This window comes from Daucus carota, chromosome 2 (assembly GCF_001625215.2).
Source record: "Daucus carota subsp. sativus chromosome 2, DH1 v3.0, whole genome shotgun sequence".
NCBI lineage: Eukaryota > Viridiplantae > Streptophyta > Magnoliopsida > Apiales > Apiaceae > Daucus > Daucus carota.
In genome coordinates this window covers 19,383,372-19,455,460 of record NC_030382.2, presented here as the reverse complement: position 1 = coordinate 19,455,460, position 72,089 = coordinate 19,383,372, and the positions used below count along the sequence as shown (strand labels likewise).

Below are 72,089 nucleotides of genomic sequence, written 5' to 3'. Positions count from 1 at the left end.
TTTTATTATGTTCTTGTTGTTAATTCCATAATCTAATGATTGGAAGTTGTTTCTAGATATTAGAACTTAAACTTTCATGTATGGGTTTAAGAATTTTCTTAATGAAATCCATAAGAGAAATGAAGTTGAAGTTAGTGGCTTGAAAGAGCTTGAAAGAGAATGTTGTTTGTCCCACATTGAAAGAAATAAAGGGGGTGTTGGCTTTATATAGTATAACACACATGGGTAGTGCATAACTACTAAGGTGTGTTATGGTGCGTGGTGTTCTCACGAGCCCACGCGCGCACCGCCGCCGCCGCCCCGCCCCGCCTCGCCTCGCCTCGCCTCGGGTCGGGTCGAAGGGCGATTTGGGCGAATGTCTCGGCGTCTCGCGTACGCGAGGTGACCTGGGCGGGGAATTTTATTTCGTACTGGTTTAATATAATATTTTAATTAGAATTCAGTTGGGCTGGGTTGTGTCTGTTGGGCTCAATTGGACTGGGTCGGATTGCATAATTGGGCTAAGTCAGATACAATGAACCTGGACTTGTAACTGATGATATATATTCAGAAATTAAAATATATATATATATATATAAAATGGCTGGTTTAATGTGTGGATTAATATATCAGCTGTTACATTATCATAAATCGTCAGTTTTGATTTATTTTAAATGTGCAGTTTAATTCATATATTAAATTCGGGGTGGTCAGTTACACTTAGCCTCTAGTATAAATAGAGGACTAAGCTGCTGAGTTTTACACACCACACCCTACATTCTCTTCTCTTCTTCCTCTCTGCTCTCTCTCCCAAACACAAGTCAGTCAGTAGTTGGTTTTCCGGCGAGTGAGGAGTCAGTCGTTGTTGAGCTTTGGAGGTGCTGCTTAGCCAAAGCTCGGAGCTGTTTTATCCTGGAGGAGGTGTTGCAAGCATCCCAACGCAGCAGGTGGGGGCAACTATCTCTTCAAGAGCAGTCAGGTCTTCGTATAAGGCCTGACGACTCAGCTGATCTTTTGTGTTCTTTTTTGTACCTGTTGTTGGCTTCTGCTTCGTTATCAGTCTGCACAAGCTATGGTTACGGGTACAAATTCTATTCTTTCTTTCCTCTTGCATTCACTGATAGGCATGCTTTTTACCTTCACGTTTTGTTTCGATTTGCTTGGCCTTGGCTTGTATAATATGATATATAACTGCCACTATGTTGCAATAATAGTCTTGTTTTCCAACACCAGTCGCCGCCGAGAGCCCGTCGGCGTTGCCGGCGCGGCTCCGGCTTCCCCCTGCCGAACCTCCATCCTCATCCCCTCAATTCAACAATCCTCCAGCACAATTACACAAAATCAATTCAAATAGCCAACTCAATAAGCCACCAAAAATCAATACTCCCAAATTATATAAACCTTAATTAATACTCCCTCTGATTCTAATTACTTTTCCCGTTTGAAATGTCGAACTGTTCATAACACGAGACAAATTACTAATTTACGTATAATCTATAAGATAAAATATAGTCATGAGTGATCTTATTGGATTCGTATTTATAAGTACTTTAATACGGTGAAGGTTTTATATTTAAAACTAATATAAAATTAAAGATATTTATAATCAAAAATGTGTATTGGCAAACGTGAAAAGGACAAATGGGAAAAGTATTTAGGGACCGAAGGAGTATGGTTTTGAGAAAAACAAAACTTTTTAACCCAGCACTAGCAGAGTAGTCGTTCTGATTTCTACTGCGCTTCGCGGCGGCGTTATGGATTTTTTATAAATTTTAATACGAATCACTATTACAATTGTATAAAAATTATTTTTAGTCATCTTTCCATTAATACATATCACTAATAAAAAAATATTACAATTAATATAAAAATTTGTTTAAGTGGCCCCTGTCAACACATTAATACTAATAAAAAAAAACTGTTTGAACCGTCCTTCCATCAAAGATAATATTAATCAATAATTATGATAAAATTAAATATAATAATATAGATAAAAATTAGTTTGAGTCACTCTTTTGTCAAATACAATATAAATAACAAAACATTATAATATAGATATTAGTTTGAGTCGCCCCAACACACAGCACTAATAAAAAAATTATTATAATTATGATAAAATGAAAGATTATAATTGGATGAAAATTATTTTAAGCCGATGTCCCATTTTAATAAAAAAATATATTATAACTTAGATAAATAATTGTTTTAGCCGTATCCCCGTCAAACATAATGCTAATAGAAAATTTATTATTATTTAGATAAAAATTAATATGGGCCGCCCTCCCCTCAAGCACAATACTAATCAAGAATCATTTACATTATGATAAAATTATAATTATAATTGAAAAAATATATTCAATTTCATAGATTATAGCTATCATATTTTTCTTAACTGCTTAGAATTTTATATATTTTAACTATTATATTTTTTAAAGACTCCTATTTCTTAACTGTTTAGAATTATCTCTCTTTTCTTTTAAGATTCCTATTTCTTAACTACTTAGAATTATATCTCTTTTATGATTACTACTCCCTCTGTCCCTCTCATTTCTTTACAGTTACTATTTTGGGATGTCCCTCTCATTTCTTTACGTTACTATAAATAGTAAGTTTTTCTCATCATTACACCCACTATCTTCCCCTACTATCTCATATTTAACAATAAAAACTACTATTACACCCACTACTTTCCTCCACTATCTCAAATATGTTATTAAATATTGGTACGTCCCACCACTTTTCATCTAACTTTACTTATTTTTCATACATTGTCTTGGTCTCCGTGTCCCCCTCCAATGTAAACAATTGAAGGGGACGGAGGGAGTATTTCTTAGTTATTTTAACTATTTTTTCTCAAAAAATTAGAAAAATTAAACGAAGTGTTTGTGGAGGCGTTATAAATAGTTCCACTGCAATCAACATAAAGAAGATAATGAGTAGAAAATTTACACGTGTTGTATAATGTTGAGCAATATGCAGCAGACGATCATGATCTCCGAGATTAGAAGCATAGCAGGAATAGGTGGTGAAAGAAACTCATGTCTCCTTATCAGTTCATGCGACCAGCCCCGTAAAAAGTAGATTTTTTATATACGTTTAATACAAATTTATGTGATCAATTTGGAAAAATTAATAAAATAAAACTGTAAATTTTGTTTTTAAATTTAATAAAATAAAATTGTAAATTTTATAATTTTTGAAAATAAGAATTGTATTTCTTTAATAATTTGTATATTAATGTATAAAAAAATAAGAATTGTAACCTTTAATAAAATAAAACTATAAATTTATAATTTTTGAAAATAAGAATTGTACTTCTTTAATAATTTTTATATTAATGTATAAAAAATAAGAATTATATTACCTTTATGATTCCTAAATAAAAAAAATTAAAAATAAGAAAAGAATTGTATTACCTTTAATAAAATAAAATTATAAAATTTACAATTTTTAAAAATAAGAATTGTACTTCTTTAATAATTTGTATATCAATGTATAAAAAAATAAGAATTAAAAAAATAAGAATTATATTACCTTTATGATTCCTAAATAAAAAAATTAAGAACCCTTCTTCTAGATTCTGGAGTTACATTTAGAGTTCAATATCAATAAGAAAAGAATTGTATGATCTTTAGAATTCTTGAACCTATTTTTTTGAATTATAATTATACTAGTTGAGAAGCCGCGCGTTGCGGCGGCCTATAAAAATTATATTGATGATTCAATATTAATATTTGTATAATAAAAATATTTTGTGACTGTCTATAAAATGTATATTAATGTTTCAAAATTAATACTTGTAGGATAAAATAAATTTTATATTATAAAAATCTTGATGTAATGCCAATACTAATATATAAAATTGCAAAATTGGACTATAATTCATGGTGAAAAAATAAAAATAAATATATACACGTAATTAACAATTTAAAGCACGACGAATCTTAATTTTATTTGTGTTTTTTTAAAAGTAATCATGTTCTTACATTGTCACCTTCCTCCAATTTTTTTGGATTGATTGTGCACAAAAACATCTAACTTAGAGCCACGAGATAGTGGTCTATAACTGCCCTTACTTGTAACAATCTTTATTTTTTAATACTGTATAAACAGCCTTCACTTAAAAGTTGCTTGAACGAAGCAAACAAATTATGCATGAATAATTTTTTCATATATACAAAATAAATCATATAAAAATTAACAACAAACATGTCCGATGAACAAAACAAATATTATAAAAGAATAGCCAACAAACATACATCACTAATAGTTAATTTATTGACATCATCCATCAATATCATGTCAAGATTATATTCTTTTCCCGTGTTTGGATCTGTCGACTCACACGTAGCGGTCTATAACTACCTTTGCTTGTAACAACCTTTATTTTTTTAATACTGTATAAAATGCCTTCACTTATCGTTGCAGAAGAACGGCACCACTGAGTTAGAAATCGAGTAAGAGAACTATCGCCAGAGAGAGGTAGGGTTGTGGTATTGAAAGAGAGGAGGTTGTGTTTAGATGATCCAAAAGTCTACAATCTATAGGGGTATTTATAGGTGCAGAGAGACTTGTGTGCTACTCTTTCCCATAATTAAATAATCTGAAACAAAATCAGATTAAAACTTTTAAATTACTATATTCCATAAATAATCTGAAACAAAATCAGATTCTGAAACTTTCTTCTAATATTCCCGAAACTAAAAAAGTTAGTTCTAATTTTTGATATTTTTTATTCAAAAATTCCAGAAAATTAAAAAAATAGAACGGAGCGATGCGAGAGGCGCCACCTACACGCCCCTCGCTTCTCCTTTATATAAGTGAGGTAGGTAGGGATGGGCGCGGGGGTACTTCGGGGGCGGGAAGTGCTATTCCCGACCCCGATCTCCGAATTTATTACTCCTCCCCGCCCCGAACCCCGAACGGGGATTATTTTTCTCCCCGATCCCCGCTCCGAACGGGGAACGGGGATCCCGCGGGGATTCGGGGAATTTTATTTTTTAATAAAAACATAATAACTTTATAATATATGTATTATACTTTTTAATTAAAAAAACAAACTACTAACTCCTAATATACTAATAAAATAATATTATCTTATATTTTCAACATTAAATCATATTAAAATTGATTTATAATATAAATAACGACAATTTAAAATTATAAAATATATTATATTACAATATATTGATAATCAATCAATAAAAATAAAGATTATTTTTTAATTATATTATAAAGGTTATCTATTTTTAATAATATATTTAGTATAATATATATAAATATATTATTATTTATATATATATAATCGGGGTCGGAGATCGGGGCGGGGATACACAAATCCCCGCCCCCGCCCCGATCCCCGAATTTTTTATAAAACTTTCTCCGATCCCCGCCCCGACCCCGAAAAATTCCCCAAATCCCCGACCCGAACGGGGCGGGAATCGGATCGGGATCGAGCGGGGCGGGGTGAATACCCATCCCTAGAGGTAGGGTTGTGGTATTGAAAGAGAGGAGGTTGTGTTTAGATGATCTAAAACCTACAATCTATAGGGGTATTTATAGGTGCAGAGAGACTTGTGTGCTACTCTTTCCCATAATTAAATAATCTGAAACAAAATCAGATTAAAACTTTCAAACTACTATATTCCATAAATAATCTGTAACAAAATCAGATTCTGAAACTTGCTTCTAATATACCCGAAACTTAAAAAGATAGTTCTAATTTTTGATATTTTTTATTCAAAAATTCTAGAAAATTAGAAAAATAGAATGGAGCGATGTGAGAGGCGCCACCTACACGCCCCTCGCTTCTCCTTTATATAAGTATATTGATTTTCTCTCCGAAATTTAAAAAAAATTAGAAGACTGAATCGAGTAATTCCAGAGACGTCTGCATCCTCCTTTATATATATATATATATATATATATATATATATATATATATATATATATATATATATATATATATATATATATATATATATATATTGATGACAACCAAGGGCAAAATGAGCCAAAAAAATGGCAGTGAAATATCCATTATACCCTTATATTACAAGTAATTACAAAATTACCATTAAATAGCTCATTTATTACATTTAAAATATTAAGTATTAGTAATTAATGTACTTACATAGTAATTGCTATTTTAATCACACTTATCACTTATTTATGACCACTCATTATAAAATAATTAAAATATTAAATTCTAATGTAGTTGGTTAATTTATGCAAAATAAATTTAAGTGAATTGAACTTGGGACATTTAGTTAAATCTCATGAAAATTTTCCAATTATAATACTAAACTGAAATTTTTTTAATCCCCACTTTATTAAGAAAAAGTTATCAAACTTTTTTACATATGCGGATATCTCAAATTATTTACGATTTAATTTAAGATTAACTTGGGACATTTAATTAAACCTCATGTAAACTCTACAATCATGGTACTAAATTAAGATCTCTTCAATCCTATTTTATATAAAAAATTATAATTTTTGTTACATGTGCGGATACCTCAAATTATTTTCGGTTTAACTTGGTGTTAGTTTAGATGTAATAATAATCACTTTTCATACTTATTTGCGGAGTGATTTTTTTTTAATAATCATGTTTTTAGTTACATGTATGTATAATAGTTTACCACCATATTTGTTAAAGTGAAATTTTACATTAATTTGTTATCATTAAATTTTATAAAAAATCGAACATTTGATACATCTTACGTTCAAACAGTAGGAGTACAGAAAATATAGACGTATGTTTTGTGATCCAAAAATTATTTTCGGTGATGGTGTTTAATGAAGTCCTAACGTTAAAATGGCAAGTCAATTGAATACTAACTAATATTTTGAAAATCGAATTTCGATTTGACTTGGTAAGCAGAGAAGTACTTAGTTAAAAATTCTGGATGTATTTGTAAATTGATTTTAGAAATTAAAGAATACATGTGTATTATATTATAAATTGTAGTTAATGTTATAATACTATATAAAATTTTAAAAGTAGGGGTGTTCGCGGTGCGGGCGGTGCGGATTTTTCATAAAACTACAAACCAACCCGCATATGCGGTTTGACCATTTTTACAAACCACACCCACACCGCGAAGCATTCAAACCACACAAACCACACCGCAAAAAAGCGGTGCAGTGTGGTGCGGGGCGGGCGGTTTACGTATTTTATATATCAATAAATAGATCTATATATATGTACAGTACTGACCATTGACTACACTTAAGATTAGGTTAATGAGCAACTGCCCAATTCATAATAGGAATGGGCTGGTCCAAAACTTACTAATATTATTATATATATTACAATTATAAATAAATAAATAATTATATATATAAATATATATATACTCATATATATAATATTTAATAATATGCGGTGCGGTGCGGTTTGAACCGCGAGAATAAAATGTCAAACCACAAACCGCACCACACCGCGCGGTTTGATAAAATTCAAACCACGACCGCACCACGTGAAATTTAAACCGTGCGGAGCGGTGCGGGGCGGGCGGTTTGTGCGGTTTGTGCGGGTCGGTGAACACCCCTATTTAAAAGTGTTAAATAATTAGGTTATTATGTTGGATCTTTTTCTTTTCTTAACCTATTTTTCATTTTTCGGTTGTTTAATGTATATTCCAAGTTGTTCCAATTTTGACTAGAGTTATGTCGAGATTTATTGGAGTTAAGCTCAAAAGTGAGTTATCATCCAACTAATATATCTAACTTGGAGCGCAGGTGCTCGACTGAGTCACGGATCAACTCGGTCAAATTTTAGACAATATACTTAACTGATGACTATTAAATAAATTATCACATATAAAATACGAAAAAAATAGATCAATTTGTTAAATATCGATAAACTCCTGTAAACCTACAATCTATAGGGGTATTTATAGGTGCAGAGAGACTTGTGTGCTACTCTTTCCCATAATTAAATAATCTGAAACAAAATCAGATTAAAACTTTCAAACTACTATATTCCATAAATAATCTGTAACAAAATCAGATTCTGAAACTTGCTTCTAATATACCCGAAACTTAAAAAGATAGTTCTAATTTTTGATATTTTTTATTCAAAAATTCTAGAAAATTAGAAAAATAGAATGGAGTGATGTGAGAGGCGCCACCTACACGCCCCTCGCTTCTCCTTTATATAAGTATATTGATTTTCTCTCCGAAATTTAAGAAAAATTAGAAGACTGAATCGAGTAATTCCAGAGACGTCTGCATCCTCCTTTATATATATATATATATATATATATATATATATATATATATATATATATATATTGATGACAACCAAGGGCAAAATGAGCCAAAAAAATGGCAGTGAAATGTCCATTATACCCTTATATTACAAGTAATTACAAAATTACCATTAAATAGCTCATTTATTACATTTAAAATATTAAGTATTAGTAATTAATGTACTTACATAGTAATTGCTATTTTAATCACACTTATCACTTATTTATGACCACTCATTATAAAATAATTAAAATATTAAATTCTAATGTAGTTGGTTAATTTATGCAAAATAAATTTAAGTGAATTGAACTTGGGACATTTAGTTAAATCTCATGAAAATTTTCCAATTATAATACTAAACTGAAATTTTTTTAATCCCCACTTTATTAAGAAAAAGTTATCAAACTTTTTTACATATGCGGATATCTCAAATTATTTACGATTTAATTTAAGATTAACTTGGGACATTTAATTAAACCTCATGTAAACTCTACAATCATGGTACTAAATTAAGATCTCTTCAATCCTATTTTATATAAAAAATTATAATTTTTGTTACATGTGCGGATACCTCAAATTATTTTCGGTTTAACTTGGTGTTAGTTTAGATGTAATAATAATCACTTTTCATACTTATTTGCGGAGTGATTTTTTTTTAATAATCATGTTTTTAGTTACATGTATGTATAATAGCTTACCACCATATTTGTTAAAGTGAAATTTTACATTAATTTGTTATCATTAAATTTTATAAAAAATCGAACATTTGATACATCTTACGTTCAAACAGTAGGAGTACAGAAAATATAGACGTATGTTTTGTGATCCAAAAATTATTTTCGGTGATGGTGTTTAATGAAGTCCTAACGTTAAAATGGCAAGTCAATTGAATACTAACTAATATTTTGAAAATCGAATTTCGATTTGACTTGGTAAGCAGAGAAGTACTTAGTTAAAAATTCTGGATGTATTTGTAAATTGATTTTAGAAATTAAAGAATACATGTGTATTATATTATAAATTGTAGTTAATGTTATAATACTATATAAAATTTTAAAAGTAGGGGTGTTCGCGGTGCGGGCGGTGCGGATTTTTCATAAAACTACAAACCAACCCGCATATGCGGTTTGACCATTTTTACAAACCACACCCACACCGCGAAGCATTCAAACCACACAAACCACACCGCAAAAAAGCGGTGCGGTGTGGTGCGGGGCGGGCGGTTTACGTATTTTATATATCAATAAATAGATCTATATATATGTACAGTACTGACCATTGACTACACTTAAGATTAGGTTAATGAGCAACTGCCCAATTCATAATAGGAATGGGCTGGTCCAAAACTTACTAATATTATTATATATATTACAATTATAAATAAATAAATAATTATATATATAAATATATATATACTCATATATATAATATTTAATAATATGCGGTGCGGTGCGGTTTGAACCGCGAGAATAAAATGTCAAACCACAAACCGCACCACACCGCGCGGTTTGATAAAATTCAAACCACGACCGCACCACGTGAAATTTAAACCGTGCGGAGCGGTGCGGGGTGGGCGGTTTGTGCGGTTTGTGCGGGTCGGTGAACACCCCTATTTAAAAGTGTTAAATAATTAGGTTATTATGTTGGATCTTTTCCTTTTCTTAACCTATTTTTCATTTTTCGGTTGTTTAATGTATATTCCAAGTTGTTCCAATTTTGACTAGAGTTATGTCGAGATTTATTGGAGTTAAGCTCAAAAGTGAGTTATCATCCAACTAATATATCTAACTTGGAGCGCAGGTGCTCGACTGAGTCACGGATCAACTCGGTCAAATTTTAGACAATATACTTAACTGATGACTATTAAATAAATTATCACATATAAAATACGAAAAAAATAGATCAATTTGTTAAATATCGATAAACTCCTGTAATAAGGTAACAATAGAGTGATTGATAATCTATTGATCGAGTAATAATCAATGTATCATTAACTGATAATTGGTGTATAATTTGTAAAATACACTGATGGGTAAGATATATAAATACATAAAAATTTATCAAAGTAAGATAGGAGTAGGAGAGAAAGAAAGAGAAAAAGAGAGAGGGAGGGAGAGATAATAAGTATTATGTGTATCTTTAGTATATGAACTGAGTCATATAAATATGTTTTTATATGTGCATGTCCCTCGATATTCGATCTTATCTCTTTTGATGATCATAGCACATGAACATATTAAATCAATTTTAATTATCCTACCATTTCATTGGTCAATTGTATGATTCATGCGAATCATTCCTATAATTTCTATCATCTATAGACACGTTCAACCGTGTTTTGATTGAATAACACACTGAAAAATAGTTGTATAAACATCTTTCACGTGCGAAATATATTGGGCTAATTCGAGTTATATGAAAATTTGTTTGGTGTGCGGAATCAGTTTTCATGGATATTATTAGTTTTTTATTTTTTTAAAGAGAACTATATTTAAAAATTTAATAAAATTAATATATTATAAAAGTTCAAACTAAGCTATTAATAAAAATAAACGATATGAAATATAATTTAAAAATAATGGGCCCGTGCCTCGCACGGGCTTCTACGCTAGTATATATATTATAGCAGAATAGGTACTTGTCAAACCTCCCTCCTGAGCAAATAAATTACCTAGCTCCGAACCTGAGCCTAACTCCGAACCTAACTCCTCCTCACATATTAAAAAAAATGTTGTTTTTAAGACTCGAACCCAAGACCTCTCAAATATATATAAACAATCCAAACCACTTGAACTACACTAGCATTTTGTGTTTTTATTGAAATGCATTAAGCACATACATTAAAATTGTTGTATTTATATTCTATTCAATATCTTATTTATCTGAGATAAGTTGTTATTTCACCCAAGTTTCATATATTGTTTACAAGATAGATTAATATATGTTAATTAATTATTTATGTAAGTGAATTTAAAATTAAAAATGAATATGAATAATGTTGCTCGAACCATGATTTAGATTGCTAAAAGTAGATATAATTTATATTCGAATAAAAATGAACGAATTCAAATCTAACTTAATAGTTTAAACGAGTATCAAGATTGATCTTACAACATTAATATTTGATCAAACATATTTGAAGTATTTCTATATTTATGTATATCCTAAAATTAAATAAAATAAAAATAATTTTAAGGGTGTGCATCACATTCACTGAAAAGAGCTCTAAGGCAGGATCCAATGTCAATTACTGTAAGAGACGAATCTAATTTACATATTTATTAATTTAAAAATTTAGAAGAAAATACACATCACGATATTGTGACAAATGTTTTTTTAAAAAAATCTCTATTATGAGCTCATAATATTTTAACGAATAATTTTTTTCACTATACTATCATATCACATACTTGCTTATACAATATATTATTTCTCATATGCAATTTCTAACAAATAGACTGCAGATTCAGAAAAATATTTTTAACAATATTACAATCTAGATAAAGGTCACCCAGAAAATTTTTATATAATGAATGCGAGGAACATGCCCAAAAACTAGGGGTTAACATAAAAATTGTCAAACTGGACCTTCATTCGGGATTTTATCAATAAATCTGAATCCGATCCTGATCACAACTGCTTATGCACTCGCTAATCCGAATTCGATCCATTTTTATTTTATTAAAAAGTATATCTAAATGATATAATGTTGATGATACATGGATTTAAAATATCATAACTTGTGAATACATGTAAATTCGGGAAAATTTTATATTGTAAAAAAAAAAAAAACTAGATAATAGCAAAATGCGTTATGAGACTTAGTAAAAACAATTGAATTGTAATTTTATCTGGCTAAAATAAAATAAAAAATTGAGGAATAAGTTATTTTATCTTAGTGTACCAGTAATCAATACATAATTTATAAAATTAAATATAATGAGAAAATACAATTAAATTGATTAACGACTTACAAATTAAACTAAAAAATATTAACTAATTTGGAACTAGATAATCTGACGTGATTAGGTTAAAAAAAATATCTGTTTAGTCGGAACTGGAACCAGAATACTTTTCTAGAATCCACAATATAGATTATTAAGTCTGATCATTAACAACTAAACATGATATACTGTTTTGCTTACCACTAATAAATACGAGTATCAAAATATTTAAGAATGTGACTTCGCACAAAGCTAAAAAAATAACTACACAACTAATGGGGCTCAATATTTCATGTCTTTACGAACTTCAGGAGGCATAAGTCATATCTACTCTTTTTTTTTCATTTGAAATACCAGAAAATTATTTGTTTGAGATCTGGTTTATAACAATAAAATGAAAATTAATTAAAAGTCTTACTCATCTGGCTTAGAAAACTAATGATAAAAAATTAAAATTTTATAACGAGTCGATGTTATAACATACTATATCAATGTAATAATCTTCTAATATTTTAAATTAGCAATGAAATCTAAGCCATGGAAGTACTATATAGTTGATAAGAAAATTAAAAGGGCAAACCACATCATGGGTGTCATAATTTTTTTGGGTACAATTATAAGGTTAGTAGTTCAATTGATACTTTTATGATGAAATAATGTATGGGTCTTTTACATACAACATATATGTTACGATTTCTATTTATCCAAAGTGTGCATAACAAATGCTAAGAAAGATTGTGTTGATGATCTGCCTCATCATACATCACTTAGGAATGACGTCAAATCTATGCTCAAAAATGAAAGGAAGAAATATAAAACAACACATGCCACACATCTTTATCTGATCACGATTTAAGATATCGTAATTCACATATCAAGAACAAATTTTTATCAAAATCATATTAATATATTTAAAATCTAAAAGTTTCAGTATTCATTTCGAATATAATTTTGAACATTTAAGTAATATGATAATAACCTTTATATCCTAACGAATTTGAATATAAAAAGGTCAATTTAAATATAGTTTTTGATGCATAAATTTCTCAAAAATGTAGTATTTATTATTATTATTATTATTATTATTATTATTATTATTATTATTATTATTATTATTATTATTATTATTATTAATGTTATTAGGTTGCAAATTTACATTTTCATATTCTTTATTTTGTCAAAAATAAAATACAATATAAACCACAGCCCCGTGCAAGCACGGGGCTTTAATGCTAGTTATTGTTTATAAGGTTACTAATTTGTTTATAAACTCAGTAGTGTAAAAGAGAATAAAATAGGAGGATGGGTCCACATGAATAGGATTTCAGTCATTTCACCATCAAAAGCTATAAAGAGACTTGATTTCATATTAATGGAAAAAATTAGTATATTTACCTTGTTAATCCGGATTTTGCGACGAAAAATCACCTTCCTTTCCAATTTTACTGATACTTACTTTACTTCTCTGCTTTTCCAACTCTATAATTTTTTACCGACTTTTAGAACAGAGTATTGACTAGGTAATTACTAGTATTGACGTTAACGTTTGTTAACTTTTTGTCCACCAAAAACACGTCTTAAAAAGAGAATATGAGGAGAGAGAAAAGTGAGTTTAGAAATTCAAATTTCAAAATTTCAAATGAACAACCAGGAGATGATCGAAACTCCAGGGAAGGTCAGTGGTTCCGGATCTCCCGTCATCCGACTACCGGAAAACGAGTCATTGTACCTGACAACGGTGCTACATCAGGCCAACAACATACAGCTTATGGAGACTATGGACGCGAGCAAACATACGCACAGGTACTAACAGGTTCTGTACCGGCAAGGAGAAAGGAACCCTGCTCAGAAGATCCCATCAAACAGAAGATCACTAGGAATGGATGTTTGTCGGTGATGATAAATAATCTGCCAGAGCACACAAACATTAGAGAGATGTGGCTTCGCTTCAATGGCAAGCGATACATCAAAAAAAATGTCCTTCCTCGGAAGAAGGACAAGTTTAACAAAAGATTTGGTTTTTTAATAGTGGCGAAGCTGAGTGAAGCCCAGGAGTTAATTACAGATTTTAATGGAAGATGGATGGGGAGCAACAAGTTGGTTGTGTACTTGGCTCGAGACTCCCATCGACGAGTCCAAGCATCTCCAACTTGGAAATGGTCAGGCAGGCAGGAACTCGAAAGCGTCGATGGGAAACTATCCCAAAACAAGCACTACGTCAAGGAGGTCAAATCAAATAGGGTACCCAACATTGATAAAGAAAAGGTTGATTTGGTCAAGCAACCAAGTTTCCGCACGGTCCAGGGCACGATCACACCTAATTGCAGCAAGCTTCTTAATAGAAGCTTCATTGGAACAACAGCAGAAACTGTACAAGAGGATGTGCTACAAGAGAAAATCCTAAACAGAGGGTTCACTTTTATTCAAGTCAGACACCTGTCAGACAAGACCTTTTTAATCTCGTATATTCTAGACGAGGACAAAGACCTAGAAATAGATGGCATTAAGGACATGTTCACGAGTTTCAAAAAGGTGGAGGACTCTGATTTAGTTCTTCCTAGAACTACATGGATTCTGTGCGATGGATTACCATTATCTGCATGGAACAAGGAAACATGGGAGCTCATATTGGGAGATTGGGGTTCGCTAGTCTCTACATTTCCGGAAAATATGGAGATGTTCAACAAGCATAACAGAATGGTTTGTATTACAACATGGAAGGTTATACCAATTGAGGAAACCCTCAAAGTAATGGTGAGGGGTTTAGGCTACTGGGTGAAGATAAAAGAAACAAATATTGTGGTGTGGGGGCATGATTTAGGACAGCGACATAAAGAGCCAGAGTCTGCTTCTCAGACCTCATCACAACTTCCAGAGTCGGAGAAAGAGGTCTCCAGAAGTAGTAATCAAAGTATAGAGAATAGTTTTCACCCTGAGGAACAATCAAGTTACATCCTTGACATGCAAGATAATCGACGTCCAAAGAGCCAGAGCAATGATTTGTCAGCCCGAGATCATATCTTACACTTAGACCAATGGGAGTATGGTAAATGGAACTTGCGAGAACCAGCTGACAACTCCTCTTCGGACTCCTCTAAGAGGCAGGATGGCCTGTTTTCTGCATGTATGAATAAAGCATATGATCTTGCAGAAGTAGAAGAGGTACGTGGAGATGAAATATATTTTTTTGGCCCGCAGGAACAACTTGATACTCAATTTGTAACAAGCATGTCTCAAGTCAATTTAGGCAAGAAAGTAGGACGACCAAGGAAAAAGGTAGAGTTCAGAAATGTGTTCGATATTAAGAGTTTCAAGAAGCGAAAAAGGAAGAACACCAAAGTTCAGTCAGATAAATTGGTTAAGGCATTTAAAAGTCCCGACAAACGTGGGAAAAGAAAGATGGCCCAGGAGCCTTCACATAAACCAGGAGGAGTCCAGCTGTTGGAAAGTGGGAAGGACATGACATCTCAAATCCTAGAGACAGCTGAAATGATGGGACTGGTTCTCCAAGAGGACAGGCAACAAGCATATGAAAAAATTCAGAAAATGGTACTAGAATCTTAGTTCCATTCTTTTCAGATATCTTAAGGTTATCAATGAATCACATCCGAATTATTAGTTGGAATTGTAGAGGTATAAATAATTCGCTTACTAGGCGGAAAGTCAGACAAATAAGCAGGTCAACGCAAGCAAATATATTATGTTTACAAGAGACGAAATGTGATAATTGGACAGTATTTCAAAAAGAAGCCATTTGGGACAGCAAGTTGCATGAATGGATCACAGTGAATTCGCAAGGCTTATCGGGGGGATTAGCTATATCGTGGGATGCAACCATGATGACGAAAATTAGTCAATACAGTGATCAAAACTGGATTTGGTTTCACGGATCGCTCAAGTCACAACCTCATGAAGAATTTTGTTGTGTAAATCTTTATATGCCCCATAAAAGAAAGCGTAGAAGACAAGTGTGGCAAAATTTAAATTTGCTGCTTGATCGTTTTTCTTCATTACCTATATGCATAATTGGAGACTTTAATTGTATTCTATCTAAACAAGATAGATACAATTGTCAGTATAGAAAGTCTGATACAGAGGAGCTGAAGGAATTTCTAGCAAGGGCCGGCCTATGGGACGTTCCAATCCACAAGGGAGAGTATACTTGGTTTGGACCAGGTAGTAAATGCAGCAGACTGGACCGGGCCATTATTAATCATGTATGGGAAGAGAAAGGAGAATGGTTGTTAGAGTCTCAAGGAAAGATGAGCTCAGATCACGCTGCAATTTTACTCAGTCAAGGCCGTATGGATTGGGGATATAAACCTTTCAAGGTATACAATGCTTGGTTGGCAAAAGATGATTTTCTTAAGATGGTTACAGATCATTGGGGTCGGATGTCAGAGTCCAACTTAAACTTGCACGGAAAACTAAAATCTCTTCGTTGGACTATTAAAGAATGGTACAGGGTTAATGAAAAACCCTCAGATGTCATTTCACGTCTTGAAAATCGAAGAAATACATTGTTGGGAAAATCAGATAGTGAGCCAGAATTGCAGGCAACAGAAGAGCAACTTTGGGAGTTATATCGCGAGCAAGAACAGATTCTACGTCAGCAAGCCAAACTTAACTGGGAGTTACATGGAGATAGCAACTCGAAGTACTTTCACAGATTGGTTCAGTATAGAAGAAAGCAAAATCACATTCGTGGAATTTTGCACGATGGAATATGGTATCACAGACCGGATCAAATTAAGAATCTATTTCTGGATCATTTTGAAGGTTTTTTCAACAGAGAGCAGCCTGAAATCAATTTTGACATACAAGGGCTTATAACTAAACAATTAAGTGCAGATGAGACGCTCCAGTTGGAGCGAGAATTTACTCTTGAAGAATTATTTGGAGCCTTGATGAGCATGGACTCTAACAAATCTCCAGGACCTGATGGTATCTCTGTTGAGTACCTTAAAAAGATGTGGACAAGCATTCATCCGGATGTCCTGAAAATGGTCCAGGAGTTTTGTTATCAAGGTAAGCTTCCTAATGGCCTCAATTCCTCATTTATTTGCTTAATTCCCAAAAAAGAGACTCCAACTTCAGTGTGCGACTTCCGTCCAATAAGCTTGATAAACTGTGTGTTAAAGATACTATTAAAGGCACTCTCGTTACGTCTAGGACAACACATCCCATCTTTAGTATCAGAGGTCCAGTCTGGATTTATCAAAAGCCGTAATATCACAGACAGTTTCCTAGTTACTCAGGAAGTGGTGCATAGTGTGCAATCGAAACGAGTCAAAGGCTTCATTTTGAAATTAGATTTCGAGAAAGCGTTTGATTCGGTTAACTGGAATTTTCTCTTCAAAGCCCTTAATGCATTCGGATTTGGAAATAAGTGGATTCAATGGATCAAAGTAATTTTGGAAAGTACTCGGATGTCAATTTTAGTTAATGGTAGCCCAACACGCGAATTTGGAATGTCTAGAGGGTTACGACAGGGTGACCCTATGTCACCTATGCTCTTTAATTTGGTAGCAGACCTTCTTCATTTACTATTAGACAAAGCAATGGAGCTTGGTTTTTTTAAGGGGCTGATTTTGGGAAGTAGTCCTCCTATCTCGCATGTCCAGTATGCAGATGATACAATTCTTTTTTCCGAGAACTCAATTTTGGATTGCCAGGGTGTGAAGTTAATATTACTCCTGTTTCAAATATTATCAGGTCTAAAAATTAATTTTAGAAAAAGCGTACTCTATGCACATGAACCAGGCTCAGACTTGGTAAAACAATGTGCGCAGATTTTAGGTTGTCAAAGTGGTTCATGGCCATTCCCATATGTTGGCTTCCAAGTGGGAGTTTCTCCGAAAAGACGGACCTTTTGGAAACCTATCCTAACTAAGGTCAAGACCAGGTTAAGCTCTTGGAAGAGTCATATTCTTAATAAGGCAGGCCGAGCTACGTTGATTAAATCAACACTGAACAATTTGCCAATATATTGGTTTAGTGTCTTCAAAACCTCCAAAGAAATCAATGATGCAATAGACAAAATAAGGAGAGGTTTTTTCTGGAAAGAATTAGATGAGCGAGATAATCACTGCAGGAAGATGCATTTGATTGGATGGTCCACTATCTGTCAACCTAAGAAGGAAGGGGGTTTAGGAATAGGATTTTTAGATACTAAAAATGAGGCATTATTGGCAAAATGGTGGTGGAGATTCTACAAAGAGAAAAATGGTTTATGGAGGAAAATTCTGGTAGGAAAATATGGGGCTGACTGTCTCAACACTTTGCGCGAGGCTTGGAAAAATAAATTAAAAATTAATGCCTCTCCAGTTATTAAGAGTGTGATCATGATTTCTGACGCATGTTTTAGCAGCTGCTGTTCCTGGCAAAATATCAAGTGGGAATTAGGTAATGGTGTAACAATAGAATTTTGGCTTGATAACTGGCATCGACAGGGTGTTCTTAAAGGGCGGTTGAATTTGCTATTTACGCGACTTAGAGATCCATCACTGTCTGTCTCCCAAATAGTCAATTGTTCTTCCTGGGAAGAAATAATAGATGTTAGTTCTTTGTCTTCCCGTGAAGAAATCAGTCAGCTAGAATATCTCAAGCAAATTGTCAACGAGGTGGTCCTGCAAGACAAGGAAGACAGAATAATATGGGTTGCAAACAATAATTCTCTAACTTCAGCTGCAGTTTATCAAAGGTTAACGGAATTTTCACATAACAATAGATCATGGTCTCAAATCTGGTGTATGACCTCCACGTATTAAGGTTTTCTTATGGCAAGCAGAACACAATAGACTTCCCACTTACGACCTTCTAAAGCGTAGATCAGTCAGATTTGAGAATTTATGTAAGTGGTGCAATGCTGAGGAAGAAACACAAGCACACTTATTTTTTCAGTGTTCGTTGGCTAAGATGGGGTGGGAATGTTTAAACAAATGGCTCGAAGTAAGCAGTTGGCAGGATGGAGTCACAAGTTTCTCAGGGAGTTTCCAACGGATACGCGTTCTCTACAAACATGTAAGTGGAAGCATATGTTTAGCCTCTATGTTCTGGTCAATATGGATTGCTCGCAACGAATTAATTTTTAGGGGTTTCAGAATTTCACCTAAAAGTCTGGAACTAGCAATTAAATACAGAGCATTCTTATGGGCCCGTGCAGCGAAGTTAATCTCTCAGAGTTTGATGAGCAGCTGGGCGATATCTCCAGCCCATTCAGTCCACATATATTCTCGGAAAAATCTGAATTCCTGGCTCACAAACTGGTTGTCCATCTATCAATATGCGGGCTTTATTGATGGATCGTTTCAATTAAAGGCTTGACGGAAATATACTGGCTGGTGTGGGAGGAGTGATAATAAATAATAAAAGATTATGCAAGTTAGTTTTTTCAGGCCCTGTGGAAGTTCAGTCTAATTATGACGCAGAAGTTAAAGCTTTAGTGATCATGATGGACCATTTACAGCATAATTGTCTGGGTATTCGCTCCTGTATTATCCTTACTGATTCAACTACTTTGGTAAATAATTTCCTGAAGTTCAAACGGGGAGTTTACTGGGATACACATTTACAGGAACTGCATAATAATATTTTTGTCCACAAAGTCACCCTTCTTTATATTCCTAGGCATTTAAATGTCCTGGCAGATCAATTCTCCAAAGATGGAGCTCGCAGGAGGAAAATGATTGCAGGCTGGTGTGAGCATTAAAGAATCAGGTCAACTCCTTGGGCCAATGCATGTAGATGAAGATCTTCCATCATGAGATCTCTGGTGAATTACAACATCTCAAGGTGTCCCTCCCATGGAGGATATTGACTAAGAAAATGCTTGCTTGTGGGCACTAGTAATATTAGAGCAAGCTACAACTGTAGTTATATGTTGTAGCCTAATAAAGTTAGGATAGTACTTCAGTTCTAGTTTCAGTTCCGGTAGTTTCAGTTCTAATTTCAGTTTCGGATGTTTAGCCAATGTGCAGACCTAGGAAGTCTCAGTTTCAACCTTAGTGTACTGTTCCCACCTTTCTCTTGTTGGAGATTGGTTATCAATAAAAGTTCTTGCGTTTCAAAAAAAAAAAAACTCTATAATTTTTGCACCACTGAAAATGTAGGTGTCTTGGCTTGTCGCTTTTATACTAAATTTTTAATTGTAATTATCTCACTAATCCACTCTTAATTTATTCCTAATTATTAGCTTACTTGGGCGCCAAGGAAAAAGACTTGGGCTAGAAGTTTTTTTTCTTACGCCCCAAGAAACTTTTAATTATTAATTTACTCGATCCCGCTCGGATTATTTTCGTTTCAGTTTTTAATTAAACGTGAATATTAAACAATTCAAAATCATACAAAATACTTAAATAAATATATTACTAATTATTTTAATATTTTCTGGCCAACCCCAAAATTATAAAATAATAAGAATAAAATAATCATCTCGACCAAGACGCAATATTTATTTATGAGTCGGTCAATAAATAAATATTCGTGTCTATTCTATTTTTTGTATAAACGCAGCTTTCTGGTTAACGTATATATTTAGATTAAAAGACTGATCCATACCAAATAATATTACGTGTCTTCTAGCCTTTTCGTGGCTACACTATTTTGATATAGACTTCTCGCACTATAAATTTTTATTAAATCCGAGACTAATAAAATATATATTTTTTTACACGGTAAATAATTAAATAACTATATTTTACGTACTTGTGAAATTTAACGATTGTTACAAAAACCCCGTCATACAAATACAAATCAACCAAAAAAATTATACATGGCAGAATCTTCAACATCCGCTACGACGACATAAAAATCTTCCAAACATAAAACTAGCCAAGATCTTGAACATAAACAACTTCTATTAAGGTATAATTTTCACGTCCTTCTCTTAATTTTTCTCCAAAGAAGATGAGAAAATCTTTATCTCCAAAGAAGATGAGAAGGCTGATTCTCTTGGATCTAAGAAAGGTAAATCTTTTTTAAGAAGAAAAATCTCTAAGCCTGTGCAAATTGAGAAGAAACAAGGTAATCTTAAGAGATTTGATCCAGTTGGGCCAGTTAAAGTAAAATCTCCATCTAGAGAAGTTGTAATTCCACCTGTGTCTGAGATTGTCAAAGTTCCCAAGACAAATTTTTCTTATGTCATTTATCTTAGTGAACAGCCTCACATTAAGCTATATCTAAATGAATTTGAGAAAGTAAGGGCTTTGGCAGCAACTCACAAATATCCTGAAAGGTTGGAATTCATCTACAAAGCTGTACCCAAGATCACTTAGCCATTATAAAGAATACTTGATCAAGATTACTATGCTCTCAAGACTATCTATATGAAGATGGATACAAGAAGCGGATTTGCAAGTGGTGTGAAGCATTATTCAAAGAAGATGGAGTAATCCTACAGGCCTACCATTGAGATTGTCCATCCCTAATATTGGCAAAGTTGTTCATGATCAACCTTCTAAGCTGATAACTTTTAGGGATAAACAAAGAATCAAAAGATTTTTTAGGCTGGAGGACTATGCTAAGAAGGCGATATTGATACTCATAGGCACATGAAGAAACTACTCAATCAAAAGATTTCTGAAGAAGCTGACTTTATTGCAGCTCGGCAAAGAGAGATCATATTAAGTTGGAAAAGCAAGGGAAGAGAGGTTCAACAAAAGGAGTGAAGACAAAGCAAGAGAAAAGAAATGACTCTAATTTGCTCCGTCTAGAGGAGCACTTCATCTGTACTGTATTCTCTTTAACTCTTGTATTTTACATACTGACAATCTTACATATTCTTCAACTCAATGATTCTTCTTTGTAATTTTCTTTGTATAGTGTTTTGTTATTATCAAGTACCCATAATTTATATCTGAATTTCCACCAAATATATATAGGGGGAGATTGTTAGGAATATGTTATACTTAATGATACAAAACACTTAGTTTTTGTACTTAGTAATTTTTTAATGTAGCTGATCAATGGCTAGCATACTTATTGTAGCAGCCATTGATCAACGGCTGATGTGGTACTGTAACAAAACTGTAGGTATCCTAGCAGTTGATACATGTTATAGTGATCAACTGATATAGCAATTGTTCTATCAGTGAATGTATATATAGGTAGGGTTGAGCATTCGGTCGGTTCGTGACCGAACCGAAGGAACCGAAAACCGAGTTTGAAATTTTTCCCGGACCAAACCGGACCAAAATTAGCATATGGACTGAACCAAAACCGAACCGAAATATTCCGGTTCGGTTAGGTTCTTTCCATAATAACCGAATTTTTTTATCAAAAATATGAAAATCACAAGCTTAGTTTGTTAGTCTATTTCTGTTAATCACTTCCTGGTACAAGTGTGCATTAGAATATACTTGCAGACCTAGAGACTAGTGTACTGCTAATTGTGTGTCTGAATCTGTACAGTGGCCCAAGGTCGTGAGGGTTGGTGGATAGCTGTTGCCTGCTGGTTTATCCTACGTTTGTTTTCTTTAGTGAATAACTTTGAATCTGTAATGATGCACCGTTCCTGGCTGAACTGGGAGTGAGAAGTCTGTGTCTGTGGCTTGCAAGTTACAACTAAAACATATAACATATATTATATTTGATATATTAAATAATTAATATAAATAGTTCGGTCTATTCGGTCCGGAACCAAAATTTTTTCAAAAGGACCGGACCGAAATTTAATTCAATCCGGACCGAAAAACCGAAAAGATCGAAATTCTGAAAAAAAAACCGAACCGGACTGAATTTTCACAGTTAAGTTCGGTTCTTCGGTTCCGATTCAGTTTTGCTCAGCCCTATATATAGGGTGACATAATTGTAAATATTTGAAATCATGTAATCTTTACAAGTGAAGTGAAGATCAATGGCTAGTCAAGACATCAACGGCTGAATAAAGTACATCATCAAAAGCTGCATCAATCCATCAACGCCTAACAAGTAGAGTTATCAATTGATGATTCAAGAAGCTATCATCGGCTACATACTTTCTAGCAGTTGATGACTATCAATTGACAGTTACAAATCAAGTAAAGGACAAAAGTCACACGGGTTGATGTGAAAGGTGGTGCACCACTTTTGGAAGCTAAACCAAAATGAGTTTAGTCAAATATTGAGAACCTCGAAGCCTTCTATTTCTAGCAAAGAAAAAAAGAATTTCAAGCTGCCAAAAGTATTATCAAGTCAAAGAAATTCTATATTTGTAACTATTAGAAAAAGAGTAGGGGAGCCTCGTTATTATTTGTGGATGAAAACAATTAAAAATTGTCATATAAAATATGACAAAAGAATTATTATACGTTCTCACATTTTTTGAAATAAAATAATATTTTATTATAAATATAAAATTTAGAAGACAAATTAAAAATAAATATATACTGATAACTATGTACTCCCTCTGTTTTTTTTATATGACGCTTTGACTTTTGGCACACACTTTTAAGTGCTTTGACTGGGTAGTTAAAAATATCATTTTTTTAAATTTTCTTTTTCTGAATAATAATATATACTCAAAATTTTTATTCAGAAAAAAAAATTCAAAAAATAATATTTTCAACTACCCGGTCAAAGCACTTAAAAGTGTGTGTCAAAAGTCAAAGCGTCATATAAAAAAAACAGAGGGAGTAAATATAAAAGTAGTTCATAGTTAATGAATTTTTGAATGATTTTCTGTACAAATACACTGATAACTATGTACATATAAAAGTAGTTGACTATATTAATTACTACTTATCATGTGTCCGAAGGGCACATGATAGCCATTCCGTAGTATATATTTGCATTGTAATTTTTATTTCAATGTATCCAACACATCAAGAACTGAAAAACAAAGCAGTAGAGATAGCAAGAAAGAAATTGTAGGCTTTAGCTCTTCATTCTTTTGTAAGCAGCCAAGTAAATTTTTTACTTGGGAGGTTCTAAATATAAAAATATCTCAGGTGGAGAAAACAATCCACCTGAAATTTTTAATATCCTTTTTCTTTTAAATTTCTGTTTAGATTTTGATCTCTTGTGTTTTGAATATTATTGGTTTAGCAAAAATAGTTTGGAATTTTTGTAGATTATATTCAACCCTTCTTCTATGATCTAAGGGGTCATTTGGAAAATCTGAATTAAAAATATCTGATTCGTTATCCTATCTGAATGAGCTGAGCTGGTAAGTTATCTGAATCCCAAAATGAATAATATCATTCGACAAATAGGTTTTGAAATAATGAATTCAATTTACAATAATCTTATCAAAAAAAATTTTATTTAACATAAAACATTTCTATAATTTAATAATATTATATTTAAATAGAACATTGTATTTTAATTAGTTTTAAGCCAAAAAAATTAACTCCAATAAATTAATATTTGATATTACAATATTATAAATCATATCAGAATTAGAAATTTTATACAGAATTCTACGTCTTAAATTTTTTGATATCTGAGCTTATTTAAAGTATAACAATATTATTGCAAGCATAAATTAATATGAATATCCAAAAATAATTGGTTATAGATTAGACTAATTTTTTTATACATGTGGGTTATATGTAAACGCTGTGCTGAATCATTGGGTTATAAACTCAAAACGGAGCCGCTCAACAGGAACAGATTCATTATGCTTCCCTAAAATTTAGTGACAAACAAGCTGAATTGCTGACGCGGTCAGCTCATTACTCATTAAGCACTAATCAGCAGCAAACAAATGAACCCTAACTTATTGTTTGCCTTATAAAATAACAAATATTATATTTAATTTTATTTTGTGTAATTATTTTATTGTTGAACAACTTGACTGTTATCATCTAGCAATTGTTTTTATTTCTTATGACTAGTTTAAGTTAAATAAACTATTTTAGTTTAATTTTTGAAAGAAGTTGAATGAAGAAAAAGTTAAAAATGAATTTAAAAATTAAAAAGTGAAGGTATATTTTTATGCATTTCTGAAGATTACTACCATTACATTGTAGTCCGTTTCTTGACCCACCCATCTAGAGGTGTACGCGGGCCGGGTTGGCCCGGTTTAAATTTTTTATCGACCTAACCCATTAATATTGGTTTCCTAATTTTCGAACCCAACCCATTAAAATTATTTTATAACCCAACCCAATTTGTCATGCTTCAGGTTGGGTTGGTTTGGGCCGATTTGGACGGGTTACCAGCCGCTAAATTGCATATTTAGAAGTTTTAAAATTGCTTACAATTTATAGAGCATTAAAATAAGCTGGAATTTTTGAAGAATAGTAGCTTCACTATCCAGCTCTCAAAAGACAAGCAAAAGAGTGACAAATGTGCAGGAAAGATATTTTGAAGGAAACTCTAGTAAAGATACCAATATTATAATTCAATTATATCACACTAACTTTATAATTTCATTCGGTAACTATATTATATAGGGGGCTAGGGCTGAGCATTCGGTCGGTTCGGTCCAGAACCGGACCGGACCGAACGGACCGAGGACCGAACTTTGAAAATTTTCTGGACCGGACCGGACCGAAGTTTGCATATGGACCGAACCGGGACCGAACCGAAATAATTCGGTCGGTCCGGTCCGGTCCGCCAGAACCGAATTAAAAAAAAATTAATCTGTATTTACAAAAAAAATCAGCAAGCATGATAAAAGAGAAAAAAGATAGTCCAAAATAGTCATAAGTTTATAAATTTTAAAAACCACCACAGTAGTCTCAAGTCTGCTAGTTCAAAAATAAAATAAATAGTCTGCTACTACTAGTCTTCAACTCTTCATCATTTTGTTTGTCCGCTGATGCTCTGCTGCTCATGTTCATGGAACTAACTCATGCTGTCATGCTCGATTAGGTATACGTATGCTCGATTAGATTAGGTATAGAGAGTCTCGACGGTGAATATAGTCTATAGATATTAGATAGTATAATTATAATATGGTATTTAAAATATAAAATAAAAATATTATTTATATTATATATAAAAGTTCGGTCCATTCGGTCCAGGACCGAAATTTTTCGATGGGGACCGGACCGGACCGTATTTTATTTCGGTCCGGACCGAAATACCCGAACGGACCGAATTTTCAGAAAATTAGGACCGAACCGGACCGAAATTATTCGGTCCGGTCCGGTTTTTCGGTTTCGGTTCGGTTCTGCTCAGCCCTATAGGGGGCTATTCCACTACAAATCACACTACCATACAAACCTAAAAACCACTATTTCCACTCCTATTTTTGCTATGAGCACTCCAATCTTTTTATTTTTTATTTTTTTTTAAATTTTCTGGGGGGCCCACTGCTGACGTCATCTGTCAATCTAGTCGTTATGTAAGGAATAAAATCCCCCATAAGCGGCTTAGATGGTTTCCAGTAAAGGCTCGACTTAAGAGATTTTTTAACTCCAAACATACTTCAAAAGACATGAGATGGCATAAAGAAGTGCGTAAAACTGAAAATGGTATATTACGACATCCGGCTGATGGGATGGCCTGGAAGCATTTTGATAATACATATCCTGACTTTGCTAAAGATTCCAGGAGTATTCGAATGGGGTTGGCATCTGATGGGTTTAACCCTTTCTCAAACCTTTCATCAACCTATAGTTTGTGGCCGGTGATATTAATTCCTTATAACATGCCACCTTGGGCTTCTCCGAATGGTACCAATAATCTCATGGCTTTATTAATACCAGGTCCAAAATCTCCTGGGAAGGACTTTGATGTGTTCTTGCAGCCATTAATTGAAGAACTTAAGGAGTTGTGGGATGGAATAGATGCATATGATTCATACACTAATTGCATGTTTAAACTAAGAGCTGCAGTATTATGGACAATTAGTGATTTCCCCGCTTATGCATACCTATCTGGCTGGAGCACTGCTGGAAAATTGGCTTGTCCAGTTTGTTTGGAGGACACTAGATCTAGAAGAATAACCGACAAACAATGTTTTATAGGACATAGGTGTTATTTAGATGCCAAACATCCTTGGAGAAGAAGTAAAGAATATGATGGATCTAACGAGTTACGTGGTCCCCCTAGAACTTTTACAGGTGAAGACATTTTAAAACAGTTAGAGGAGGTTCCTACACGTACAACTGGTAAAGCCCCAAATAATTCTTCTAGAAAACGTAAGCGTGGAGCCAAAGAGTTAAACTGGAGTAAAAGAAGTATTTTGTTCGACTTGCCATATTGGTCAAAACTCTTATTGCGACATAATCTTGATGTGATGCATATAGAGAAGAATGTCTGTGATAATATTATTGGCACACTTTTAGATATTGAAGGTAAATCAAAAGACAATTTGAAAGCTCGTAAAGATTTGCAAGATTTAAATATCCGTGAAGAGCTTTGGTTAAGACAGAAAACTAATAATAAATATGAAAAATCCCATGCCAGTTATACTCTTACAAAAGAAGAATGCAAGAGTTTTTGCCAATTTATTCGTAGTGTAAGAGTACCAGATGGGTATGCTTCAAATATTAGTCGATGTGTTACAGATAATAACAAGCTGAAAGGAATGAAAACACATGACTGTCATGTTTTACTTCAAAAGATATTGCCAGTTGCATTACTCCCTTATTTGACGAAAAACATTCGTGGTACTTTGATAGAGTTATGCCAGTTTTTTCAAAAAATTTGTGCCAAAACTATACGTATTTCTGACATTGAAGAATTAAGGCAGGGAATTGTAATAATTTTGTGCAAGCTGGAGAAGATATTTCCTCTGTCTTTTTTTACCATAATGCTACATCTTTGTGTACACTTGCCTGATCAAGTGTTGTTAGGTGGCCCGGTTGCTCCGAGATGGATGTTTGAGACAGAACGTCAAATGGGTTTATATAAGAAATATGTGAAAAATATGGCTAGACCAGATGGTTCAATTGCAGAAGCTTATATTGTAGATGAAGCTGTGAGTTTTTTAGCCAGATATGTTCCGAATATAGAAACAAGATTTACCAGACCTGAACGCAATTGGGATTTACCTCTTCCAAATCATCATATGGATGTGTTTAAGTCTAATACACGTCCATTAGGGGCATCTTGTATTCGATTGCTCCAAAATTGGAAGAATGCAATTCAATGGTATATATTAAACAATTCTGCAGATGATATTCAAACATATCTTGAGCAAGTACTTTACTTTTTATTATTATTGGTGCATCATACTTATATCCCTTATATATTTATATGACTTGTATATTTACATCACTTTGTCAAATAAATATTTTTCATGCAGTGAGCACAGAACAATATTGCTCGAGGGAGGCCTGCCATATTCAGCCACTGAAGTGAGACAAAGAGAAGAATTCCCATCATGGTTTAAGAAAAAGGTGAGAATTTGTATTTAATTTTTTCTTAACTTTGGTGTCCTGCCCTTCATATATGTTATATGCTTTTGTAGATATCCCAAATGCAAGTCCAAAACTCAACTAGTATCAATGAGGATTTGTACTCTTTATCTCAAGGTCCACTAGAGCGATATCATAGTTATACAAGTTGTGTGGTAAATGGTGTTCGATTTCGTTGCAAAGAGCATGATGATACTCTTAAAACACAATGTTCTGGAGTTTGCACTAAGGTGATCATGATAATGAGAACCTTATTTACTATGGAGTTTTGACTGAGATTTTGGAATTATCATTTCTTTTTGATCGAAAAGTTTTCTTATTCCGGTGTAAGTGGTATAACTCTAGTCCTAGGGGCAGATCGATCTGCATGGATAATAATCTTACATCCATTAATACATCAGTTGATTGGTATCCTAATGAACCATTTATTTTTAGCAACACAAGCTCAACAAGTTTTTTATCTGCTTGACGTGAAACGTGGTTCAAATTGGAGGTTTGTTCAAAGAGTAAATCACCGTTCTATATATGACATTCCTGAAACATGTGAGGTGGTTAATGATTTATCAAACAATGATGTATTTCAAGAAGAAGAATCAGTTCACCTGCCATCTTTTCAACCGAGTGAGGATTTAATTGAAAGTTCATCTTTAGTTCGAAGAGACGTTACATCTTTAAGTCTTTCAAGGGGACTTGTTGCTGATTTGTTTTCCAACGATAAAAAGCAAACTACATGCGATGAAGATGATCTAGATGAAGCTGAACAAAATGAACTGTTTGATGATGGAGAGATATTTATAGACAGTGAAGAAATTGTTTCAAGTGACCATGACAGTGAAGCCTCTTCTGAAAATGAATCAGATGCCTGATACTAAAAGGAATCAGGTAGTTTATAATGTATTTCAGCAAAACTTTGAGTTCTGTATTTATAACACTTGTTCTGTTTATCAAAGACATTGAACTTTGCTGCAGATCTGGACCATCAAAATAAAATGGTTACAGAGCTATTGATAGGCACGACTGCAATGATTTTAACCTCTAGAAATACAGGTAGCGAAACATGTATTATTCACATAGGTTTATATTATTTAACATGCTCTGTTTTTAATCGGGAACTAACATTATTTTACATGTTTTGGCTCTTCATGATTTTTTTTTGTCATAGGCTCTTCCTGCCTATATTCTTTTTGTCCATGACAATGCTCTGGATTATATTTCACAATGTATAGTTTATGGCTGAAGTGTTTCATGCATGATGCTGTCTGGCAGACACATGACTAATTCATACTAATGTTTCTTGTGAGATGTGATCTGCTTGCTCGTATGCTTAAACTGAAGCTCCTGTATCGAAAGATCTTCTGATTAGCAGACATGTGATATCTGAAGGGTGAGCATTAGTATTGTCAGGCTTGCACAGAACAAAATCTGGCCTGTGGAGCGACAGGTTCATTCGTTCCTCCCCCATGTTTAGTGCAGTGGCATCAAGCAGAACATGCCAGGAATTCCTATGTACTTCATAAACCCAATGCATAGAGTATTTGGTGCCATCTACATCAGCTGGATACGAAAATAGACCCTTTGGAGTGTGCTTACTCTTCCTTCTGAAGTACTGGCTGAGTTGTGATCCACGGATCCTCAAATCCAACCAAGTCTCCGGTGCTGCAATCACTTTTGATTCCTTGTAACTTGCAAATTCTCTTATGTAATCACTTTTACATGTTAATTTTGAGTTTATTTAATTGAGTTTTAGTCAAATTTTACTCTATGAATGATCTAATAATTTAGGCACATATTGTCTTATTTTAAAAGTTGTCGAACAATTTTTATATACATTAAAATAATTTATTGAAATAATTTATTTAAATTAAAAAACTAATTAACTGTTCTTTAATAGATAATACATTAATTAAAATTATATATCAAAATTAATTAAGATGGAGATAATTATATTAAAAGGTGTATAATTATATACACAGTCCATCTCATTCCATGTAACGCTATCATATTTTGTAGGTTTTTTAGTAATCTAAAAGAGATATTTTTATATGATATATTTTTTGCGATTTCTTTTATGCAAAAAAAAGGTTGAACTTTTTATTTTATACAGAAGGAAAATTATGAAAAAGATAATATGTACAAGTGATGCATTGTAATAACTCACAAACAAGTAAATTAATCGGAATATTGAAAGATTTTAATTTCATGAATAAAAATTAAATTAAATATATATACCTAGTTCGTATTTATGAATATGTTTATTCAATTCACAAAAAGAATGAATAATTAAAATTATGATAATTCGGATCAATTAAATTAAAATTAACGACTAAGATGGGAATTGATACATTATTAAAATAACTTATATAAATTAAAAACTAATTAAATGCTTTTTAATATTTATATTTTTATAAATAGAGAACAACTTCCTTTTAAAAAGAATCAGGAATGGTATAACCCACTATTCCATGAGCTTAAAATGTAAATAGACCTCGTTTGTTAACAGAGGAATGGTAACAAACGAACGATATCTATCATTTGTCAAATTAATATTTAGCCTGACGAAACAAAAACTTAACGGACGACACCAATATTTAGCTGGATGGCAGGAGCATGAAACAAAGCTGGATGGTCCTGACGAGGGATGCTCATCAGTTTTTTTTTGTGATCAATTTAGAGCTTGAACATTATTTATTTTATTTTTTCAGTATTTCATTGTTTTTACTATCACGGATTCCAGAAACATTTCCCAATATTATTTTCAAGAATATTCTTTAAATAGAAAACCCAATTTGCGTTCAGCTTATACTAAATTTATGTATTAATTTTTTAAATTTTATTTTGAATTCAATATACAAGTACATGATTTAATTTTTCATTTTTGCAACAAGTAATTTTAATCGAAAGAACCTCACAAAAATATGATGACAACTGCCGGCAACCAATCTGTAGCAATGCTGAGAGGTTTAATAATGAGATCGGATTTATTGTTCGAAATCATGGTATATTTTATTACAAGGAGTGGAGACTAGTTCCAGAGGAGGTCAGAGCACCATTGCGAAATTATCTTCTGGTAAATTCTTATACACTTGCTAGTTTTTATGTGCGTGTACACCAGCATATCGAGCTTGTTCCTTCTTTTTAATATATTTACAAGTATATAATTGTTGTTTAGAATATATACTACTGGACAGGATCTTCCATCTTTTACCTTAGTTATTTCTTTGTTTAAGTGTTGAAATTTAACTTGCCTAAATCATTACACGTGTCTCCGGTGTATATCAAGTTGGGGTCCCCTGTCTAGTTTGATATCATCTAGCTTCCTTAATGTCAAAGTCTTTACGTATTTTCACAAGTGCAAGCTTTTTGTTAATTATTTTGTTTCAATACAAAGCTCTTATTTATCTGGATCACGTGTGTAACTTGCTTGATTAGTATTACTATAATATATGTGCTGGTCAGTTCCATTATACTGGTTCTTGTGTAATTTCCCAGGCTTGTTTAAATGTAAAGGAGGTTGAAACAAGCTAGTCGTAGACTTTAGAATTTAATCAGCCAAATTTCAGTAGCCAAATTTCAGTTAATAGACTATGAAATAAGTACACATAATATATAGCTTTATAAAATTATTTACTAGATCAGCAATTAACTCATATGTTAAATTCAAATGATGTTCATAACTAGACAAACATCTTTTTATTTTCGGATTCCACTTCTATCACCCAAGTTGTTTATTTTTTTCCATGCTGTTTATGAAATATATTGTGTTAGAGCTTTTTCTAGGACTTTCTGCATCAAATTGTATAATGCTTCATTTTATATTTTACCAGCACACATCAATTTTTTTGAATTCATATAATATCTTATGCTTTATAGGAAAATTTTGATATCGACTTACGTGATGAGACAACTAAGTTATGCATCGATGAACAAATGAGGAAAGCATGGAAGGGCTATAAGTACAAGTTACATAAATACTTCAAAAGCATTGGAGGTCAAAATGATGTGTTACTAGCTAAGCGGAAGCGGCATCCAGACTTTAAAGATTACCAACAAGAGGATTGGGAGATGCTTTGTGATCGTTGGTGTTCTCCTAAATTTCAGGTTTCTTTTTTAAAAATAAATAGTTATTTTATTGCTTTATCATGTTATTATATAATGATACTATCATATTTATGTAGGAAAGGGCATCAAAGAATATCATAAATCGATCTAAAAGAAGGTGGAATTCTGAAAACGGGTCAGTTTCTACACCACGACATCATATTAGACGTGGAATGACATTAACCTCTTTAACTGGACACATTGAGACATGGCGTCAAAATCATCATGATAAAGATGGATGGACTGGACCAGGACTTGAAGATTTATATGTAAGTATTTTGTTATAGACTTCAAATGTACTAAACTAACATAATATGTTTCTTATATAACTATTATCCTTATATTTCTGCAATCTGAATGATTCTAATTCTTCTTTATGTTTTATTTTTTAATTTCAAATATTATGTTATTAGGGGGATATGATGAATCTTAGAGAAATATATTCTCCAGAAGAATTGTCGGACAAAGAAATCTTGGAAACGGTACTTGGTCGTTGTTCAGTATACTTGCGAGGATGGGGGCGTTCTGCTAGTGCTAAAATTCCCAAAACAGGTCATGGTACTAGCAGTCAGGCAAACCAACCAACCTATCAGGAAATAGTTGAACAACTTAATGAAGCGAAAGAACGTCTCAATGAAGTTGTTGACATACTACAGAAGAATAATCTTATGCCACAGCAAACATCATCTCCCAAAGATGAAGTCTCTCATGCTAATTTAGAAAATTCAGGATGATTTAGTATTCCTTTCTAGTTTTTCTGTTATTATTTGAACATGTAATAATTTTTTTCTTGTTGAAATATCTAGGCTTTTATGTTGTTACATTTCACTTTTTATTAGATATTTTAGAATTTATCTAATTTTTTTCACCTAAAAGTATCATATTTGTGAGTAAATAAAGCAAAAAATAACTAATTGAAAAATTATTATATATTATTAATTAAAAATTAGCAAAATAACACGTGGTAATTCAGTTGTTGTAATTTGGGCCATATATAAGGCGCCAAGTGGCATTACGAAAAAGGCGCCACGTGTATGATGACAAGGCACCACTCCAAGTTGTCACATATGACCCAATACACGTGGCATGATGACCGGGTGCCACATGTCCTGTTGACCAGGTGCCACATGGCCCACTGATATGGCGCCACATGGATAGTCCTAATCATGACATGTGTCATGGACACATAAGCTGATGACTCAATACCATGTGGAGCCTACATAATATTTTACTTACCAATTTATATATGTGTAAGTAAATAGTGTTTGGCTACTAACCTTTATCTACCACTCGCTACCAATACTTTATTAGTAGAAAAATGATATGTATTTACCAATAGAGTAGTTTTACTTACACATAATATTGGTAGGTAAAAGCTGAATTTCTTGTAGTGAATTAAAAATTGTCATATAAAATATGACAAAAGAATTATTGTACGTTCTCACATTTTTTGAAATAAAATAATATTTTATTATAAATATAAAATTTAGAAGACAAATTAAAAATAAATATATACTGATAACTATGTACTCCCTCTGTTTTTTTTATATGACGCTTTGACTTTTGGCACACACTTTTAAGTGCTTTGACTGGGTAGTTGAAAATATTATTTTTTTAAATTTTCCTTTTCTGAATAATAATATATACTCAAAATTTTTATTCAGAAAAAAAAATTCAAAAAATAATATTTTCAACTATCCGGTCAAAGCACTTAAAAGTGTGTGTCAAAAGTCAAAGCGTCATATAAAAAAAACAGAGGGAGTAAATATAAAAGTAGTTCATAGTTAATGAATTTTTGAATGATTTTCTGTACAAATACACTGATAACTATGTACATATAAAAGTAGTTGACTATATTAATTACTACTTATCATGTGTCCGAAGGGCACATGATAGCCATTCCGTAGTATATATTTGCATTGTAATTTTTATTTCAATGTATCCAACACATCAAGAACTGAAAAACAAAGCAGTAGAGATAGCAAGACAGAAATTGTAAGCTTTAGCTCTTCATTCTTTTGTAAGCAGCCAAGTAAATTTTTTACTCGGGAGGTTCTTAATATAAAAATATCTCAGGTGGAGAAAACAATCCACCTGAAATTTTTAAGATCCCTTTTCTTTTAAATTTCTGTTTAGATTTTGATCTCTTGTGTTTTGAATATTATTGGTTTAGCAAAAATAGTTTGGAATTTTTGTAGATTATATTCAACCCTTCTTCTATGATCTAAGGGGTCATTTGGAAAATCTGAATTAAAAATATCTGATTCGTTATCCTATCTGAATGAGCTGAGCTGGTAAGTTATCTGAATCCCAGAATGAATAATATCATTCGACAAATAGGTTTTGAAATAATGAATTCAATTTACAATAATCTTATCAAAAAAAAATTATTTAACATAAAACATTTCTATAATTTAATAATATTATATTTAAATAGAACATTGTATTTTAATTAGTTTCAAGCCAAAAAAATTAACTCCAATAAATTAATGTTTGATATTACAATATTATAAATCATATCAGAATTAGAAATTTTATACCGAATTCTACGTCTTAAATTTTTTGATATCTGAGCTTATTTAAAGTATAACAATATTTTATTGCAAGCATAAATTAATATGAATATCCAAAAATAATTGGTTATAGATTAGACTAATTTTTTATACATGTGGGTTATATGTAAACGCTGTGCTGAATCATTGGGTTATAAACTCAAAACGGAGCCGCTCAACAGGAACTGATTCATTATGCTTCCCTAAATTTAGTGACAAACAAGCTGAATTGCTGACGCGGTCAGCTCATTACTCATTAAGCACTAATCAGCAGCAAACAAATGAGCCCTAACTTATTGTTTGCCTTATAAAATAACAAATATTATATTTAATTTTATTTTGTGTAATTATTTTATTGTTGAACAACTTGACTGTTATCATCTAGCAATTGTTTTTATTTCTTATGACTAGTTTAAGTTAAATAAACTATTTTAGTTTAATTTTTGAAAGAAGTTGAATGAAGAAAAAGTTAAAAATGAATTTAAAAATTAAAAAGTGAAGGTATATTTTTATGCATTTCTGAAGATTACTACCATTACATTGTAGTCCGTTTCTTGACCCACCCATCTAGAGGAAAGATATTTTGAAGGAAACTCTAGTAAAGATACCAATTTTATAATTCAATTATATCACACTATAATTTCATTCGGTAACTATATTATATAGGGGGCTATTCCACTACAAACCACACTACCATACAAACCTAAAAACCATTATTTTCACTCCTATTTTTGCTATGAGCACTCCAATCTTTTTATTTTTTATTTTTTCTTAAAATTTTCTGGGGGCCCACTGCTGACGTCATCTGTCACGTCAGCAGTGGGTGACCCCACTGCTGACGTGGAGGGTGATGTGGCAGGGTGACGTGACAGAGTGGAAAGTGTAAGTTTTGGGAAGTTGATGACAAAACTAGGGGGGGGGGATTTTGTTAGTTTTTAAAAGTTTGAGGGGATAGTTGTTAATTTTGAAACTAGTTTTTAGGTTTGTATGATAAAGTTGGTTTGTATTTGATCATCCCATATTATATATATATACAATACAATATATTTTTATTAAAATACATTCGGGTTGGATTGGGTTGGTCAAATAAAATCTAAAACCATACCCAACCCATTAAAACCGGGTTGGAGCCGATTCAACCCAATTGAATAACGTTTTAAAATCTTCGATTTGGTTCGACTGAAAATAGGGTCATTTTGGGTCGGGTTAAACTGTTTGGACAACCCCTTCACACCCCTGCACCCATCTCGTCTTCCACCTCATCACTCCCACTGACAGCAACTAGTCTACACACTCACCGCTATTCATCTCCTGACCCAAATATTCAAACTTTTAATCCATTCTTCGCAACAAGCTCCTTCAAAAACGATGCAACAACATCGTTTTAAGTACTTGGGGTTTACCTGAGAGTGCATGTAAGTGTTTGATAGAATTCGTGTGTCTCAAGAATTGTTATGTAATCAAGTAAGGCGTGGTGAATCAAGTGATTTATCATGCGGAGTTGAGGTTAACACAAGACAATGCTATTTCTATTCGCTTTGTTTGGGTATATCAAATCAAACCAAAACAGAGTATAGATTACAATCATCTGTAAATGGAGTTGGGAATTAATCAAGTGACGAAAGAACATCACTTCAAATTCTGGATTTTCGATAATGCTCCGCTCCTCTTCTTCAGCAAACGTGCAATCAGATGTCTAGATACAGGTGAATTCTTGTGCAAATGACCTTTGATTATGTTGTCGTATATGACCGTGCTGATGTGTGAGAGTTTATATTATAATATATAATTCTGATCAAGTAAAGGAAGCTTATGTTGGTCCTTTGGATTCGGGAGGGGTGGTATTTATTAGGCCATGTTGTTGTTGTTGTTTATTTGGAGTGATTAAATATAATGTACTAGACCTTCGTACCTAACTACATCCCATTAGAGTCTAGTGCTAAAGATCTTGACAATTAGGTGAAGTGTAAAAACCCTCGAGTTTGTTTGGGCTTCGCTGTACTTCACGATAGAACAGGGTAATTATTATCTTATCTTTCATATTTAGCTAACATCTGAGTTCTTAATTTTAGATTCACTGAAACTTAGAAGCCTATCTACCATGCCTCACATTAATTTAACTGTTGACTATATTACATCAGTATGTATTTAGGATGAACTCGCTCCTTTTTAGGCCAATCTGATGGGAATTTACCCACAAAATGATCTGGTAATGGTCTCCCGACTCAGCTTTACATATCAGTGGTTAATTTGTCCCGAATCCGTGTTCCAGTACTTGATTTTAATTAAGAAATAAAGTTCACATTCAGCTTACAAATTGACATAATTCAGGACTTATAATACAGATACCAAAACTTTGGAGAAGAGTAAGAGAGGAGGAGGGTCTATGAATATAGTTATAGCATACAACTAGGCATAAACATTTTAAATTAAAGAAAGTGTGAGGTTTAAGGGTAGGTTGAAACTTATCATCTTGAGTATAATTTGTTGAAACTATGGAGCTGTTAAGAGATCACAGTTGTAGATTACTTAATTAAGTAGACATAAATGTAGAGTGTAAATTAAAGAATTGTGTTGTTATTAAATTATTACACAGTTGACATCTTTAAGGCTCAAATCATACATCACAATTATGACATATATGATTATACAAAGACTTTCTAGTTTTTACTGATCTACAAGTCTTCCTAGCTAGCTCCATTTTACTGGACTATAAGTTGAAGTTCGGACTTATTTATCAGGATTTCTAAAATTTTACACTGTTGGTTTAACTTATAAAGGTCAACCATTTGGTTGTTAGAAATCATAGTGGCATTTTTCTATGTATTTTTGCCTGTAACTGATACAAACTGGCTTTGTTTACTTCAATGTCCTCATGCAGAACTAGCCACATGCAGCATTTGGATTCTAGTGCTCCGCTTGTTTGACTTTCCACCAATCTGAAAGAATATTGGAGAATTATTTTGAAGTTAGTATATATATGAAATAATTTTATAAAATGCACCCAGTTCCAATACTGCTTGGAGTTTATATTCTTTTTGAAGCAAGTACAAACCTAAGACTCTAGTAGACTATAAGCTGAAGTTTAAACTTCTTTATCAGAGAAGTATTGATAATTACGCGTTTGATATAATAATTGATATGAGCTTGAGTTTATACTGGTGTACAATAAGCATTCTGATGTGTGATATAGAAAAAAAGTAATAAGTAAAATTTTTGAGGTCACTCAGGTCAACTAATAAGTTGTTAGAAATTATAGTGACTTTTTAAGTGTTTTTTAGCACCTGTGATTCTTGCAAATTGTTGTTGTTTATTCTGACGTCCTTCTCTTACAAACCTGGCCACTTGTAGCATGTGGATTCTTGATTAGATGAGTATTGTTAATGGGTCTAGTTGATTGTATAATTCAGTGTTTAGACTTTATTACTTTGTATCATTTTAGAAAGACAAGTAATTTTGGATAACTAGCACCACATTTTACTGAATTAACCGAGAGATTTAACCCGACATTTTTATACATACACATATATAGCCAAGAACTCTGTTAGAAGATAAGATATATATAATTATGGATAAAGATGCTTTGTATGCAGCTGCCATTGCCAGAGATGCTGCTGCCATAACTGCATTGGATATGGAGCTGAAACACTGAAAGGAGATGTTGCTGCCATTTTAGTGAATTAAATTACTTGGATTATGATATCCTAAAACAATCATAATTCAGGGTATTAACGAAGCAAGAGGTAATCATATTATACCATCTATCTATATAAATAAAATAACACAATTGGTTCTTGATATTTATTTCTTTTTTATCTTTCTTAAAATTCTTTTTTATTTTTTGAAATAAAACTCCATCTAGAAATAGAAAAGTTTCCTACATCTAAAAATAGAAAAGTTTACCCTTATAATCTAGTCATACTCTACTTAATGAAAACATATTTTGATTAAGAATCTAAAGATCGAGATCGTCTAAGATAAATCTATATTATTTTCATGGTTTAAAGCGGCAACCAATTTAACCATTATTTACTTTTTAGTTCTCAAAATTATAACGCATCATCATTACCAAGCCCAACAACCAATTTACATGAGCATGACGTAGCATTTTGGTTGGTCAACATCTTGTTAATATACAGCCATACACCAAGCTTCTATTTATATAACTAGCTCCTGGATGCTAGCAAGTTTCTTGTATATAATCCGTGAAATTCCACCAGGCAGAGCAGTGGTAGAGTAAAATATAGTTATGGATCTGGATACTCTGTTCGATGCTGCCATGGCCGGAGATGCTGAAGCTATTGCCAAATTGGAGATGGAAGCTGATAGACTGCACCGATATCAAGAAACTATCCTTCACCTGCAATCAGAGGAGGGGAATATTGAACGTGTGAGATTCATTTTGAGGGAATTTGCACACAAAAATCTTTTAGCAAAGTTTAGTAGATATAAGCATTCAGCACTTCACTTGGCTATATACGAAGGACGAACTGAAGTGGCCGAGGTCCTCATTGATGCAGCTCGCCATTTGCCTCATTCAGATGATGATGGTAATCCCGAAGTCACTTCTTTTCAAGCTTTTCTCAGGCAAGGTGATAAAGATTTGGACACTGCCTTACATGCAGCAGTCTTGAGAGGAAATTTTACTATCGTTAAGCTACTAGTAGAGGCCGATCGGACTGATACACATATTCAAAACGACAACGGTAAAACACCAATGTACATAGCTGTGGAAAAAGGTCTCCACGATATAGCAGAGATTATCTCTACAACTTGCACTGCTCCATCTTTGCTCGGACCTGATTGTAGTACTGTTGTGCGTATTAAAAATCTGGACCAAGGTATGCTCTTTAAACACTCTTTGTTTAAACATAATATACTATCTATAGGCATATATACTTCTTTTTGTTATTGAAGCTAAATCCAATAGTGTATTTGTTAAAATCTTCTTCGCTATTTAATTTGACACTTTTTTATTTTATAGCTAAGAGCCCTGGTGGAAGCCTCTACAAGATTATGGATAAAGATGCTCTGTATGCGGCTGCCATTGCTAGAGATGCTGATGCCATAGCTGCAATGGAAATGCATGCTGATAAATTGAACGGATACGAAGAAACTATTCTTCACACAGAGTCCGAAAACGGAAATACAGAACACGTGCGATTTATATTAAGGGAGTTTGCAGACAAAAACCTTCTGGTCAAGCTTAACAAATATAAACAGACTGCACTTCACTTGGCTTCGTCTCAAGGACACACAGAAGTGGCGGAGGTCCTCATTAATGCTGCTAGACATTTGCTGCCTCCTTCTCCACATGATGATAATATTGATGATGATAATCCAGTTACTTCATTTCAAGATTTCCTTAGGCAAGCTGATAAATATATGGACACTGCCTTACATGAAGCAGTTAAGAAGGGTAATATGGCCCTTGTTAAGCTTTTGGTAGAGGCTGATACAAGTGGTAAACATATTCAAAATGATGAAGGCAAAACACCAATGTACATTGCTGTGGAAGAAGGGTTGAATGATATAGCAGAGGTAATCTCTACAACTTGCATTTCTCCATCTTTGCTCGGATCTGATTGTAGTACTGTTGTGCGTAACAAGAATTTTGACCAAGGTATGCCTCATAAAGACTCTGTCTCTTTCCATTTTTTTTAATGTTAAGACTCTTTTGTTAACTAAACTACATTTAGTTCCTTTTGTGTTAAATTTTGTTTTGAACATATATTCATTGTTATGATGATTCCTAAAATAAACACGATTTGACACATGTTTATGTATATAGCTAAAAGCCCAGGTGGAACCCTCTATAAAATTATGCAGAAAGATGCTCTGTATGCAGCTGCCATTGCCAGAGATGCTGATGCCATAGCTGCATTGGAGATGCATGCTGATAAGCTGGACATGAATGACAGAACTATCCTTCACATTGAATCCAAAGAAGGAAATATAGAACATGTGCGCTTCATTTTGAGGGAGTTTGCACACAAAAACCTTTTAGTGAAGCAGGATGATCAAATGGAGACTGCACTAACCTGGGCTGCATATTTTGGACACACTGAAGTGGCCAAGGTCCTCATTGATGCAGCTAAACATTTACCTTCTTCAGAAGATTACAATCCAATTACTTCTTTTCAAGCTTTTCTTAGGCTTGGTGACAAAGATATGGACACTGCCTTGCATATAGCAGTCATACATAATAAAGAAGAAATTGTTAAGCTGTTAGTAGAGGCCGATCCAAGTGATACACATACACAAAACAATGAAGGTAAAACTCCAATGTACATAGCTGTGGACAAAGGGTTCAATGATATAGCAGAAATAATCTCTACAACTTGCACAGCTCCATCTTTGGACGGACCTGATGGTAGTACTGTAGTGCGTATTAACAATCTCGAGCAAGGTATGCTCTTTATAGACTCTTCTGGTTATTCTTTTTGTTTTTATTCTGAATCCTTTATCATTTTGCTAGAAGTTTTTTGAAATATACACACATTACAGGTAAGAGCCCTGGTGGAACTCTATTTAAAATTATGGATAGATATGCTTTCTTCGTGGCTGCAATTGCCGGAGATGCTGATGCCATAGCTAAATTGGAGACGGAAGCTGATATACTGAACGAAGGTGAAGAAGCTATCCTTCACGTTGAATCTCAAAATGGATATACACAACGTGTGCGATTTATTTTGATGGATTTCGCAAAGAAGTATCTTTTGTCCGCGCTTGATTCAGATAAACACACGGCACTTCACTTGGCAGCAAATAATGGACACACTGAAGTGGCTGAGATCCTCATCGATGTAGCTAGACATTTGTATCCTTCTACAGATAATGATAACCCTCAAGAAAGTCCACGTACTTCATTTCAAGATTTTCTTAGGCAATCTGATCAATATGAGGACTCTGCCTTACATGCAGCAGTTAAGAAAGGTCACGTTCCTATTGTTAAGTTATTAGTAGAGGCCGATCCAAGTGATACACATGTTCAAAATGATGAAGGCAAAACACCAATGTACATAGCTGTAGAACAAGGGTACAATGATATAGTAGAGATAATATCTACAACTTGCACAGCTCCATCTTTGGACGGACCTAATGGTAGTACTGTTGTGCGTATCAAGAATCTCGACCAAGGTATGCCTACTCCCTCTGTCCCATTTAATTCTATACGTTTCTTTTCAACTGCTCGACACGCATTTCAATGCTCTTATAAATATATATTCGTAACTTATTTTTAAGATTTTTTTTCCTAAATAAAATATAACATCCAAACTTTAATTCAGAAAAAGAAAATCTTAAAAATAAATTACACAACTATACTTTACAGGAGCATTAAAGTACGTGTCGCGTCCCCGTACCTAAATGTATACTATCCAGGGGGACGGAGGGAGTATATATAAGGATATGTACTTGTTTTTGTTATTTAAGCTAAATCCAGTTTCGTTTTTTTCAAATCTTCTTTGCTATTTGGTTTGACATGTTTTTATTTATATAGCTAAGAGCCCTGGTGGAACCCTCTATAAGATTATGGATAAAGATGCTCTATACGTGGCTGCTATTTCCGGAGATGCTGATGCCATAGCTGTATTGGAGATGCAAGCAGATAAACTGAGTGGATACTATAAAGAAACTATCCTCCACACTGAATCAGAAAACGGAAATACAGAACACGTGCGATTTATTTTGAGGGAGTTTGCAGACAAAAATCTTTTGGTCAAGCTTAACAGATACAAACAGACTGCACTTCACTTGGCTTTGTCTGAAGGAAAGACCGAAGTGGCTGAGATCCTAATTGATGCAGCTAGACATTTGCCGACTCCTGATTCAGCTAATGATAATACTGATGATAATCCAGTTACCTCTTTCCAAGCTTTCCTTAGGCAAGCTGATACAGATTCTGACACTGCCTTACATATAGCAGTCAGTTTGGGTCATGTGGCCATTGTTAAGCTATTAGTAGAGGCCGATCCAAGTGATCCACATATTCAAAATGATGACGGCGAAACACCAATATACATAGCTGTGAAAAAAGAGTACTACGAGGTAGTGAAGATGATCTGTACAACTCGCACCGCTCCACTTAATTTGAATGCTCCTGGTTCTAGTACCACTCTATTACATATTCTTATCAAGAATCTCGACCAAGGTATGTTTTAGTTTCTAGCACCTGACTTCGTCCAGCATATGTGTTGTTTAGTCATTAAAATTTTACACCATACATAATACATTGTATCAAATAATAAAAAATGCAAACGACACTAACACAGAGCAGTACTTATAATTAGTCCAAAAACTATTTGCTTAATTATATTAAATTGCAATTTCAATGTAATATTAAATGTATCATGTCTGCTGCTGGTACACCAAATAGTTGTTTGAAATATTCATAAAATTTATTTGATCCGCATTATGAAAATTATAAAATATACCCAACTCCTTTGTGCTACAGTTATCATAAACAATGACTTTGTGTAAACAGAATTTGGTATTTGCTAGATTTAAAAATTCATAATAAGATTAACTTCCATAAATTTATTATTTTAACCCAAAAAGCATACAAATTATTGTTCTTAATATTATTGAACTCAAATAAGTTTTAGTATCTAAAAATAATTTTTACAGTTGTAATATTTTAAATATCACGTATTTCAAATCTCAAAAAGGGTTATCTTATTCTAATACTTTCACTTTCACCATCCTCGCAGGAAGAAAAGAATTGGAAGATGTGATTAGACAAATTATAGAATCAATTAAGCGGGTACATAATAATCTCAACGTACTCGAAAAGGATAAAAGCTTGGTTCAGTTCTTCAATAAAACCGACGAAAAGAGATGCATCATTTTAGAATTGGCGGTGGAGGGAAATCATTTGAACTTGGTTGAATTGATATTAGCAGAAAATCCAGCCTTTCACCCGTACGAGGACGATGCCTATTACCTTGAAATGCATGCTGTTGAGTATCATGCACATTTCGAGCAAATGTATCCTGCTTTATTGGGTATCATTCCTTTAATTTACAAAATTATGGATAAAGAAGTTGGTGGTATGCTCAAGTTACTCACCCAAGCATATGAAAAAGGGATTGAACGTGCTCGGTACATATTTCAAATGCCCTATGAGAGAGGGATTGAACATGCTCTATACATATTTCAAATGCCTGAATTAATTTCTGCTATTAGAGGCCGCCAAAAAGGTATGTACCAGTATTTCATTATTATTAAAATGTAATAATAGTATGATGTTCTATATTGATAATGATAACCTAAATCAAATATAATTCCATAAAAATATAATATGTATACAGTGCTTAGACTTTAGACAGTGTTTTAAAAGTACAAAAATCATATTTTTTATATAATTTTGGGACTTAAATATATATATATATAGGGTTGCACTCCACACAGAACACTTTAAAAAAAGAACAACACAGAACACTATCATAACACTTTTTCTTTCATAAAAAATGATTTGTTATGATTATAATTACATAGTTAAGCACTAACTAAACTTAATATATGAAATCTAACATCCAAATCTATCCAAATTATTAATATGAAATATTATAGAATTCAGAACAGAATCCAAAACAGAATCCAGAATAGAATCATGTACATATTCTTTACATGACTAATATCACATAGAATAATGTTATTTTTAATCCATAATTGTGGTTAAACATGCTAGATACTATTATTATTCATAAAAAATGGTTAATTAGCTTAAAGTTAGAATTTAATTCAAGTTTTAGATGAGATTCTATGTTCGATTCCAAAGTGTTCTTCTTTTAAGGGTGTTCTGTTTTGAGCAATGCCCTATATATATATATATATATATATATATATAGAGAGAGAGAGAGAGAGAGAGAGAGCATTGCTCAAAAAAGAACACCCTTAAAAGAAGAACAAAGAAGAACACTTTAGAATCGAACATATAATCTCATCTAAAACTTGAATCAAATTCTAATTTTAAGCTAATTAACGTTTTATTATGAATAATAATAGTATCTAACATGTTTAACAACAATTATGAATTAAAAGTAACATGATTCTATGTGATATTAATCATGCAAAGAATATATATATGATTCTATTCATAATTCTGTTTTGGATTCTATTCTGGATTCTATAATATTTCATATTAATAATTTGGATGAGTTTGGATGTTAAATTTCATATATTAAGTTTAGGCTGTGTTTAACTATGTAACTATAATCTTAACAAATCATTTTTTATGAAAAATAAAGTGTTATGATAGTGTTCTCTCTTGTTCTTTTTTTAAAGTGTTCTGTGTGGAGTGCAAGCCTATATATATATATATATATATATATATATATAGTGATAATTATAAAATCGGATACATATATTTTGTGATGTATGATAGTATTGTATTTTTATTTGTATATATAATTAACATCAATTCAATAATTTGTGAGAATATATTAGTCAGCGGTTCGTTTATCAAAGTTTAGATATAATAATTATTGATGTGTAACTAAATTATTCAAACAATTAAAAGTATAAAACAAATTAGATGTACTTCCATAGTATTTTAATCCCTTAATTAATAAACAAAAAATAAGAAGGGATCACATGTAATATAATAATGATGTCAACATATGTACTAAAATAAATCCTAGCCATTGTACCATGCAATGATCAGAAGATATATATAAAATGAAATATGTATCTACATACATTCATCCTCATTAAGATTTTAGGAATGATACCTGAAATAAAAATATAACACAAATTATAAGTTTGAAAATATATAGCAAATATAATTTGATGCCCAATTGATATATTACATTTTCTTTTCAGAATCCGTCATCAGCAAGTTAAAGGAGTACTATTCCAAAAACCTTGTAACCTTTGCTGACAATCTAGGATGGACTGCTCTTCATCATGCAGCATATCACGAATTTGATTCTATAATTCAGCCAATGGTAGAAGCACAAAGAGAATTCAAATATCCATTTGCGTACGAAAATATGTTATCAACACCTTTTCATGTAGCAGCGGAAAAAGGATATACATCTACAGTGATATGTCTTATGCAGTCATGGCCATCTTGGTCATCAGCATATACTATTGTTGATAAAGATGGAAAAAATATTCTACATATGGCGGCATTGCAAAGTAAAAAAGAGATGATACAAGGCATTTTAAATTATTGTTCAGAAGAGTACAAGAAAGAGTTTGTGAATAAGCAGGATAACAACGGTGATACACCTCTTCACATTCTTATCGATCGTGGTTGCTTCATTCCCGAACTCCTGAGATATGAAGGGCTTGACATAAGGGTAGAAAACAACAAAAGATGGACTCCTCCTGATATGTTGTATTCTGATGAGCAAGTTACTGATGAGCAGGTACTCAAAGAACATACCTTTTTATACTAATGTCTGAAAACTTGTTATCTTAGTCTGAGCTTCACCAAAATACACTTAAAACCATTATGTTTTAGTTTTTTTTTTTTGTGTATATGTATATTAATGTAATTTGACTCATATTCAGAAACTATAATTTTGCTTATCACATGAGTCTGTGGTATGGTGATTATTCACCTTCACCTATATACATTCCGGATTTCTGGTTGAAATCACATTCATAACTCAAAGATAAAACATGTGCAACTCAAATATATAAAAAGCTGATGGATATGTAGTTTGGACCATGTTACCCCTTTTCAGGTCATGTTTAAATCTTGTATGCCTCCAAATTAAGCTAATTGTTAAATTATTTTCTTTGCTTTATTTCCAGGTACAAATCAAAATTGCACTTGATGGTATCCAAATTGATTCAAAAAGGGATCTTTTTTCAAGTTCGGTCCTCCCACCAAGTAAACGGGTGAGAAAAGATGTGATTTTTAATGAAAAAGCAAAACAGATGAAGAATGAAAAGAATGCACTGATAAAAAAAGATGCTCATGCCATGGAAAATTGTTTTGCCGAGGCCATTGCTGGAGATCCTATATCCAGAGCTGCACTGGAGATGGATGCAGCTATACCAAACGAATTGGGAGAAACTATCCTTCACGTTGAATCAAAGAAGGGAGATATAGAACATGTGCGATTCCTTGTGAGTGCGTTTGCGTACAAAGGCCTTTTAATCAAGCTGGACAAATCAGAACAAACTGCACTTCACCTTGCAGCACTTCATGGACACACTCGAGTGGTTGAGGTCCTCATTGCTGCAGCCAGACGTAATTTGTCTTCTTCTTCAGCTAATGATGATGCCCATAATCAAGTCAGTAATTTTCACAATTTTATTAGGCAAGCTAATGTTCAAGAAAGAAACACCACATTACATCTAGCTGTTCTAAGTGGTTACGTGGCAATAGTGAAGCTCTTAGTGGAGGCCGATCCAAATGACAGTCATGTTCAAAATAATGAAGGCAAAACTCCAATTTTCATAGCTGTGGAAAATGGGTACAAAGATATAATAAAGGAGATGTGTACAAATTGCACAGCTCTGTCTTTAGATGGTCCTCATGGTAGGACAACGGCTTTGCATGCTCTTATAAAGAATATCGGCCAAGGTATGGAGTACATATGTATGAATTAATTCTATGAAGCCTTATAGTACACATTTACAATTGGTATATGGTATTTATATCTTCATTTCATCATAGGTTATAGAGGACCAAAGTTAAGTGTTAATCACCTGATGATCAACTTCTAATTAAACTCATACATGTGAGTACATTTATGCATAATGCATGTGAGGTTCTGAAGATATGTTATATTTATCGATTTTTTCTAGTAAACATATGAATCTTGTACAAAGACCATGAGTAGGTTTGTCTCGATCTAAAGTAGAATAGGATCTGTTAAACTTGATTTTTATTTTTAAGAACGGATGATTTACATATAATAACAAAACAATCCAATACTAAAATTAACTTTTCACCTAACTTTAGAACTTGATTTTTATCTTTATATTTTGGGAACTGAATAATTGAATTATCCAATACTAGATTTAACTTTTCACCTAACTTCAGGTCATGAATGGATAAAGCAAATATTACTATCTGAGCACTTTATCACTGAATAAGGAACATTTTTATTAGTTAGTCGTGTATAAGTAACATTATTACTTGACTTATAGTGACAAAAGGAGCAAACAACATGATTAAGATGATGATTGAAGCAGCCAAAGGTTGGAGCAGTGCAGAGGACCCATCACTTTTAAAGTTTAAAGAAATCTTTAGTAGAACAGACGAGTCTAGAAGCACTGTCTTGCAACTGGCCATGGAGAGAAACTATGTGGATGTCGTTAAACTGATACTACAAGAAGATCCAGCCTATCAACCTGTTCCTGAAATTAAAAGACATGGTATCATGCGTTTAATCTACAAAGCCGTGGATGAAAAGTATAGCAAAGACATTCTTGAATTTCTCTCTGAAGCTTATGAAGCTGGAATTGACTCTGATCATAAAGGTGTGCTTGCTTTGATTCTTGATATTAAGAGACGTGATGAAGGTATGTAATGTACACAATATTACTAATCTCATATAAATATTTTTATTGATTTGTACAAATAATAAAGTATTCATTGGCCCTGTTTGAAGTTAGAGGTTTGACCACTAGAATGCGCTAATATTAGTGTTTGGTAGTTAGTGGATTGAAATAGAGGTTTGGATCCAAAAAGCTAATTTTGAAAAAGCTACTTTGAGGAGCTTTTTGGGTTAGAGGTTTTGGTTTATGTCAGAAAAAGCTAATCAATCAGCTATTTACCGAACGATTTTACGAGAAACTGCAAACTAGTCAAAACATCTACTTCAATGAGCTAGTCAAAACATCTACTTTAATCCGCTAACAGCTTACCGCTAATTCCCAAAGAGGGCCATTATCATCTTCTTCATCTTTCTTGGTCTAGATAAATTTTTAGTCACAGCTATGTAAAGTGCATTAAATTTAAGTTTGTCACATTTATTATTTCTCTTTGGGTTTTGCTTGACAGAATTTACGTACCTGATATATTTGTTTTTTTCCTAGACTCTGTATTAGGTCACTTAAGGGATGCTAAATCACGCGTGACTTTTAAAGAAGATAATGGATGGACACCGCTTCATTATGCTGTATATCATGAATTTGATTCAATACTTGGTGCCATAATAGAAGCCCAAGAAGATATTGGACAACAATTTGTGTATGAAAATTTGGTACCAACACCCTTTCATGTTGCAGTCATACATGGATATACTTCTACAGTTACAAGACTACTGCAATCATGGCCAGATCCTTCTAGTGAAGTCAGTGCTGATAACTCTCCATACACAGTTGTTGATGTAAATGGCAGGAATACACTACATTTGGCAGCAGCTGCTAATAACAAAGAAATGGTACTAGATATTTTGAAATATTGTCCAAAAGAGTACAAGGACCAGATTCTAAAACAGCAAGATGATAATGGCGATACACCTCTCCATCTTCTTATCTCCTGCGGCTGTTTTATACCTGAACTCATAAAATATGAAGTCCCAGATACAAAGGTAAAAAACAAGAATGGTTGGACTGCTCCAGATATGTTGTATTTTCAGAACCTTATTGTTGGCGATCAGGTACGTGGAACCTAAATTTTTAGTTTATTTAATTTGTAGAAAGTACTTTTTATAGATAACAAAATAATAGTAATGTCCTGATAAGAGTCTAGTACCAAAATCTGCCTATTGATGTGTGATAGCCAATTATAATTGATTCCACTAATTAAACATATCACTTGATATTTAAGATCCATTTTGTAATCTAATGGTTTTCACAAAATTAAGCTCATAAAATTTAATTGATATAAAATGTATCAATATATATATTAACCTTAACTTTTCCTCATTATATGAATTGGATGAATAAAAAAAATTAATGACGAATATAAAAATACCAGACATATAATTTTTTAACAGAATATATTGAAGATAATCTAGTTAGATCTTTTTTCTAAGAGTTAATTTTAATAAGTAAACAATTATGTCAAAATATAAGTTTGTGAGTACAACCAAAGTTTTCTACTTCCGTCTTGTTATGTAATTAATCACTAATTAATCAAGATTCAGACTTCAACAAAAACATAAAACTTTAGCAATAGTTAATTATGTAACCATAATCGATATTAATATAATTTATTATTATATTAGAGTCGATCAATTGATTAAGTATTTAAAATTTTTAAATAAGTTTATGCTCTAATAAATAATAAAATATATACACACTAATTGATAAATAAACTCGGTTAACTCTTCTAATCATAAACATTGAAATTTTGAACTCATATTTATGTAAATTGTTAGATATAATGAGCCTGTTTTTGTGGGATTTAAGCCTAAAGCCCAGGCTTGAAGTCATTTTTGGCTTTAAGCTGAAAATGTCTGTTTGTGTAATAAGTCAGAAACTGACCTAAAATCAGAAATAAGTCAGAAATTGACTCAAAGTTAAAAGTTAGTTTGAGGTAATTTTTTCAGTGAAGTTACTTTTAAAAACCTTTTTTTTTGATAAAAAGTCATAAGTTACCCATAAATCACTTTTATTTTTATTATTATATATTTGATAACCCATAAGTCATTAATAACTCAAAATTACCCAAGATAGACATTTTAAACTCCCCACTATATAAGTCACGTTAATTCATAAGTCACGTTCAGTCATAAACTCACCCAAACAGGCTCAATATTACCAACAATATATTATATTTCAGCTTTTACAATATTAATTTTAGAGGGATAAATAAATGTAAAAGCCTTACAATTATACTAAATTCTAATTTCAAATTAGTAAAAGATATGAATATATTAACTACAAATTACTGAAAAGTAATTTATTTAAAATTAATCCCTGCATTTGCACCGAGTGTAAGCTAGTATATATAACTATTTTAGAAGGATGCATTAATTAAATTTTTAATGGATATTCTCTATGTTACACTCGTGAAATTGACTTTTTCCGTTGGTACTCGTGAAATAATCATCGATTTAGATTTTATCCAACGGTACTGGAGTTTGATGCTCCAACGAAAATGGGTCTCCATCGAACTTTATTATATATATAATATATAATTTCTTAGTTACCATAAACTAAATGGGTTTGTATATTGAAATTTAATGAACCTAAATTTTTAGGAGTAAGCATATAAGTTCAATTTAAATGAATTAAATAATTGTTATTTCACGATCTTAAATTATTATAGAAATAAGTATCAACCAAAATTTCGAACTTTCATTAATGAAATATTTAACTTATCTAAAGACCGTAAAATATAATTGTTATTTATTCTTTTAAAAGATTTTTAATTTTTCACAATAAAGATAAAAATAAAAAATGAAACAAGGGTGATAACCAAAGTTTGATATTTTATAATTTAGTATTAGAACTCCAAAGATAAAGTATTGATACTATATTATTGTTGTTCAATGCATGCAAAACATGAACCTAAATAAATTATTTTAAAAAAAAAATTTATTACTTAACATTAACATTTTTCAGTTTTAATATTAAACTCCCTCCCTCTGTATTTTATACGTATAGTATTTGGCACGCACTTTAATGCTACTCTAAAATATGGTTCCGAACTTATTTTTTAAATTTTCTTTTTCTGAATAAAAATTTAATAGCTAAACTTTTATTTAGGAAAAAAATTTCAAAAAATAAGTTATAGAATATACTTTAAAGAAGCATTAAAGTATGTGCCGCTCCCCCTGCTTATACAACTCAGGCGGAGGGAGTATATGATAACGCATCTATATATAATTTTATATTCAAACAATTATATATCTATAATTATAAATAAAGATAAAGTTCTTTATCGTACCAATATCCACTTATCTCGTGTTATTATTATATAATTTGTAGTCATTAGTGGTAGCATAGTGGATCAAATGTAGCAAATATCTTAGATATATATTCTGATTTAAACGTAAAGTTTAAAAAGTTACTTCAATTGCATATAAGTCTCAAATACAAAATCACACAAATTTAATTATATACTCGATAATTCACACAATTAGTTATCAAATTTTAGAGATTATTTAATGTTATAAAAAACTAGGAATATTTATAAATATACCAACTTCTTACAAATTATTTACAAAAATACTGTCAAGTTTTTTTTTTAAATACATTTTTTTCCAAATTATTTACAAAAATACGACTTGGAACTTCTACAACCTCATTTGCAACTGTTGCAGTTGAAGTTGCATAAGTTGCAAATGAAAATTCCATTTGCAACTGTTGTAGATGGTGTTGCGAACGAGGTTGCAGAAGTTGCAAGTCGTATTTGTTAAAGAAGTTGTAAATTTGTAACTATTTGCAACTCTCGCAAAATGTTGTTGCAAATGAGGTTCCAGAGGTTGTAAATCGTATTTTTGTGAATAATTTTTAAAAAATGATATTTTAAAAAATATTGAAAGTTGACAACAATATTTTTGTAAACATATTTATGAGGTTAGGTGGTTATGGAAAAAGCCCTATTACATTATATCATTGTACTGTTATAACTAAATATGAAATATTATTTAATTAATGTTAAGTACTATTATTGTGAGTTGGCCAATATTAGATATAGTTTAATAAATATAATATCATATCAGTTATTATATCAGGTTTGATGGCCTTATAGTCATCTTTATATAATTATCTAAAATTAAGATATATTTCAATATAAAATTAAGAAAATTTATATAAATACAGCAGACTAGGTTCCATTATTATAAAAATGTCATTTAACTTTTATATACAAAATACATACGACTTTAGGTAACTTTTTAAAGTTGACTTTAGACTTGTTTTTCTTATTAGTACATAGTACATTAATTATTGGTTTTGCTATTGCTATTGTCATACTCATCCCTTTCGGGATTATGGAGGAATTATAACCGAAGATGTACGGGAGTTGTTAAAGGACTTTTAGTAGAAGATATAATACTTATATTAATATTATAAATAAATAAATAAAATTAATAATAATTTATAACAACCAGTTTATAGTTCTTTAAAGGACTTGTAATAGATAATGTAATATTTGCGCTAATATTATAAATATAAATAAATATAGATATCTAAATTTTGATAGTGACAATTAATTAATAATGTATAATATTTGGAGTGATTTTGGTATGAGAGGTAGTTGTATGACATGTAGCGCTTTTAGGCGCTCTTAGAGGACTTTGTAACAAAAGATTTTATAGATCTAATAATATTATAAATAAATAACTTATGATATCTATTTTTAAGCAAGAATGTTAAAAGTTTGGTAGGTAGGTCGGTCGGTATTTGGGCATACAGGCCTCATTAACTTATCACAAATTTTGATAATTTTTTTAATAATTAAAATACATTTAAACATTCTTATCGAAACATCTCTTCGGGCCACTTTTTAATTAGCTTTTTGACGGGTTATACTATTAAGAACTTATTCAAGATGTTAAATAAGAAATTTGTTTAAAACACCCAATAAAACTCTATTAACCAAAACACGTTTCTTAATTATTTAAAAAGCTATTAGTTACAAAACACATATCATTCTAATATAATTTTATCTCACAATAAAATTATGTATTGAATACATATACACACGCGCGCACATATCTATCTATACTATCTATACTATACAATAATATGTCAACATGGATATAATTTATAATACAAAATTTTAGTTATGTTTTTTTAGTTTGGTCATACCTAAATTACGCTTACTTAAAAAGATCAACATTAAAAAACTTCTCTTTATAACCATAAGTCTACAACACATGAAGTTTCTTACTTTTACATCGTTAGAAAGTTTCAAACAATTTTAAAGATTAAAAATACTTTAACGTACTATAAGAAAAAAACTCCATCATTATTTTTTTAAATATAATTTATAGTTGGTTTAAAAATTAAAAGAAGAAGTAAAAATACTATGAATAACATATATTAATGTTAAAAATACTTATATATAGATGTATAACCTATAAAGACAAACTAGAAATTAAATTAAAAAATTATATAATTAAGCGTGAATCTTCCTAACTCCAATGTCTTCTACTCCGAAAACAAATACGAAGTTATCAATGTATCTGATACGAGATAAATAATATGCTTTGTTTATAAATGAAAAAAAATAAAATATAAAAAATATAATTTATAATTAGTTGAAACCTAACAAAAAGTAAAACTACTATCAATAACATATATTAATATTAAAAAATACTTATTTTAGATAAAAATATATATTATTTCTAATAACCATTAATAATATATAAATATAAATATAAATAAATATTTTAAAAACTTAATCTCTAAAAGAAAACATAATCAATTTGTCAATAATATTTAATCCAATTTTCATACATTATCATATAACTTCACATATAAAAAAGAATCTAACGAAGTTAAAAATAAAATTATAAATATAAAATTTGGAATATCTTGTAAAAAAATATATAAACAATCATGTCTCTTCTTAATTATAAAGTGTTTTACTTGAAAACAAACATGAACCATCATATAACTCTTCTTAACTATAACTATAACGTGTTCTATGTCAATACAAACCCGAACTATCATGCAACTCTTTTTTGATTATAACGTTTACTCTAAGACAAACTTTTTCCTTAGAAATGAAGATATATAAAATATAAAAAAATATGATTTAAAATTAATCAAAATACACATATTATTATTAGAAAAACATTCACAGATAGATAAAAGAAATATTTATTGTTAATACTAATGATTTATAATATAAAAAAATACTGTAAATGCTAAAGTTTCAAGGCAAAACATAATCAGTCGGTTAATATAATTTTATGAAATTCCAATTCATCAATACTAAAACACTAATGAAATAATGTTGAAATTTAGATTATAAATAATAAATTTAAAATTATATAGTTGCCCGTGTTCCGCACGGGTTTAAGGCTAGTATATGATAAAATAACAAATATTATAAGTCATCAGTGTAAGGCACGGTCTAATCAAATAATTAAAAAAATGTATGAAATTCTTAACGTCGTAGAAGATATTATAATTGTATTAATATGATAAATAAATAAATAAATATTATGATGGGCAGCATTTGGTATTTTTAGTACTGGTGTCACGAGTTTCATTTTAAGAATATTGTTTATTGTTAATAAGGTGTATATTTGGGGTGTAAAGTATATAGATTCTCTTGTTGAGTATTTCCTATTCCTAGTCTTCTTTAGCTAACTAAATTTTATTATTAATCCTATAAAATTCATACTTTTTAAAACAATAAGAGGTATGCATCTACCTTCCATTGCGGTTAACTATGCCGTTTGGATTTAATGTAACACTTTTTCTGGTCGTCAAAAGCTATTTCCTACCTAGTGGAAGACATGAATATTATTATAAAAGTTTCAATTCTATTTGAAATTTGGATTTAAGTTTATAATACCTAATTTTAGGTAATGCTCGAACCTCAACAAAATATGAAAAATTAATCATAGTATTTAATTTACAAATTTACATAAATATATTAACTACTTGTTAACGTCCATTTTTGATAGGTACAAATAAAAGTTGCCCTTGAAAATATGGAGACAGATCAGTGGTATGGAAATTCTTTTCTTAAAAGCATGGAGAAGAATGTTTTTGGAAGTCTTTTCAAGAAAAAACCAAACTCAATGCTTAAAAGCATGAAGAAGAATATTTTTGGAATGCTTTTCAAGAAAAAGCAGAATGTTTCTGAACGTTCAGTACTCCCAATCAGAAGTACTAGTTTAAGGCTCCCAAATAAAAGTGAAAGTTTAGTGCTTCCAAGCAGACGACAGAGAAAAGATGTTCTGTTTAATGAATGTAAAATCTCGCTGAATGATGCAAAGGAGAAACAGAAGAAAAAAGAACTACAAAGATATAGGGAGGGGAACAACAGCCAGATAGTAGTTAGCGCACTCATAACTACTATAACTTTTACAGTAGGATTTACTATGCCGGGAGGTCTCCATCAAAGTGGAGAAGTTGATGAAGGATCGGCTGTTCTTTCAAAAAAGGCAGCTTTTAACACGTTTATGGTATTAGATGTTATAGCTTTGCTACTGTCTTCATGTTCTATGTTCATCTACTTCCTTGAATCTATCTATGACGATCCCGACCAAGTGTTCAGCCTCCATGCAACAACAACTGGACTCAACATAGTTTCTGTCATGTTGATGATGTTAATATTTATCACAGGAACATATGTGGTATTATCCCAATCACCGGCCCTCGCCATTACAGTTTGCGTCATTGGTTCACTCTTCTTTATTTTTGTCATTGTTCACCTGATGAAGTTTGTACGTTCTCGTCGAGCAAAGAAGAATAGAGATTGAGTATGTCTGTCGCTATCTGTTATTTTATATATTTATGTAGTTCAAGTTATGATGTATTGTAAAAGGACCGATGCTATCTAGCAGGATGATGTAGTAGACTAGCAGCTGTGAACACCCTGTTTATATTTTGTCATTATTATTGCTAGGGAGCATTGTTTTATTATTGGGTGTAGTAAGAGACGATATGTACTTTCACTTTGTGTTCCTTTGATGTATAGAGTGAAAATTTTGGCACAGGTTCATTGCCTGGTGGTGATATTTAATGACCATAAACTTTCTTCCAACAGCGGTGACATATTAGAATTCGTCGCCTTTACTGCAAATCAAGAGTATCAAGACATCAGCATTTTTCGTCAAAAAAAGACATCAGCATTTGGATAATGACTAGATGATGACAGTTGCTGGATTAAGAAATTCACCATCACTAGTCGTTGATGGATGTACAAAGACAGGTGAACTTGTAGGACAGACTTGTAATGATGAAATAATCTTGATTCATGAACTTAAAATATGCACGGAAAATAGCTGTTTCTGTTAAAAAACTAAAAGTCGCTGACAAATGACAGTTTAGGAAGACCGGATAACATCAACTATTTTCGCATAAGAGCATTCTATTTATATGCGGATAAGACAAATGCGAGATATCATTCAATTTAATGCGAACACTAGTTAAATAAAATTTTAGAGAAGTTCTGTATAGCTGATTCAATTTCATGTTCAAAAAATGGAAGATACCATTAAATTTAATACGAACACTAGTCAACTATTTTGTCATTTGTGCTGCTTATTTGAATCTCATTCCAAATGTGTAACCCACCAACTGCCCCTACGTGACTTAGTCATTGCATTCACTGGTCTTAGTTTTCCCAATTTTTCTTACTGCTCCGTACTTGAAACTAGTTCTCGGAACTGCAATGTCTGTAGCTAAAGTGGTTTTAAATTGTATAATTATTTCTAACCATCGCTGTAAAAGATATGCATAGCAAGTATAGACATGCAGAGTTGTAAAAAATCCAATCCAAGAAATAATGTGAGCCTGCAGTCGAGTTCCTCATCCTGAATTGAGCAATTTCAAAGAGTAAACCGACTAAGGTACTGTTTGGGGTTGCTGTTGTAGACAGCAACAGCAGCTTTTTGCTGAAAAACAGGTAAAAAACTGTTTGGTAAAGTTAAAAGCAGTTTTTCCGAACAGTAGCTTTTAGCTCAAAAGTTGCTTTTGGAAAAAGCAGGTTCTCCCATACTTTTGGAAAAGCTGCTTTTCAGCTTTTGCAAGAAGCTTTTATAATTTCACTATCAAACCTCACCAAAAACATTATTTTTTTTTATATTATAACTCAAAATAAATAATTATCATAAAAAATTACCAAACGGTTATCTGATTTCCACAACAGCACTTTTTTTATCAGCACTTTTTAACAACACTCCCAAACAGACCCTAAGACAGTAAAGTCTCTAGTTTTGTACTTTTGTTAACCATCAAGAGAGTAGCATTAAGTTCAGGTTAGCCAAATTAATGAGTTTGTCAATCAGATAAGTCCAGTGCAGCTTTACCTCACAGTGAAACCTTTTTTTTCTAGATTCTTATATTAACTAATAACTGCATTCAATTATTTAAGAGAATACGAGATTAAAAAAGGTGTACAATTAAATATAATCGACTCAGTCTAGTACCCTCCTTCTAGCTAGTAGCTACGTAAGGGCAACTCGTAAAATGTTATACAGCTCAAACTCTTCTCTTTCATATTCTAGCTAGTAGTTATTGTACTAGTACTCTTCCCTATAAATTTATACATGAGTATATAATTATTTGCAAATTATGCTCAAATTTTGTATATTTCAAGAAAATAGTTTCCATTATTGTGCTTTCTATTAATGTTTGTTTGATTTTTTTACTGTATTCATCTATCGTTATGCATTATAGTTTATTGCTTTGTTTTCATATTGTACGAAATCACCAGCTGTAGCTTGATTAGTGATATATTTGTCTGTAAAACAAGAAATTCAACTGGAATTGCATTTGTAGATATAGAGACTACCTTTACCCAATACAGCTGTTGCCATATGTTAACTTATCATCGACTGTCATCGATTTATTTTGTTTAGGTTTTGCTAGTGAAAAACCTTTGGTTCAATCAGTCTATTATCTTATGTTTTCATCTAATTGTTAACGACATCCACTAACATTACACGATAGAGAGTAACAATATGTTGTTTTAGGCTTTTAGCTCTAATGTAGGAAATGAAACAAATCTTATTTTCTGAAAATGGATCGAAATGTCTTTCAGTGAGCAAGTCCAGTTTGTATATATAGATGTTCATGCATATTCTCCGTGTAAATATAGATGTGATCGGTTAGGCATGAATTTAATTTCTCATCATCTTCAATTCTTGTCAGATATATGAGTCCAATTCTCCGATGTGTATGACAATTTTTTTTTTTTTTTGAAAATGAGAATAAATCTCAACGAGAATCGGCAATTCACCGTGATAATTCTTTCATTCAAGAAAGCTTATTATCTAACCGTCGGACATGCAAGATGACCGGGGAAATTTAGACAATAAAACTTTAATGTCCGAAAAGAAAACCGGCCTTCTTCCAAGAATCCTGAAAATAAAACAAGAGAAACAAAAAGAATATAAGTCGATATATTTAACAGATTATATCAAAATATTCCCACAATCATGATAACTCATGATTGAGACAATTAAGCTCTTAATTAAGGCATAATAATAAAATATTAATATCCTTAATTAAGACACAATTAACGCCCTCAAATAAGGCCCAATTAACGCCCTCAATAAATAGACACAATTTACGCCATCAATAATTGAGGCACAATTTACGCCCTCAATAAAGAGGCATAATTAACTAGGCACAATTACCGCCCTCAATTAAGGCACATATAGCGCACTTTCCTTTCTGAAACCGGATCCCGTCCTAAAGCCGCCGTCACCGCCACCATCAGCCACCACCGCTATGCTATCGATCAAGTTGCCTCGTCGTATGCGAAGCGAACAACGAAGCGTATCACATGTAACACGAAAAATTGCCAAAAACCAAACAAAACACATGGATTAAACAAACAAACAAATACACACAAACAAACAAGATTAAAATTAACACCTTTCGCAATTCCACTCAAAATCATGAGAAAAGAAAGAATATTGTAAATAATTGTAATAGAAGGGCATACCATATCATATTGTTCATGTAAGAAATATCAAAAATCAAGAAGAGACATACCCATGAACTGATTAGAAGAAGCATGAGCACATTTTGCAGATTTCCCCATGCATATTCCCATTTTCTCTTCACCACCAAACTCTCAGAAGCAAGCCAATTTATGTCAACAAAAAGCTGAAGCCGAATTGAATAGGACCAAGAGCAACGATCAAAACACAAGCAAGAACAGAGATAGAGCTATCTCGAATAGCAGTTTATCAGCTTTAGAGATGAGCTTTTCGGGATCGGAACTGGCCATAGCTGATCACTTCAATTCTCGTCACTTTTGAATCAATTATCTTTTCGATTCGAATCAATTATGCAACTTTTCCTACTTTTGTTTAACTAAAAGATCAAGAGTAAGTATGCATAAAAATTAAGAGATAATAATTAATTACTGCTAATAACCAATTAAGTTACTTTTTTCAACTGTAATATAATATTTAAGAACCAATTATTTTTTTTTCACAGTTTCCCACCCAGACACGAATCCAATATTTTAAAAATGACAGTAAATTATAATTATCTTCTCAAATTTAAATATTAATACTTATTTACATGCCCCATATCACCATATTATCCAAAATTATTAATATTAAACTAGACCAAATTTCACATGCCCTCAAGTTACTAAACTAGACTAAAACAAAAATTATTAGAAATGGCAGATTATACACTAAAATGGTGTTGATCAACCTTGAGGATATTTGAAGAAAAGGGTCAACTAGAAATGCAGAAAGCTAAATCGCGGTTAGAAATAGTGAAGGATGCCTCCCTCCTCCATCCCCCGCTATCTCCATAAGATAATCTTTGAAGGATATCTTCAAAGGACGGATCATATTTGAAAATGACTCATTTTATGTGAACATACTCCACAAAGTCAAGGTGTACTCTTTCCAATTCACAATCTTACTTGTTTATGTGATCTGTTGATAATTTAGATATGTGCATCTAATCTTAATATTGTTATTCATATTATAGATCTTATGCATTTTGATATTGCTTGCATAAGATTAAATTCTATGCAACCACAACCAGTAATAGGTTTTGATTTAGTGTTAACATGTTGTATTTTCGAGATGATGGTGGTCTCACGGTGGTTTGCGATGGTGGTTTGCGGCTGTAAAATTTTTGACTAAAATTATGGCATAATTTATGATTTCAGTTTTGTATAATTGTATTTAATTTTCGGTTTTTAATTGTCTGCATTTAATGTTTTAATGATTTTGGTTGTAACATAAGGAATTTGTATTATGCGATATTTCCTTAAATAGTGATCGACTCATTTTTATATATATATTTTTATATTTTTATATATATATTTTTATATATATTTTAAATTTAGATATCAGATGTGTATGACAATTAAGTTTATTATTAAATTATTTTCTTTGCTTAAAGTTCAAGTACAAATCGAAATTGCTCTTGATGGTATCCAAATTGATCGGTCAAATGATAGTTTTTCAAATTCAGTCCTCGCCAGCAAATGAATGAGAAAATATGTGATTTTTAATAAACAAGCAAACCTGAAGATGCATGAAAAGTATGCACGAATGAAAGAAGATACTGATGCCATTGCCAATTGTTTTGCAAATGCCATTGCCCGACATGCTGTTTCTAAAGCTGCATTGAAGATGACAGGAGATACACTGAACAAATTGGTAGAAACAAAAAGCTACTGATCAAACGAAGAACACTGCCTTGCACTTAGCACTAGCAGTTCTTAATGATACGTGGCAATAGTTAAGCTCTTAGTAAAGGCCGATCCAAATGATAGCCATGTTCAAAACAATGAAGACAAAACTCCAATCTACATGGCTGCTGAAAATGGGTACAATGATATAGTAAAGAAGATCTGTATGAATTGCAAAGCTCTATCTTTGGATGGTGGTTACAGGACGACTACTTTCCATGCTCTAATTCATATTACGGCCCAACATTTGTAGTATAGATGTATGAATTATTTTTTTTCATCCTTAAAGTATCGGAGGTTATAGACCAAAATGTGATTTCAGGGATGCATTTGATGTGTTAAAGATATGTTATCATTACTAAACCTTTCTTGTAAACATATGAGTTTTATACAGAGAGCATGAGTAGGTTTGTGTAGATTTAAAGTTGACAAGTTAAAATTTTATCTTATTTATATTATAAATTACAATCACAGGTTTTAGTACGAATAATTTATCTTCTTTTGTATGGCTTTTACTTATCAGATTTTAATGACATCATTTACATGCACAAATAACATACTAATAGATTTAGTAACTGATAAGGTACATACAAATAATACGTGTATTATATAGATAACATTTTTATGGTGACAGAAGGAGCTAGCGACATGATTAGGATGATGTTTGAATCAGCCAAATGTTGGAGGAGTGCAGAAGACCCATCATTTATAAAATTTAAAGCATTATTTAGTGTAATAGACGAGAATAGAAGCACTGTCTTACAACTTGCAGACTAACAGTGGAGAAAAAATTTTGTGGAGGCTGTTAAACTGATACTACATGAAGATCCAGCCTTTCAACCTGGTCCTGGAATTAAAAGAAATGGTCTCATGTGCTTAATCAACAAAGCCATCGATAACGAGTATAGTAATGACATTATCAAGTTACTCTTTAAAGCTTGTAGCAAGCTGGAATTGAACCTAATCATCAAGATGTGCTTGCATTGATTTTTGCTATTCAAAAGCTTGATGAAGGTATGTAGTAGATATGTGAAGAAAATTATTTTCAAAACACCGTGTGCTAAATATTATGCTACTTCAAGTATTTATCTTTATAGTCGGGATTTCAATTACTACAAGTATAATTGACACACTTGTGTGATTAAGTGTATTTGAGTTGACTTCTTTACTTTCTTCACGTTCTCTATTACGTCTCTTGAAAGATGCCAAATACCTTCTAACTTGTAAGGAAGATAATAGGTGGACACCACTTCACTATGCACTATATCACAAATTTGATTCAATACTCGGTGTCATTATAGAAGCGTAAAAAGATGTTGGACACTCATTTGTGCACAGAATTATGGTATCAATGTCATTTTATGTAGCAGTAAAACATAAATATACTTCTATGTTGGTACGACTCAAGGAATTATGGCCAACTTCCTCTCCTGTATCCAATGCTGCGCATTCCCCATACACAGTTGTTAATGATGATGGTCAAAATATACTACATTTGGCGGCTGCTATTACTAGCAGAAAAGAGATGGTACAAAATATTTTGAAAAATTGTCTGAAAATTTACAAGGGCAAAATTTTGGAAAAGCAAGATATTAGGGGCAATACTCCTCTCCATCTCCTCATCTCGTATGATTGTTTTATTCCCGAACTACTAAAACATGAAGGACTTGATATAATGGCAAAAATAATAATGATTTTATACCTGGGACATGTTGTATTTTGAAGATGTTGTTACTGATCAATTATCATATAAACTGTAATTCCCAAGTTTTGATGATCACACTTTTGCTAGCTATTTTTTATATTTTAGCTTAATATAATTGTATAACTGTCAATAATAGCCTGTTGTCTTCTAAGATAAAATCCAGTTTTGCACGTAGTTAAAGTGCTAGAATAATAACAAGATGATATTCAATAACAAGCTAAGAAAAATTTCTACCAGAAGCATAATTCTACACAGTTGATATATATTCGACTTCTAAATGGGTTAGGATTTTTAGTTGTACATTCTCTGATTCATATATGATTATAGTAATATATAGTCAAGCTCAAGTTTAATCAGTAAATCATTTTCCTAAACATAAAGAAAAGACTAACTCTATTTGATTTAAAAGTCTTTTAAGCAACAGCATGTCTTACCTCATAAATATAGAAGCAAACATATCAAACGAATTTTTATACATAGCCTCCTATTTGTATAGTTTCTAAACGTTGAGTTAAACGTTATGAACAACGTTCATGGAGTTTATTATCAATAGAGCCGTTGTATTCTTTCATACATAAACGACTGATATTTTTCAAGAAAAATACAACTCACAATCTTGAAAATTTGTACTTTCTCTACTGAGCTTGATTGCATACTATCTTCATATTTGTACAGAGAATTTAGTTTGAGTTGTAAACAATTTCTATTTCATGCAATAAAAATTTGAAATTCATAGTCACTAAAGTTAGCGAGGTTCTTAGATAAGAACAAGGGAGCTAGATAAGATAGTCACACCAGTTCTGAGGTGCATAGTGTGCAAGGAACATAAGAATTCAAGTGGTGGAGATTAAGGAATTCAAAGGTTCAGGAACGGGTTGCATAGAGGAAGTTAGTGTCGAGCTATTTACATTCTGCTCAGAAAAACAGCAAGCTGCTTTCAGTGAATAGGAGAAAGGGAGATATATTATTATTCTGAAATTGTTTGAATTTTCAGTATTAATATATTCTCTTACCAAGTTGGTGAGGGACCAGGACGTAGATCATTAGAAATAGGGGTCGAAGTTGGCTAAAATTGGTTGCTCCTGATTTATATTTTCGCACCTTACTGTTTTAGTTATTGTATGCATAATAGTTTGACATATTTACCGCTAAACTGAAAACAGTAAGCTATCATGTTTGGTGAAAGTTAAAAATTGTTATATTAAGTCATTATACACCTATTCATCCCCTTTAGGTGTGATTTTATTTGGTATAGAGCTTTGGTATATATCAATACTGTAACAAGAAAAGTATCAATCATAATGGCTGAAAATTTTAGTGGAAGGGTAGAATGAAGATGCAACTGTCCAAAGAGCCAAATGAATGAAGAGTGGTAATTAAAAGTTCTTATACTTTCCTCACTAATGTTGGCAAGCCAAAAGATGTTGATGATATCACTATTAATGAATTGCTCAAGCTAAGTTACAACAATCGGACTATGAACATCATCATGACATGCCTCTCTACTTCAGAAAGTGATAAAGTATCTTCATGCACATATGCCTAGAAATTGTGAAAAATTCTTAAAAGATATCATGAAGAATCGAAGCCACTATGAAAAGTTAAACCTGGTATCTAAAGGTCCTTGTACTTTCCTCACTGATGATGGCAAGCCAAAAGATGTTGATGATCTCACTGTTGATGAATTGCTCAATCTAAGTTACAACAATCAGACTATGAACACCATCATGACAGGCCTCTCTACTTGAGAAAGTGATAAAGTATCTTCATGCACATATGCCCAGAAAATGTGGAAAGTTCTAAAAAGATATCATGAAGAATCAAAGCTACTATGGAAAGTTAAACTTGGCCAGTTGATGGATGAATTTGGATGTTTCAAAATTCCGGAGAATGAAACTATAAGGGAAGGCCAGGCTAGATTTCTTTAGTTGCTAGATAGTCTTTTTTTTTTTGTAACTTGAACACAAAACAGAGATTACATTAGGAATCACACAATACAGAGCTTTTTTTTTGGATTTGTGTTCTGTGTTCACAGTCTTGGATTGTTGATTTCAATTCGATTCTTTCATGTTGCAAATGCGAATTTATCACTGTAAACTCAATTGGTGGTTCAGTTGGTTTTATCCAAGCACAATTTAATATTTCACTAAAAACGCACCAAAAATACATTAGTTGATCACATATTTTTTATGAGCAAATATTGTTGCTTGACTTAAAAGGGCAACTTCTGTACTTATAAATCAGATTCGTGCTGCTTGTATAAATAATTTATAAATCAATTTTCGATTTATAAGCATGAACCTAAAAAGCAGAATATGCTAATTTTTTAGTGACTTATTTTTGTTTTTGAAATTTGATTTCACAAAAATGGAAAAGACCATTTTAAAGATAATTTATAATAATTTATTATTAATAATGATTTCTAAAACCAATAAGTTGTAAATACAAACAAAAATTATCCAAACATATAAATTAAATATAACTTTCACTTGTAAATAACCTCACATGCATTCTTTAAATTAAACCAAACCGCCCCATTAATTTGTATAATAGCCGAGAAGAAATCATGTTGAGAAAATTTATACTATAGCTGGGGCATGAAGTGAGCGACAAGATACAATTGTCAAAGATGAATTTCCGACTTGTTTAGTGGTGTGGAGCAGTGTAATAAGGATTATTCATATCATTAAAGATATAAGTAAATTCAACGAGGCTGGTGTGGTTAAAGTATAAACTATAGGGCTGTTAGAGATGGTGGTGGCATTAGTTTAAGTGTTTTTGTTTTGTTTCATACAAATGCATGTCTTTATTCTGACATCCACTCCCTGGACATGTGTGGCATGTGATTCTTCAGTAAAGAGTGCTGTGTGAAACGGATTTTCTTGAATCTATCTCACCAAAACATATGAATTTTATTAATATTTATTTGTATAGGTATTTACATAGGTCATAAAATTTTAAGTCAGCTCTATTTTGTGATGAATGACTAGGATCTGAATACAGTTATGGATCTGAATACTTTGTATGATGCTGCCATTGCCGGAGATGCTGATGCGATTGCTAGATTAGAGTTAAAAGCTGATAAACTGAACAAAGATCAAAGAACAATCCTTCACATTGAATCCATAAATGGAAATGCGGATCGTGTGCGATTCATTTTGAAGCAGTTTGCACACAAAAACCTTTTGGTGGAGCTGGAAAATCAACAAAAGACTGCTCTTACATGGGCTGCGTATTATGGACGCACCCAAGTGGCTGAGGTCCTCATTGATGCAGCTAGACATCTGCAGCATTCTTCATCTGCTAATGGTAATCCATTTACTTCTTTTCAAGCATTCCTTAGGCATGCTGATGAATGGCTGAACACTGCCTTACATTTAGCGGCTGAGATGGGTCATGCTTCTGTCGTTAAGCTATTAGTAGAGGCCGATCCAAGTGATGCACATTTTCAAAACCTAGTGGGTAAAACGCCAATGTACAACCTGCACGGCCCCATCTTTGGACGGTCCTCGGGGTAGTACTGCTTTACATGCTGCTTTACATGCTGCTCTTAAGAATGTCCACAAAGGTATTCATAGTTCATGACTCAGCACACACAATTATTAACAGTTATTAGCAGTTACAATACTGTTTAACATTTCTTAGCTGATATTAGGATGTCTAGAATCTTTCTTTAATCTTCTTCACTTTTGTTGGGCAAAATTCGAGGAGGGCTGGAGGGGTATACATCTGTATATCAGTTTCAACCGGCCTTGCTTCATCTAATTTTAGTTCTCATAGAAGATATACCAAAAATTAACCTAGGTGTATGTTAATCAGGGCCTTTCTTCATCCAATCTTTATGCTAATTCAACATTTCTCCTGACAAATGTCTTAATTCCTCAGAGGAGCTACTGCGCTGTTGTCAAAATATAATAGACCGAGTCCATCTTCACACAAAAAAGTTCAATTTATTAAACATCTTAAATTCAGAGAATTTCGTATAGAAATTATAAAATGGACTCATGAGCAATAAGCTCCAAAAGATTAAAGTATAAATTTTTTTAATGTAAATCTAGTAAAGAGAAAAAAATAAGTAATAGTGTACAATTAATATTTGCACTTGATTTGCAGCCAAGGAAAAACATGAAGATATGATCAGCATGATCATCAATGTAGCCAAACGTTGGAGTACTCGGCAGGATGAACCACATCTAAGTTTTGAAGCTTTCACTACTAGAAAAAAGCTAATAGACATCGGCTAAAAACCGATGTCTGAGAAAAAACAGAGCGATGTATATGCCGCCGATGTAAAAGGTCCGCAGTTTAGACATCGGTTTTAAACCGATGTCTTATATTCTCTCAGACATTAATTTTTTTTAGAAAAACGATGTATTTAAATTGCTTTTTTACAGTTATTGCATCATTTCTTTTAGGAATTCTATATAGTTTGAGTAGTAGAACATGTTAAACACATTCCATGTAGGACTTATGAAGATAAAGACATCGAATATTGATAAATAAATGATGTGAAATATATTACTTACATCGTGTTCGTGTAAGAAGTGATGTAAATGAGCTATAGTACATCGGTTTCTTCCCTGACCTGATTTAATTGTGGTTTATTACATCGTGTCTGTAAAAGGAGGTGATGTAAATGAGATGTGTTACATCGTATCTGTGAAAGGGGTGATGTAAAAGTAGTTTATAACATCGGTTTCTAAAATAGTTCCGATTTGATTGAGTGTAATTTACATCGCCCTGTTAAGTTCGTATGAAAGTTACATCGGTTTTGTTTCCTCTACTGATTTAAAAGATATTTATTTACAACGTTTTTGTATGAAAAATGATGTTTTATAGGGGAATTAACAACATCTTTTTATTAAAAAAATGATGTCTTACTTTTAACTTTTTTGGCATGAGGTATTTGTTTATACATTTTTCCCAAAAATCTCAAATGAGATTTTTGTGTACCAGCTTCATACCAAACAACCAAACAACCAACCAATTACCAAACAACCAGAAAATTACCAAAATATGATCCAATAATAAAAACAAGATTCATAGATACCAAATTCGTAATCCATATGTCAAAACATATGGATTACGAATTTGGTAATCCATATGTTTCTATTGCATTCTATCTCATCGTATCACATCCTGTTCTGCGAGATTTGAAAATCACCGTCAATACAATACCTCGGCGTAGGTCCGGGATAATCCTTTGTTCCATAGCCCTGGGGCTATTTACAACTATCCAATTAAGAATTCTCAGATGGACTAGTACTAGCAGTGCATCAAAGATGCAGTCATCGATTCTCCCGAGAGTCCACAATTGCCGTGACATAATTTCAAACCAACTATTTTGGCATGATCACCAAACTCATGAAACAAAAGTAATGAACACGCGTACAGTATACAATCATTTGGACACGCGTGAAACTTAATATACTCAAGTCCTAAATCAGTTAGGGTTTTTTTTGCTTCATACGCATTCTCGGGTAACACATGGTCTTTAGGCAGTAAAGACCCTACAGAAGAAAGAAGATCGGTGAAGGCACTATCGCTTATGCCAAACCTAGATTTCCAATTATGTAATTTCAACATCGACTCTAATTTGCTGTTGTCGCTACCCTCGTATAACGGTTGTTCTGCATCAGCGACAAACCTACTAAACTCACCCGAATCATCAATATATTCACTCCTCTCATACGCTGCTTCACATATGTCAACATTTTCGGATGTAGGAATTTCGACTGAATTACTACCAAAAGAAGACTTTGGTGCTGACTCGCTAGTTGGACACTTTTCTCCGTGCCATATCCAATCAACATACCCCAAACTAAATCCTTTTTCATATAAATGACCTCTAATTATTTTAACAGAATGCTTCTTAAAATTCCCACAACGTGCACAGGGGCAAGGGATTTTATTACGATTCTTAGCATTTTCTTCAGCAAATATCAAGAAAGATTCAACCCCCACTTCATATTCTAAAGAATCCCTATCTTTTGAAATCCAAGACTTGTCCATATTTCGTAAATCAACCTACCTGATTGTCATATAACATATTAGAAACAGATTTATTACAAATTTCCTAATTAATAGCCTAATAATATTACAAAACGATTAAACAATTATAACACCTATATACTTTTACATAAATCACAAGTACAAGATATATATATCACCAAGGCTGAATAACACAATCAAGTGCACAGACTAGTCATAAAAAGGCAACTAACAGAGCTAATTAACACAATCATGTGCACAATCAATATGTTAAAGGAACACAGAGCTATTACTATTTATAAGAAAAAACATACACAACAACACATGCTATACACAGCACAAAATATTACACATTTAAGCGACAAATACTAAACCAAATCTATAAAAAGTTAGGTAATTAGTGAATTACGACTTGTACCAAGCAGAAAACGCAGAGGCCTTCAAGTATGAACTTCAATGGAGCTTGAATCTGTTAAAACAACATTTCAAATGCATTTAATTTCTTTGAAATTAAAATATCAGTTGAATTACAAGTGAAAGGAGTTTAATCATACCTTGATATTTGCAGCTTAGTATACCTGATTCACGGGCCCTGTCAAAAGAATATTTATCAAATATTAACAATCAACAAAAAATAAAAATGCAAACTACATTTTAAATCAGAGAATACAAGTAGCCATTATCATTTAGACCCACTTACAACAACCCATCAAACACAGAGCAAAAACACTTTCTAAAACAAAGATAAATCAAGCATTAGCCATTATCATACAACTAGTTCATTTTTCTAACACCCAAACTGCAAAACTAACATCATACATATCATATTTATACTGACCCACTTACAAGAATCCGTCAAACACCAACATTTTTCAAAAATTAAAATGTAAACTACATGTTAAAGCAGACAATACCTAACATTGGCAAGAACACAGAGCTATGGGAACACAAACACTAACATGCATTTATATAAAACTACTCACTTACAATAAATCCGCAAGAACACAAATCTCCTTGATTCAATCTGTTAAAATAGCACAGAGCTATTAAAATTTGAAAGACGAAACAAGCATATAAAGTACGAATCAACTAACACTAGGTTAAATCTTACTAATCTGGGAGAGCACCGACTGATTTATGCTTCCACTGCAGCAACAACACGCATACAAAGTACGAATCGAGCAAAAAAAATTGACCTAGGGTTCGGGTAATTCGGAATCGGGTTTGGGTGGTTGAGAATTGGGTGAGATAAGTTAGGGTTCTAAGATTAGAGGTATATTTGGGGATATGGTAGCAAAGAGATTGTAGATGGTGAGAGAGAGGGAGTGTCGAGAGTGAGAGAGAGGGAGTGTCGAGAGAGTGGAGAGGGAGTGTCGAGAGGGAGGAGACAGTGTTAAAATTGGGGGGAATGAAAATATGTTAAAGGCGGGGGAGATGTTTTGTTAAAAGAAGTAGAGATATTAGCAGCGCGTGTTTTTTTTTGTTTTTAAAATTTAGTTTAGACAACGGTCATTTTGGTAACCGATGTCGTTAACTCTGTTTAACATCGTTTTTAATATTTATGATGTAATAAAAGTATTTAACATCGGTGGCTTTTGCAACCGATGTTAAATGAGTGATGTTAAATCCACTTTTTCTAGTAGTGTTTATTTAATAAAACTGATGAATCGGGATGCACGGTCTTGGAACTGGCAGTAACGGGTAATCACGTGAACGTGGTTGAACTGTTATTAAAAGAAGATCCAGCCTATCAACATGGTAGAGGAAGTAAATCAAAAAGTCTTATCCGTTTAATCAATAGAGCCATGGATGAGGAGTATAACGAAATTGTCGAAATACTTTCTAAACCTTACGAAGCTGGTGGTCACAAAGTAGGGATGGGCATTCACCCCGCCCCGCTCGACCCCGATCCGATCCCCGCCCCGTTCGGGTCGGGGATTCGGGGAATTTTTCGGGGGCGGGGCGGGGATCGGGGAAAGTTCTATAAAAAATTCGGGGATTGGGGCGGGGTCGGGGATTGGTGTCTCCCCGCCCCGATCCCCGACCCCGATTATATATATATATAAATAATAATATATTTATGTATATATATTATACTAAATATATTATTTGAAATAGATAAGTTTTATAATATAAATAAAATTAAAATATAATCTTTATTTTTATTGATTGATTATAAATATATTGTAATATAATATATTTAATAATATTAAATTATCATTTAGTTATATTATAAATCAATTGTAATATGATTTGATGTTGAAATATAAGATAATATTATTTTATTAGTATATTAGGAGTTAGTAGTTTGTTTTTTTATTAAAAAGTATATTATATATTATAAATTATTATGTTTTTATTAAAAATAAAATTCCCCGACTCCCCGCGGGGATCCCCGTTCCCCATTCGGGGCGGGGATCGGGGAGAAAAATAATCCCCGTTCGGGGTTCGGGGCGGGGTCGGGGAGGGGTTATGAATTCGGGGATCGGGGTCGGGGATAGCACTCCCCGCCCCCAAAGTGCCCCGTGCCCATCCCTATCACAAAGGCGCGGTTGTTTTGATTCTTGCTATTAAAAGGCGTGATAAAGGTATGTTATTCAAAGAATTCAATTATATATATGATATAAAATTACTCATATCTATTAAAACTGAGTAAGCTTCAAAGTTGTGGCCAAAATTTACACCGATTTTTAAAAAGTTGGCCAGAGTTTCAAATTCTCAAAAAGATGGCCAAACTTTGGCTCCGATTTTTAAAAGTGTGACTCCCGTTAGGCTCCCGTTAGTGACATTTAACGGGAGCCACACTTTTAAAAAGCGAAGCCAAAGTTTGGCCATCTTTTTGAGAATTTGAAACTCTAGCCAACGTTTTGAAAATCGATGTAAACTTTGGACACAACTCTGAAGTTTACTCATTAAAATTTAATGATAAATTTAAAACACATCATGTGGACATAGAGCAAAGAGTGAATTCGTCAAGGTATGGGAAAATCTTTGCTGTCTGATGTTGCTTTTGCGCCTCTGCTAAAGGCACTCCTGTTTTATTCT

General features: G+C 32.3%; 2 protein-coding genes across 4 annotated transcripts; both read left to right on the top strand.

Moving 5' to 3' along the window:
• Window positions 1-26,468: 26,468 nt before the first annotated feature.
• On the top strand, window positions 26,469-28,694 carry LOC135150287 (uncharacterized). Its single transcript, XM_064086547.1, has 2 exons — window positions 26,469-28,456; window positions 28,528-28,694. The coding sequence occupies exon 1, from the start codon at window positions 26,548-26,550 to the stop codon at window positions 28,315-28,317; it is 1,770 nt and encodes a 589-aa protein (XP_063942617.1). The 5' UTR covers window positions 26,469-26,547; the 3' UTR covers window positions 28,318-28,456; window positions 28,528-28,694.
• A 7,657-nt stretch (window positions 28,695-36,351) lies between these two features.
• LOC108209761 (uncharacterized) lies at window positions 36,352-56,668 on the top strand. Of its 3 annotated transcripts, XM_017380849.2 has the most exons (13): window positions 36,352-36,830; window positions 38,718-38,867; window positions 39,345-39,965; window positions 40,109-40,747; window positions 40,916-41,533; window positions 41,632-42,264; window positions 42,626-43,276; window positions 43,836-44,324; window positions 45,949-46,499; window positions 46,891-47,668; window positions 48,238-48,612; window positions 49,129-49,694; window positions 55,632-56,668. In XM_017380849.2, exons 3-13 carry the CDS (start codon window positions 39,374-39,376, stop codon window positions 56,430-56,432), a joined length of 6,693 nt encoding a protein of 2,230 aa, XP_017236338.1. In that variant the 5' UTR covers window positions 36,352-36,830; window positions 38,718-38,867; window positions 39,345-39,373; the 3' UTR covers window positions 56,433-56,668. The 3 variants fall into 3 exon arrangements, with proteins under 3 accessions (XP_017236338.1, XP_063942614.1, XP_017236339.1); XM_064086544.1 differs by lacking the exon at window positions 40,916-41,533; XM_017380850.2 differs by lacking the exons at window positions 36,352-36,830; window positions 38,718-38,867 and having other exon boundaries at window positions 39,246-39,965.
• Window positions 56,669-72,089: the final 15,421 nt, after the last annotated feature.

What these genes read in the sequence shown, in the direction of transcription:
- LOC135150287 (XM_064086547.1), top strand. Translation starts at nt 26,548, where the DNA reads ATGAGATGGCATAAAGAAGTGCGTAAAACTGAAAATGGTATATTACGA.
- LOC108209761 (XM_017380849.2), top strand. Translation starts at nt 39,374, where the DNA reads ATGGATCTGGATACTCTGTTCGATGCTGCCATGGCCGGAGATGCTGAA. An exon ending in TAACAAGAATTTTGACCAAG is followed by an intron (nt 40,748 to 40,915) that starts GTATGCCTCATA and finishes TTATGTATATAG; the next exon opens with CTAAAAGCCCAGGTGGAACC. An exon ending in TATCAAGAATCTCGACCAAG is followed by an intron (nt 42,265 to 42,625) that starts GTATGCCTACTC and finishes TTATTTATATAG; the next exon opens with CTAAGAGCCCTGGTGGAACC.